General features: G+C 34.9%; 2 protein-coding genes across 2 annotated transcripts; one reads left to right on the forward strand and one right to left on the reverse strand.

Moving 5' to 3' along the window:
• Positions 1–33,656: 33,656 nt before the first annotated feature.
• On the forward strand, positions 33,657–34,348 carry LOC139850298 (brassinosteroid-responsive RING protein 1-like). Its single transcript, XM_071839884.1, has one exon. The coding sequence runs from the start codon at positions 33,778–33,780 to the stop codon at positions 34,279–34,281; it is 504 nt and encodes a 167-aa protein (XP_071695985.1). The 5' UTR covers positions 33,657–33,777; the 3' UTR covers positions 34,282–34,348.
• Positions 34,349–56,353: 22,005 nt separating this feature from the next.
• Positions 56,354–58,377, reverse strand: LOC139850155 (uncharacterized). The gene is made up of 8 exons (XM_071839744.1): positions 58,275–58,377; positions 58,163–58,184; positions 57,965–58,021; positions 57,787–57,868; positions 57,600–57,695; positions 57,388–57,512; positions 57,274–57,292; positions 56,354–56,740 (listed from the first exon to the last, which is right to left on the reverse strand). The coding sequence occupies exons 1-8, from the start codon at positions 58,375–58,377 to the stop codon at positions 56,354–56,356; spliced, it is 891 nt and encodes a 296-aa protein (XP_071695845.1).
• Between the last annotated feature and the right edge of the window lie 13,712 nt (positions 58,378–72,089).

A 72,089-nucleotide genomic window follows, 5' to 3' on the forward strand; every position in this document is an offset into this window, starting at 1 on the left:
AACTTTCATCCGTCACCATGAATGCTAATTGTTCAGCAATTTTGATGAACAAAATACCGAAAAAGTTAGCTGATCCTGGAAGTTTTACCATACCATGTCTCCTGGGAGATTTGGAATGCATTAAAGCATTAGCGGATTTAGGGGCTAGCATAAATTTAATGCCTTATTCATTATATGTTAAGCTAAACCCCGAGGAACTGAAACCAACTCGAATGGCAATCCAACTAGCAGACCGCTCTGTTAAATTCCCTCGTGGAATTTTAGAGAATATGTTAGTAAAAGTCGGTACCCTAGTATTTCCGGCTGATTTTGTAATTCTAGACATGGAGGAGGACACACGTGTGCCTCTTATATTAGGTCGACCTTTCCTCAATACCGCTAGAGCTATGATAGATGTTCATGGGCAGAAATTGACCCTTAGTATTGAGGATATGAAGGTTACCTTTTCCGTTGACCATGCCTTGCAATACCCCGAGTCTACTGATGATCAATGTTATTATTTGCAAACCGTAGACACGTATTCGGAGTTATTGCAGGAATTTCCAGAATTTCAAGGTACAGGAGAATGCATTTTTTCGGAAGGTGATGATGAAACAATGGTGGAAGAAGTGGAGATGTTGACCACTTTGATGGCTAACGGGTATGAGCCAAATGATGAAGAGTACAGAAAGTTGGATTTAGGGAATGAATACCGATGTAAAACATCGATTGAAGAACCTCCCGTTTTGGAACTAAAGCCACTTCCAAGTCACTTGGAATATGCTTACCTACAAGAAGGTTCTACTCTCTCGGTGATCATTTCATCCGAACTCTCTGTAAGTGAGAAATCTAAGCTTGTTTCCATGTTAAAAGCCCATAAAACGGCTCTAGCATGGAAAATTCATGACATCAAGGGTATAAGTCCCTCTTATTGTACACATAAGATATTAATGGAAGATAACTATAAGCCGTGTGTACAAAGACAAAGGCGACTCAACCCCAATATGCAAGAAGTTGTTAAGAAGGAGATTGTAAAACTCCTAGATGCGGGTCTTATTTATCCGATTTCGGATAGTCCTTGGGTGAGTCCGGTCCAATGCGTGCCCAAAAAGGGTGGCATGACCGTTGTCACAAATGAGGACGACCAATTAATTTCTACCAGGACTATCACGGGTTGGAGGGTATGCATTGACTACAGGAAATTAAATGATGCTACCCGAAAAGACCATTTTCCCCTTCCTTACATTGATCAAATGTTGGAAAGATTAGCGGGAAAGAATTTTTATTGTTTTCTTAACGGTTTCTCGAGATATTTCCAAATCCCTATAGCACCCGAGGACCAAGAGAAAACGACCTTTACATGTCCTTATGGTACTTTCTCCTATCGGCGTATGCCTTTTGGCTTATGCAATGCTCCTGCTACCTTTCAAAGGTGTATGGTAGCTATTTTTCATGACATGATTGAAGACTTTATGGAAGTATTCATGGATGACTTCTCAGTCTTCAGTGATTCTTTTGACTCATGTCTTAAAAATCTTGAGCTTATGTTGATTAGGTGTGAAGAATCAAATCTTGTACTAAACTGGGAAAAATGCCATTTTATGGTAAAAGAGGGAATTGTATTGGGTCATAAAATTTCTTGTGCAGGTCTTGAGGTGGATCGGGCTAAAGTGGAAGTAATAGCCAAATTACCACCACCAACGAATGTGAAAGGTGTTAGAAGTTTTCTGGGGCACGCCGGTTTTTACCGGCGGTTCATTAAAGATTTTTCCAAAATTGCAAGCCCCATGAACAAACTTCTTGAGAAGGATGCTCCATTTGTCTTTACGGACGAGTGTCTTACCGCCTTTAATCTTCTTAAAGCAAAGCTCACGCAGTCACCGATTCTCATATCGCCGAATTGGTCAATACCATTCGAACTTATGTGTGACGCCAGTGACTTTGCTATTGGTGCCGTCTTGGGGCAAAGAATAGAAAAACATTTCAAGCCCATTTACTATGCTAGTAAGACACTGCAAGGAGCCCATCTTAATTACACTACCACCGAGAAGGAACTCCTTGCAATCGTCTTTTCGTTTGACAAATTCCGATCCTATTTAGTGCTAGCAAAGACGGTTGTCTACACAGACCACTCGGCATTAAAGTACTTGCTTTCTAAGCAAGATGCTAAACCCCGTTTAATACGTTGGGTCTTGCTTTTGCAAGAATTCGACATCGATATAAAAGATAAAAAGGGTGCCGAAAACCTAGCTGCCGATCACCTTTCTCGACTTGAGAACCCGAATCTTGGTGTTCTACATGAGACCGTTATCCAAGATAATTTTCCTGATGAAAATCTCATGAGAGTTGAGAAAATTGATGATCCATGGTTTGTAGACATTGCCAACTATCTTGCGGGTGGATTCCTAGAAACTGGTATGTCACACCAGAAAAGAAAGAAATTCTTTAGTGACTTAAAATACTATTTTTGGGAACACCCATATCTCTTTAAACAGTGTCCCGATGGGATAATCCGTCGGTGTGTTTCAGGGAAGGAATGCACCGAAATTCTGCTTGACTGTCACCTTGGTCCAACAGGTGGGCACTTTGGTCCCCAAATCACGGGGAAGAAAGTTTACGAGGCCGGTTTCTATTGGCCTACCATATTCAAAGATGCCTACGCTGTCTGTAAAGCTTGTGACGCGTGCCAACGGGCCGGTCAAATAACTAAACGGGATGAAATGCCTCAACAAAGCATCCAAGTATACGAGGTGTTCGATGTTTGGGGAACTGACTTTATGGGCCCCTTTCTAAAATCTCATTCTTACCTCTACATACTTGTCGCCATAGATTATGTTTCTAAATGGGCGGAGGCAAAACCCCTGCCAACAAATGATGGCCGAGTAGTGGTAAGCTTTTTGATGGAACTTTTCTCTAGGTTCGGCACACCAAAAGCTCTTATAAGTGACCGGGGCACCCACTTTTGCAATAAGCAATTGGAAAAGGTGTTGAAAAGATATGGAGTAATTCATAAAATTTCGACATCTTATCATCCCCAAACGAGTGGGCAAGTAGAAAACACCAACCGGTCATTAAAACGCATACTTGAAAAGACCGTTGGTGCCAATCCAAAAGAGTGGTCAACCAAGTTAAACGATGCATTGTGGGCCTTTCGCACGGCCTACAAAACACCAATTGGAACAACTCCTTTCCGTATGGTATACGGAAAAGCATGCCATCTCCCGTTGGAGATTGAACATAAAGCACATTGGGCGCTAAGGGCATGCAATTTGGATTACCAAGAAGCGGGTCGGTTACGTTTGACCCAACTAAACGAATTAGACGAGTTGAGGCTTGAAGCCTATGACAACTCTCTAATTTACAAGGAAAAAACCAAACAATGGCACGACAAAAGATTGAAACATCCAAAAGAATTCATGGAAGGAGATCGTGTCCTTGTTTACAACTCCCGTTTCAAGTTATCACCAGGAAAGCTTAAGTCCCGATGGACGGGACCATTTGTGGTTAGAAGAGTGTACCCTTATGGTACAATTGAAATGGTAAACTGGAAAGGTAATACTTTTAAAGTGAATGGCCACCGGGTCAAACACTATGTTGATGGTCCCCTAGAAATTGAGGATGAGGTTAGCCTCAACTTCAAGAAAAACGCCTAAATCTAAATGGGGACGAGTTTGGTGAACGACTCGGAAAAAAACTGGTTCACAATTGTAATTAGGTTTGTATTGTGTGCGCGATAAATTTTAGTTTGGTACAAAATGATTAACGTATGACCTCTAAACGCGAACGACTCAGAAAAACAGGTCAGTGAGTTTTAGTGAAACAGGACGCCGTCCCAAAACCCTAGACGACGTCCCACTTAACATACCGGGACGCCGTCCCAAAACCCTAGACGCCGTCCCACTTAACATACCGGGACGCCGTCCCAAAGATCTAAACGCCGTCCCACTTAAAGAATCGAGACGCCGTCCCAAAAATCAGGACGACGTCTAGACCCCCTGAGTCAGAAAAAAAATACGTTTTTAAACCATATCCAACCCATTTCTTATCCACAAAACACACTCTTCTCTATTTCTCTCTGCCCTAACACGAACCACTCTCCAAAAACCCTAATCTCTACCTCAAATTCGCGATTTCTTCTTCAAATTCAAGCTTCAAATCATGAACTTTTGGGTATGGATACTCCATTTTTACACTTTTCTTTATCAATTACTTGAATTGTATGTTTATATCTATAAATTGGTGAAGGATAAGTGTGGGGTGTTTGATTTGCATGATTATTGTTAAGATTAACATGCCTTAGATGTTTAAATTGCCCTTATGTGTTTATTTTGCAAAGATTACATGCTTTTAAGGGTTTTGTTCATGATTCTAGGGTTTGTAGAAATTAAATCCGAGTTTAGGGTGTTTAACTTATGATGTTGAGTTTATGTATGATGTTTATGATTCTTGTGAAGTATTTGATTGTGTTGGTGATGTTGCTGTCAACTTGGCCGGGTCATTTTTGAATGTTAGTGAATTTCTAAGCATATTGTTGAATTGTAATGAATTTATGAAATATGTATGTTTGATGTTCATTTGTATGGGCCTGTTGAAGCAAATTGATGGAATGAAATGCCCTAATGTATGATGTTATAATGGTCATTTGAGCTAAAAATTGTGAAAATGCGTTATGATTTATGATGAATATGATTAGAATGCAAAGTTAAATGTTATGACCTATGAACACAACATACTTGAATCTTTGAGTCCTAAGTTTGTGCTACATTGTGAAGTTATGATTTTCATTTTTTTGCAGGTGTATTAACGAATTCATGTTGACTTTGGTTGACTTTGGTTTAAAATTGTGAACATGCACTTTTGTTTAAATGAATCATAATGCTTTTGAACTAGGAATTGAATGATTAAGTTCTCCTGCTACTCGGTTATGTTTTTAGCTAACATTAACACAACGGTTTCTATGTTCTTTTGGTTTGGTGTATAATGTTTTGCAGGGACAACCAAGCAGAGGAGGACCGGCAAAAAGAGGAAGGACAGCAGGTTTGGCTCCTCCACGAAAACCACCACCACCACAACAACAACATCATTCATCATCGTCTTCCGGAGAAGAAGAGGAGGAGGATCTAAACGATCCTCGAGTTTGGTTAGCACAGGTTCAGAACGATGAAGACTATACGGAAACATTTGAGAGAATAAACCGTAGGCCGATTAATGCAACTTGGTATTTTATCTGGGGGCCATTGGAAGAGGCGGGCATGCGCCGACATGTTTCTAATTTACTCGCCATTCCTTACGGTAGAGTAGTCACCCACGCTTGGGAACAGGTTTTTAGCATCAATGAACCAATCTATCCGGTGCTGCTTAAAGAATTTTACTCTACCATGCGGTTTAACAATGTCAGCGATTATTTATCGAATGAGTTTCTACGGTTTCGTCTCGGGGGCCAAGATAGGGGTATAAGCAGTTTACAGCTTTGTAGAGTTCTGGGAATTTTTGGGGAATTCACCGATAATCAGTTAGGTGAATATTTGCGGGCTTCTGATTACGTTGGCCGGCATGTTTTTGATGACACCTCTTATTGGCGCAGAATTTGTAAGCCAAATATTGCGCCTGCACATTTTAGATCAAGCAAGCACAGGTACAACGAAATCGCAGCCCGGGATGATAAGCTGCTTCATCGACTCATCGCATGCACGTTTAATGCGAGGATTGAGGGTCATGAGAAGGTGAAAACATTAGATTTGTGGATTATGGATCAAATCAAGCGGGGTTCCTATACCGACATTCCTGGGCTAATCGGTAATTATTTCCTTGCCATTGCGACTGAGACACGGCTACAGAAGCCACTTCTGGGAGGCCACTACATCACCCGAATTGCCCGACATTTTAACATTGATTTCAGTAGATTACAGGAGTACACGAGCGTAATGAAACCATTAAAAAAGGTTTTTTATATTAATGCTGAAATCATTATGAAAGATAGAAATGGGCATTTGGTGCCTTTTGTGGCAGTTGGTGCAGGTGACGCAAGTGGCAGTGGTGTTCAGCAAGAGCAGCGGCAGGAAGAGGAGGCGGAAATGGAGGCCTAGACTAATGTTGGTGAACAGGTTCCGTGGCATCCGTCCCAATCAAGTTGGGACAGTTTGGTTGGTAGTGTTAATAACATGAGGTTGAGCCCGAACGAACAAAGGATGCACAACGATCGAATGTGGGATAGTCAGCAGCGAATGGAGCAACGACAGATTGCTCAAGTGCACGATCAGGGATGGATGAGTTATGGTATTGATTGGAATAACCATAACTCAGAGTTGTTTTATTCCAACCCCGAGCAGTACTATGGGATGACACGTCTGACACCCCAATATTACACGGATCCTCAAAACCCACCTCCGCCTCACCCGATTTATGATAATACCGCTGCGTTGCAGGATGCTCGGAACAGATTTGAGCAGCAATATCCACAGGGACGCCCGTACAGAGATGGTTCGGGTAATTATTTTTGGCCGTTGGATAACTAGGCCTGCGTGCCTTTGATCATTTTGTACTTTGTTTTGAGACAATTTAATTTGTGTGGTGTGATTTTAGACAATATTTGGTTTGTAATAACTGGCTAATTGTGTGGATTTGTGAACGGTTGTGGTTGTAAAAACACCGTTCTTTTTATTATAAATTGTGTGGTTTGTTTATTTGTGCAGCATGATTGAACTTCAAAGACTGGCATTAAGTTCAGCGACATTTGATATTATGATGTGTGTATGATGATAATCGTGGACTGGACGATGCTCTTATGCTGGCAGTAAGTTCAGCAGCATCCGTCTACATGTTCCACGATTTACAGGTTAAAAATTGAAAATTTCTACAATCACCCTATCACTTTGCCCTTGATAGTGTTCCAAATGAACATATATTTAGTAGCAATATCGTTCCAATATGTAAAGTTTTTAAATGTAATTTCCTTATTTTTAGTTGTAATAGTTAAATAAATAAGTGCGAAGACGAAAGACGCAAATCGCTCGAAAATGAAGATTTAAAGACAAAAACGAAGATTTGAAAGACCAAAACGTCCAAAAAGCTCAAATGTACAAGATACAATTCAAAAGGTTCAATTTATTGATGAAGAACGTCTAAAAATGACAAGAGTACAAGTTACAAAACGCAAAGTACAAGATATAAAATTGTACGAAAGGACGTTCGAAAATCCGGAACCGGGGCATGAACCAACTTTCAGCGCTCGACGCAACGGTGTAAAAATTACGAGTCAACTATGCACAAGAATAAAATATAATATTTAAATAATTCATAATAAGAATAATATTAAATAATAAAAAGTTGTTAATTGAGCATAGTTCAGGGGTCGTAAATGAAAATTCAATTTCTAATTTCGCCTATAAAAGGCTATGTAACGATCGAATGAAGGGAGAACTTTTCTATCCTTTTTTTTTTTATCTATATATCGATCAATATCTATATTCTATATCTCTATCATAATGTTAATGTAATCAGATATAACAATAATCTTAATTTTAATTTTAAATTATGATAATAATAAGATTTATGATAGAGATCGTTTGAGTGTGTAAGTCGAAATTCTGTCCGTGTAACGCTACGCTATTTTTAATCATTGTAAGTTATGTTCAACCTTTTTACATTAATGTCTCGTAGCTAAGTTATTATTATGCTTATTTAATCCGAAGTAATCATGATGTTGGGCTAATTACTAAAATTGGGTAATTGGGCTTTGTACCATAATTAGGGTTTGGGCAAAAGACCGACACTTGTGGAAATTGGACTATTGACTATTAATAGATGGGGGGTATTGTCTAATTGAGTGACAACTCATTGGAGTCTGTCGAACCTATCTTCAAATTAATTATCCTAATAATTAATAATGATTATGGTTGTCCTATTTAGCGACGTTCATATGGAATCTATTATAATCATTTAATTAATTATTCGGGTTGGGTAATTGATTATTCAAACTGATCAAGTGGGTAAATTAATATTCATATCTAATCAAAACAGGGGTGGATTACATACAGTGATAACTGGTGTAATTGTTGACAGAAGTGATAACTGCGTCACAGTTTAAATCCTTAATTAGTTGGAATATTTGACTTCGGGTATAAGGGTAATTTGACGAGGACACTCGCACTTTATATTTATGACCGATGAACTATTTTGGACAAAAACCACATAGGTTTCAAATAATCCAGGACAAAGGACAATTAACCCATTGGACAATTAATTAAAATCAAAAAGTCAAACATCATGGTTACGGAAGTTTAAATAAGCATAATTGTTTTATTGTATTTTTCATCGCACTTTTATTTTCTGTCATTTTATTTTATTTATCGCAATTTATTTTACGCACTTTAATTTTTGTCATTTATTTTTACGCTTAAAATCGACAAACCGGTCATTAAACGGTAAAACCCCCATTTTATAATAATACTACTACTTATTTATATATATATTTTTACAAATAAACTTAATAATATAGCGTTAACTTCACCAGCTCCCTGTGAAACGAACCGGACTTACTAAAAACTACACTACTCTACGATTAGGTACACTGCCTATAAGTGTTGTAGCAAGGTTTAGGTATATCCCATCCGTAAATTAATAAAACTTGTGTCATATTTTGTAGTATTTTGTATTAAAAATAATACTATTTCGTACCCTCACGCTACATCATCAAGTTTTTGGCGCCGCTGCCGGGGAGCGCTAAAACGCTATATTTTTAATTATAATAATAATTTAATAAATATAATAATATAATAATATTGAAATAAAATATAATAATATAATAATATTGAAATAGAATATAATAATATAATAATATTTTAGAATATATTTTGAATCGTAAAAGTTTTAAAAAGTCGTATTTATTAAATACTTCAGGGGTATATTATGTAACTTGTAATTAATAATTTCTATCATGTCGCTTTCATGTGAATAGTAAATTAATTAATTTCTTTTCATTTACTATTCATGAATAGTAAATGAATTAAAAAAAAAAATTTTGAAAAAAAAATAATAATTATAAAAAAAGTATTAATTTGTAAAAAAAAAATTCGTTTTTTTTTTAAAAAAAAAAAATTGTAAAAAAACGTTTTTTTTAAGAAAAAAAAAATTTCGTTTTAAAAAAAAAAAATTTAAAAAAAAAAAAAAAATTGTAAAAAAAAAAACGTTTTTTTTTAAGAAAAAAAAATTCGTTTTAAAAAAAAAAAAAAAAAAAAATTAAAAAAAAAAATTTTAAAAAAAAAAAATTTTTTTTTTAAAAATATAATAAATTATAATTTTTTTTTTAAGTTTTATTACCTTTATATTTTTAGACTATAGTTACAATTTTTAGTATTAAGTTTAGTTTTGCCATAGTTATTTTTATTTCTAGAATTTTTAGACTTTGCCGTAAAATCCCTTAAGTGCTTATTCCTTAGACTAAGATTTAGGTGCTTTAAAATTTTGCGACGCCGTATTTCGCACTACTTTCTTATTTTTATTTTTCGACGCCTATTTTTCGACCTTTTTATTTTTCGACACTTTTCGACGCGCAATCTTTTTCTCTCTTATTTCTCGCCATTCTAGTTTTTAGGACTTAGAATTTTTTCTACTTCTTCTCTAAATTTCTTAAAATTACGAAAATTTATTTTAAGTGGTTAAATTGATAGACATCAAAATTTTCTGGTTCGTAGTAATAGTTGGATTTGTACGTGGACCGGGTTATTGGAGCCAAACAATACTCAATTATATTGAGACCAAACGAATCCTGCCCCTCTGCTGCATCTTTTGGCTATTCGAAACGTGGGCAAAATCAGAAAAGTCTATTGATTGGATAACTTATTATAATTTTTCTTTCTTTTTAAAAACTAATAGGATATTCAGTGAATGCACCGAGCAAGACGTTCACCACCTTTTGTACGTTCACCACCTGTAACTAGATCAAGACATTTAGCAAATATAACCGCCGTTGATTTTTCTTTAGAATCGTCATCTAGTCGACCAAGTACTCCAATTCAAATTTCCGATAATCCATCTTTTGAACCCGATTTCACAACTAAGAACCCGGAAGATATTCAAGGACAATTCCAAGATCCTGAACACCAAACCGTTAAATCAGAATCCTCTAGTGATTCGGATACAACAAATCCAATCATGGAAAATCTAGAACCTCTAAGTATGGAAGAACGAATGAGAGCTAAGCGCACTGGCCAAGGTCACGCCATTATTAAACCAGAAGTTAATGCTCCAGATTATGAAATTAAAGGACAAATTCTACACATGGTAACTAATCAGTGCCAATATAGTGGTACGCCGAATGAAGACCCAAACGAACATCTTCGTACGTTTAATAGGATCTGTACACTATTCAAAATCCGAGAAGTGGAAGACGAACAAATTTATCTCATGTTATTTCCCTGGACTTTAAAGGGAGAAGCCAAAGATTGGTTAGAATCGTTACCTGAAGGGGCGATTGATACATGGGATGTTTTAGTTGAAAAATTTCTTAAACAATTCTTTCCGGCATCTAAAGCCGTGAGACTTCAAGGAGAAATTGTTACGTTCGCGCAAAAGCCAAATGAAACATTATATGAGGCGTGGACAAGATTCGGAAGGATGTTGAGAGGATGTCCTCAACACGGATTAGATACTTTTCAAATAGTACAAATCTTCTATAAAGGCGTAGACATCGCCACACGAAAAGACATCGACATAACAGCTGGTGGTTCCATTATGAAGAAAACCGCAACTGAAGCTTACAAAATTATTGATAACACAGCCTCCCACTCACATGAGTGGCATCAAGAAAAAGATATCTTTCGATCATCTAAAGCGGCTAGAGCCGATTCTAGCCATGACTTTGATTTCGTTTCCGCAAAAATAGATGCTTTCGAAAGACGAATGGAAAAGATGAATAAAGATATTCACGCAATACGAATCATTTGTGAGCAATGCGGTGGACCACACTTATTGAAAGATTGTCACATTGAACTAACGATGGAACAACGAGAGAATGTTTCCTATATGAACCAAAGGCCTGGAAATAATTATCAAAATAATTATCAACCGCCAAAGCTAAACTTCAATCGAAATCAAAACATTCTTTACAATCCAAAAGGACCCGAAAATAACTGGTATAACCAACAAGGTCCGAATAACCAACCAACTCAAAACAACACTTTCAATCAACAAAGACCTGGCTTATATAAACCACAACAACAAACCGAAGAGAAAAAGTCAAATATGGAAGACGTGGTATTTAAGCTAGTTGAATCTCAAACACAATTTATTGAAACTCAAACCCAAACGAACGAGAGATTTGATCAGTCATTAAGAACTCAACAAGCTTCCATTTTGAATCTAGAAAAACAAGTAGGTACTCTTGTTAGATTGATGAGTGAAAGGGAACAAGGAAAGCTACCGAGTAATAATGAAGTAAATCCTCGGAATGAAAATGTTAACATGATATCAACATATTCTGAAAAACCAATACCAGAAGATGGGAAAGTTTTAGATGTAAGTAACAATGAAGAAGTTACACCACCACCACCACCCGAGTATGTAAAGCCAGTGGTGGCACCATACAGACCACCCATCCCGTTTCCAAGAAAAGGAGTTGAGTATGAGCAAGTAATAGGTAATAAAATTTGTGATACCTCTGGAAAGAAGAAGAAGAAAAAGAATAAGAAAGTGCAAGAAACAAAAGCCGTAAATATAAACCCGGTGAAGACAGTTCCACCAAAACCTCCACCTAGGGTAGGTGATCCGGGTGAATTTATTGTTCCTTGTCTACTTAGTGATTGTGTCATGTATGATGCACTAGCAGATTTAGGTGCAAGTGTAAGTGTTATGCCTCTTTCATTATATAAGAGATTAGGTGTAGGTGAGTTAACTCCAACGGATATGAGTGTTCGACTCCTTGATCAAACCATTAAGCACCCAGTTGGAATTGCTGACAACCTACCCGTTCAAGTAGGTAATTTAACCTTTCTAGTCGAATTCATTGTCATTGACATAGAAGAGGACTCAAACGTTCCTCTAATTTTAGGTCGACCATTCTTAGCGTCCACCGGGGCGTTATTTGATGTAAGAAAGGGTAGAATGACACTTAGTAATGATGAGAAATCGATCACCTTTATGATTCGACAGTCTAAATATCCACAAACCAAAACCGTTGAACCGACAAAAACGATTGGTAAGAACCATGTTGTTTTACCAACTCCAACGGTAATGCTTAACAATAATAGAACGCCTAAGTGTGGGGAAAATGAAGTAACACCTAATGATGACTTGATAATAAAGAAACCCATTGTTGATACGAAATTAAATAACCCCGTTATTAACAGTTCAATGAAGAAACTTTTTAAACGGGTTATTGATGCTAAAAGTAAGGGAAACTTTAAGTTATATAACCGGTTAGTATCCAATCTGTCGCCTAAAGAAAAGGCGAAGCTAGTTGAATTTGTGGATATTACGGAAAAAGCTGGTCACTGGCTTAAAGCAAAAGTCACAGATATGCAAGTTGATTATGGTCCAAGAGAAATTGACGATGAAGTTAATCACAATTTCGACACCACATCTACCTAAGTGTGAGGAGATTCAAATATTCTAAAAAGAAAATGCTGTTTGGAGTTAGTTGTTCTGTTCTCGTGTAGTTCCGAGAATGGAATTCGATTGGTCTTTTCCGCTAGCAGACACTAAAGAACTAGTTTTCTTCCCCCATTCTGATTTTTTTTTATTTTGTAGGTTTTATATGAAATTAATATGCTTTTTAAATTTAAGTTTTGTGTGAATTTAAAAACAAAATTTACTTTATTTCATTAAGTAAAAAAATGATTTCTAAAATTCGTCGTGAGTTGAAGATTAGGTAGTTGAACCGAAATTACTTTAACCGAGGGCGGGACGAGAAATTTTGTTATCATTATTTTTAATTTAATTGATTTAAAGTATGCCAAAAAAAAAATATTAGATTTTATAAATTTTTGAACGTGGGGTAATATACCCAACTTCAAAATTATGTATGTTTGTATTTTATGTTATATACAAAACAGGGTAAAATAACGCACTTTCAAAGACTGTCATTAAGTTCAGAAAAAGGTACTAATTTTGACGACAAGAAACAAAATATCAAATGTGAAATAACAACAATATGTTTGCAAACTCGGTATTTTTAATCATTTTTATACACTAATCACCCTCATGAATTTAAATTTTTACTGATTTCTTGCAAATGAGGGCATTGCAAGATCTCAAGTGTGGGGAAGGGTTATAAATTCTTTCGGGTTTGCACTTGGTTTATTTGCCAAATTTTGTGAAAATTTGAAAAATTTTCAATTAAATGAAGTCAAAATTATGTTTATACATATTTATGAACGGTGAAAACTAGGTGTTAATACCGAAATTATCGTTACCTCGGAAAGGACATAAATTAAGAAACGAGCCAAAACGCTAGAATTCATTTAAAATGGAATAGAAGAAAATAAAAAGGCAAATAAAAGAATAAATAAAAGCTAAGTGTGGGGAGAATGTACCAAGTTATTCAATTAAAAACTATCTATCACATTTTTGTATAAGAATTATTGCAGGTACTTTTGCTTTGGACGATACTAATCAGTTTTACCCGATTTACTGTAATATATTTTAAAGAAAGATGGATCTACACGATGAATCAATTCCATCATTAAAAGGAAGTAAAGTCTTCCAAAAAAGACACGCGCTTCTTGATTTAGGTCATGAAGTTGTCGTCCAGACCAGCTGTAGGTTGACGAAAAATCTAGAAAAGTCATCTCTAAAATCAGCAGGAAATCCACGGACCTCAGCATCAAACAGGGTCGCCAAGTGGTCAGATTTATCCTAACCATGAGAAGGATTTATCTCGTACAATGGGGGGGCACCGTGCAAATTAGCTTGATAAGACTAATGAATCAGATCCCCAGAAAGGATAATCTCCTTAAAGATTAAAAATCAGCTTTTAAGTCTGATATTACTCAATCCTTGAGATTGACCTTAAAGATTGAGAATTCAAACTCATGGAATTCGATGATATCTAAACTCGAGCTTGAACGAGAAAATATTTTGATCAAAAATACAAACCGATTTGTTTTCTGAAACCCATTTTCAATGCGTTCATTACCATTGAACGTAAAATCCTAGGAATTCACCTGGAATTCATTAGGTCACCTGAACCAAATCGGGTGTCAACCGTAAGAACGGTGGTTGCATAGCATGGTCGGAGACAGGACCTTGTGCCAGACCGAAAAATCAAAGGATGATCTTTACTATTGCTCCTACCAAGGATAGTTCTAGCATCCGACACGTTAAAAGACCATAATCATCTGCATGTCACGGGACATTGCCTTAACAGTTTCTTGTTCATCGCTTTCCTTTACAACCGGACGGTAGTTTGCCGAAAGGTAATATACGGAACAAGTAAACTGGATGTGTGCTTTCTGATACCGGGATAGCAGTGGATTACACGAACCTAAATGTTTTTAGCCAAAATATTGATCCACAAATATATTTTGCAACACCAATGGTGGATCAAATCAGAAAACTTATCTAGGGTAAAAGCTAGATTGAATTTTCAAAAGATCAAATGTTTTCATAAAGATCCTATTTCCTAAAGGATCTAAATTTTTATAGTCATGTGGGACTGTAAACCGCCTTTCAAATGTGCACTTTGCTTTGGAAACCGAAAGTAAATCGGCTATTTGATTGCAAGTGTCGTTGACCTAAACCCAAGGCAACTGAGGATGACACACCCACCTTTAACCATCATTACTGTCATTGTTTATACCGCTATATCAAAATCACTGATGTACAAAATGTGATGAATAAAAAAGTGATTCATGTATGTTTTTATTTCAAGTTCTGTATTGCTTGAGGACAAGCAACGCTCAAGTGTGGGGATATTTGATAGTGTTCCAAATGAACATATATTTAGTAGCAATATCGTTCCAATATGTAAAGTTTTTAAATGTAATTTCCTTATTTTTAGTTGTAATAGTTAAATAAATAAGTGCGAAGACGAAAGACGCAAATCGCTCGAAAATGAAGATTTAAAGACAAAAACGAAGATTTGAAAGACCAAAACGTCCAAAAAGCTCAAATGTACAAGATACAATTTAAAAGGTTCAATTTATTGATGAAGAACGTCTAAAAATGACAAGAGTACAAGTTACAAAACGCAAAGTACAAGATATAAAATTGTACGAAAGGACGTTCGAAAATCCGGAACCGGGGCATGAACCAACTTTCAGCGCTCGACGCAACGGTGTAAAAATTACGAGTCAACTATGCACAAGAATAAAATATAATATTTAAATAATTCATAATAAGAATAATATTAAATAATAAAAAGTTGTTAATTGAGCATAGTTCAGGGGTCGTAAATGAAAATTCAATTTCTAATTTCGCCTATAAAAGGCTATGTAACGATCGAATGAAGGGAGAACTTTTCTATCCTTTTTTTTTATCTATATATCGATCAATATCTATATTCTATATCTCTATCATAATGTTAATGTAATCAGATATAACAATAATCTTAATTTTAATTTTAAATTATGATAATAATAAGATTTATGATAGAGATCGTTTGAGTGTGTAAGTCGAAATTCTGTCCGTGTAACGCTACGCTATTTTTAATCATTGTAAGTTATGTTCAACCTTTTTACATTAATGTCTCGTAGCTAAGTTATTATTATGCTTATTTAATCCGAAGTAATCATGATGTTGGGCTAATTACTAAAATTGGGTAATTGGGCTTTGTACCATAATTAGGGTTTGGGCAAAAGACCGACACTTGTGGAAATTGGACTATTGACTATTAATAGATGGGGGGTATTGTCTAATTGAGTGACAACTCATTGGAGTCTGTCGAACCTATCTTCAAATTAATTATCATAATAATTAATAATGATTATGGTTGTCCTATTTAGCGACGTTCATATGGAATCTATTATAATCATTTAATTAATTATTCGGGTTGGGTAATTGATTATTCAAACTGATCAAGTGGGTAAATTAATATTCATATCTAATCAAAACAGGGGTGGATTACATACAGTGATAACTGGTGTAATTGTTGACAGAAGTGATAACTGCGTCACAGTTTAAATCCTTAATTAGTTGGAATATTTGACTTCGGGTATAAGGGTAATTTGACGAGGACACTCGCACTTTATATTTATGACCGATGAACTATTTTGGACAAAAACCACATAGGTTTCAAATAATCCAGGACAAAGGACAATTAACCCATTGGACAATTAATTAAAATCAAAAAGTCAAACATCATGGTTACGGAAGTTTAAATAAGCATAATTGTTTTATTGTATTTTTCATCGCACTTTTATTTTCTGTCATTTTATTTTATTTATCGCAATTTATTTTACGCACTTTAATTTTTGTCATTTATTTTTACGCTTAAAATCGACAAACCGGTCATTAAACGGTAAAACCCCCATTTTATAATAATACTACTACTTATTTATATATATATTTTTACAAATAAACTTAATAATATAGCGTTAACTTCACCAGCTCCCTGTGGAACGAACCGGACTTACTAAAAACTACACTACTCTACGATTAGGTACACTGCCTATAAGTGTTGTAGCAAGGTTTAGGTATATCCCATCCGTAAATTAATAAAACTTGTGTCATATTTTGTAGTATTTTGTATTAAAAATAATACTATTTCGTACCCTCACGCTACATCATCAGCCCTCTAAATTTAATCCTTTTTCTGATTTCATGCAATGAGGGCCTTGCATGATCTCAAGTGTGGGGTGGGGAGTAGAAATTTATCGGGAACTCGTTTTACTAAAATTAAGGCGTTCAAGGCAACATAACTTGTAAAAGGTTAAATTTTATAAATTGATTTTAAAATTTATCGACGGATTAAGATCAGGTATAACAACCGAATTTCCGTTATAATTATAAATTTTTAAAAGATATTTTATAAACTTAATTGATTATAAGATTATTTAAAAAAAAAAATTTTAAAATTTTCAAGTAGCCTTAAAAACGATTAAAAGCCCAAAAACCACGTTATACACATTATGGTCTTAAAATCTAGAAAATAAATGTTGGTTTACATTTTAAATTATTAATAGTTTTTGAAGTTGCACTATCATTCAATTATTTGAATGAAAATCCTACTAGTTTAGTAAGCTAACTTGTAGGTCACTTGTACCAAAACGAGTGTAAACCGTGAGAGAGCGGTGATTGTATAGCGTGGTCGGAAACCGGATCTCGCGCCAGATCGAAAACCCTAAGGACGATCCTCATTGTTTCTCCTAACAAGGACAATGTTGCGTCCGACCACTTATATGACCATACAGGATGTATCCATTCCATCCTAAAGGGAGTCAAGTCTCCCGAACGACACACTTGCTGATTTATTTCAGAAGTTGTAGTCCAGACCAGTTGTAGGGTGACGAAAAATCTTGAAAAGTCATTGCTAAAATCGACTGGAAATCTACCAGGCCTCAACATCAAACAGGGAAACTGGTAGTCAAAGCTTATCTCAATGAGGGAGATTTGCTAGCCAAATGGGAAGCGCACCATGATACACAAATTGTCAGTGATTGATCAGATTCCCAGTGGATAACCTCCGGAAAGGTAATATATCAGCTTTTAAGCCTGATGAACTTCAATCTTTATGATTGACTTAACAGATTAGATGATTACCTCATGATTATCGATGATATCTGGACGTAATGTGTATCCTCCTAAGCACATTATTTTCTACCGACATCTCGCGATGTTAGGTACCGTGGGAGGGATTGGCTTGACCAATAGCGGGAAACCCGCACTCATTTTTCAAAATTCAGAAAATCCGACAAAATCGGAAAACGTGTCTAGTATTAAAAACTAGCATGATATTTTCAAAAACCATAAAACGTTTTCATCAAGGTCCTGATTTCCCTAGGATCAAATTTTTCGGATACTTGGCTCTAATCTCTCAAAAATGTGTGTGTGTGTTTCCATTGTGAATATAGCGTGCGTGTGATTTCAAGTGTGCTATACTTAAAGCGTGTGTTTTATATAGTGTGACTTGTGTTTCATATCAACGTGTGTGTTTTGTGTGTTACGAGTGATTCATGTAATGTTTGTAATCTATATTGTGTGATTATGTTTGATATTGTTCGACTTTGTAACGAAAGAATTGCTTGAGGACAAGCAAGGTTTAAGTGTGGGGTGTTTTGATATTGCTCAATAACATCATATATATCTATCGCAATATCATTAAAAACGCTCTAGAATCAAGGATGATGAAGGTGTTCTACAAATAATAAACCAAGATGCGCAAGTTTATATCGGAAGAATGATTTACAAAGAATTTTGATGATTTATGACATTGGTTGATCCCGATACAAGTTAGGGTCAAGATAGCACTCTAAAATGATAAAACAAAGCTTCCAAGGTGTTAGGCTTCGTCCAAATGAAGTAATATTGAAAAGAAAACGAAACAGTCAAAATTAGCACAACAGGACGCCGTCCTGGACGGTGGGACGCCGTCCTGTCTTTCAATTCGGGACGCCGTCTCGGCAAGTGGGAAGCCGTCTAGCCCTTTATACCGGGACACCGTCCTGCCATTTGGGACGACGTCCCGTAGTAGGTGTAGCCGACTTTTTGGCTTTTTACCTACTCTCTCCACTTTAAAACTTCAGTTTTTGAGGGACTGTTTCATCAGAATACGAACCAGAGAGTTTAGAGGCGATTTTCAGGAGCAAATTGGAGAACTCCAACCTCTTTGAAGAGGCTCAACATCAAGGCATCATCCATCAAAACCTTCTTCATCCAAGAACTCTTGTTCTTGTAGGTTATTTACTTGTTCTCAACAATGATTTCAGTTAATAATTTGATTGTATTGTTGTCTGTTACCATGATTGTTGGCTAGTTTCTATAATGTTTGTCTAGATTAATAACCAAGGTATTGGATGTAATCTTATTGATTGAATGTATTATGCGTGATAGATTGAAGCTTGAATTAAGAACCATGCTTATTGTTGTTAAAATCATTTGTATCTAGTTAATTGATATGTTGTTGATAAAGAGAACTCTTGTTGATGTATCATATTGATTTACAATCAACTTGTCTTAGATTGATTGTTTGCTAAACCGGACCAAGGGGGTAAACTAGATTAAAACGGTTAAACAAAATAGGAATGAATTGTGTAGAGCGAACGCAAAGACAATTGTTATTCAAGTCTTTGATCTTGTTGATCAACTAGTCACAAACGAAAAGGTCTAAGTAATAGGGAACCCTCGCTTAGTAATTCTAGTTTGAGTACTTGCTAAAGAGAACTCTTGGCGAGTCGATTTAGGTGATTAGCATGCTTATAGTTATTTGATTACAAATACAAGAACCATAGTGAAAAGGGAACCCTTGATCTTGTTATTGTATTTACGTGTTTATCCGAGAGAACTCTTAGTGAACCTATTAGATAACTACACACATAATTATTCAATCAGGACTTAATACCTAAAAATACATCCAATACCGAGGGTAAAATATCTAGATAAACATTTCATCTCTTTGATTTAATTCAAAACTATCTTACTTGCTTTATTTGCATTTATTATCATTTCATAAACTTAAAAGACAAAAATATTGTTTTTACATTTAACCTTCTTTGATTTGGCTAAATCGTTAAATAGCCACCAAAACATAAAACTTGTACTTTTAACTTTCATTCACTTAGTTAATCATAATATAGTTTCTAATTCTAGTTTGACTGATATAACTGTCCTTGGAACGATACACGGAACTAAACCAGTTACTATACTACTACACGATCGGGTACACTGCCCGTTAGTGTGTAGCAATCTCTAAAACCGGTATTTTCCATACGATAATTCATATACCACTTTTCGCACATCAATACACAACCGAGACCTTGCTTTGATGCGTCACAATAAATCACAAAATCATCATTCCCTTCAGGCAATGACAATATAGGTGCCGTAGTTAGCTTTTTCTTCAATAATTGAAACGCCTTCTCTTGTTCATCCTTCCATTCAAATTTTTTCCCTTTATGCGTTAATGCAGTCAAGGGTTTTGCTATTTTGGAGAAATCTTGGATGAATCTTCTGTAGTAACCAGCCAATCCTAAAAATTGACGTATATGCTTCGGAGTTTTTGGGGTTTCCCACTTTTCAACGGTTTCGATCTTTGCCGGGTCCACCTGGATACCTTCTTTGTTCACTATGTGACCGAGGAATTGAACTTCTTCCAACCAAAATGCACACTTTGAAAACTTAGCGTACTGTTTTTCTTTCCTCAATACTTCTAGCAATTTTCTCAAATGTTCTTCGTGCTCTTGATCATTCTTTGAGTAAATAAGTATGTCATCGATGAAAACAATGACAAACTTGTCAAGATATGGCCCACACACTCGGTTCATAAGGTCCATGAACACAGCTGGTGTGTTAGTCAATCCAAACGGCATAACCATAAACTCGTAATGACCATAACGCGTCCTAAAAGCAGTTTTTGGAATATCATCCTCCTTTACTCGCATTTGATGATATCCAGAATGTAAATCGATCTTCAAATAAACCGACGAGCCTTGTAGTTGATCAAATAAGTCGTCAATTCTCGGCAGTGGATAACGGTTTTTGATGGTAAGTTTGCTCAACTCTCTGTAGTCAATACACAACCTAAATGTACCATCCTTCTTCTTGACAAACAAAACAGGAGCTTCCCATGGTGATGTGCTTGGTCGAATGAAACCACGTTCTAATAGTTCTTGCAGTTGGCTTTGCAATTCTTTCATCTCGCTGGGTGCGAGTCTATAAAGAGCACGAGCTATTGGTGCAACTCCTGGTACAAGATCTATTTGAAATTCAACAGATCGATGTGGAGGTGGTCCCGGTAATTCTTTCGGAAATACATCGGGAAATTCTTTTGCGACGGAAACATCATTGATGCTCTTTTCTTCAGTTTGTACTTTCTCGACGTGTGCTAGAACAGCATAGCAACCTTTTCTTATTAGTTTTTGTGCCTTCAAATTACTAATAAGATGTAGCTTCATGTTGCCCTTTTCTCCGTACACCATTAAGGGTTCTCCTTCTTCTCGTACAATGCGAATTGCATTTTTATAACATACGATCTCGGCTTTCACCTTCTTCAGCCAGTTCATGCCAACTATTACATCAAAACTCCCTAACTCTATTGGTATCAAATCCATCTTAAATATTTCGCTACCCAGTTTAATTTCTCGATTCCGGCATATATTATCTGCTGAAATTAATTTACCGTTTGCTAATTCGAGTAAAAATTTACTATCCAACGGCGTCAATGGACAACTTAATTTAGCACAAAAATCTCTACTCATATAGCTTCTATCCGCACCCGAATCAAATAAAACGTAAGCAGATTTATTGTCAATAAGAAACGTACCCGTAACAAGCTCCGGGTCTTCCTGTGCCTCTGCCGCATTAATATTGAAAACTCTTCCGCGGCCTTGTCCATTCGTGTTCTCCTGGTTCGGGCAATTTCTAATAATGTGGCCCGATTTTCCACATTTATAACAAACTACATTGGCATAACTTGCTCCGCCATTACTCGTTCCGACACCATTTGTTCCTTTCGTTCTGTTAACCCCTGGTCCGTAGACCTCACACTTCGCCGCGCTATGACCATTTCTTTTACACTTGTTGCAAAATTTGGTACAGAACCCCGAGTGATGCTTTTCACACCTTTGGCATAGTTGCTTCTGATTGTTGTTATTGTTGTTGTTGCGGTTATTATTGTTGTTGGGATGATTGTTGTAGTTGTAGTTGTTGTTGTTGTTGTTGTTGTTGTTATTGTTGTTGGGCCGTTTGTTGTAGTTGCAATTGATGTTGCTATTATTGGGATAGTTGTTGCGATTATTATTGTAATTGCTGTTGTTGTTGTATTGGTGATTCTTATCACCGTTTTTCTCCCACTTTCTTTTGACTTGCTTCACATTGGCCTCTTCAGCAGTCTGTTCTTTAATTCTTTCTTCAATCTGGTTCACTAGTTTGTGAGCCATTCTACATGCCTGTTGTATGGAGGCGGGCTCGTGTGAACTTATATCTTCTTGGATTCTTTCCGGTAATCCTTTCACAAACGCGTCGATCTTCTCTTCCTCATCTTCGAACGCTCCCGGACACAATAGGCACAATTCTGTGAATCGTCTTTTGTATGTGGTAATATCAAATCCTTGGGTTCGTAACCCTCTAAGTTCTGTCTTGAGCTTATTGACCTCGGTTCTGGGACGGTACTTCTCGTTCATCAAGTGCTTGAATGCTGACCATGGTAGTGCGTACGTATCATCTTGTCCCACTTGCTCTAGATAGGTATTCCACCATGTTAACGCAGAACCTGTGAAGGTATGCGTAGCGTACTTCACTTTGTCCTCTTCAGTACACTTACTTATAGCAAACATCGATTCGACCTTCTCGGTCCACCGTTTCAATCCGATCGGTCCTTCTGTTCCATCAAATTCCAAAGGTTTGCAGGCAGTGAATTCTTTGTAGGTGCATCCTACACGATTTCCTGTACTGCTAGATCCAAGGTTATTATTGGTATGTAGCGCAGCCTGTACTGCGGCTATGTTTGAAGCTAGAAAAGTACGGAATTCCTCTTCATTCATATTCACGGTGTGTCGAGTAGTCGGTGCCATTTCCTTCAAAATAGTCAAATGGAACAAGTTAATCATACAGAATATTAAGAGTAGTTAATAGTATTTCGTAGCATAATATGAACTCATTTATAAAAGTTTTTTCTTCATATTAGCGTTTTATAAGTTTAAATTCGGGTAGTACCTACCCGTTAAGTTCATACTTAGTAGCTAATATACAATTCAACTACTACAATTCTATATGAAAAACTGATTATAATAATATTTCGCGTTCAAACTTTTATACAATATTTTACAAACTTACAATACCTCTTATTTTACATAAAGCATGAAATATAGCACACAATAACTTTGATACAAGATAGTTGTGAAGATAATTCTAGCTAGTACACAAGTCGTTCAGCAAAGGCAATAAAGACACGTAATTCATACATCCAGAAACAAGTCATGCATTCTGGTTTTACTAGGACTACTTCCCATCCTTGGTCTTGTGGAACATAACCGTTATGGCCGTTGATAAGACAGCGTGTTGTAACGTCGTCAAAGGGACGAGCGTTACGTAATGACCAACAGTCTCGTAATAACCTAAAAACCTCATTTCTTACCCCAATTACCGACTCCGTCACTTGTGGGAACGTTTTGTTTAATAGTTGTAGCCCGATGTTCTTTTTCTCACTTTGGTGAGAAGCGAACATTACTAACCCGTAAGCATAGCATGCTTCTTTATGTTGCATGTTAGCCGCTTTTTATAAATCATGAAGTCCTATATTCGGATACATTGAGTCAAAATAATTTCTTAACCCGTTGCGTAAAATAGCATTTGGGTTCCCCGCAATATATGCGTCAAAGTAAACACATCGTAACTTATGGGTTTCCCAATGTGATATCCCCCATCTTTCAAATGAAAGTCTCTTATAAACCAAGACATTCTTGGAACATTCTCCGAATGTCTTACAAACTGATTTCGCCGTAAATAGTTGTGCCGAAGAATTCTGACCGACTCTAGACAAGATTTCATCAATCATGTCTCCGGGTAGGTCTCTTAAAATATTGAGTTGTCTATCCATTTTGTGTTTTTATACTGTAAAATAGACAAGAGTTAGATTCATAAAAAAAAATACTTATTAATACAAGTAATTTTTACATATATCATAAAGCATAAGCACACTATATTACATATATTACACCACACGAATACAACTATCTTATTCCGACTCGCTCGTTTTTTCTTCTTCGGTTTTGGTTCGTTTTGCCAAGTTTCTAGGGATATATGATGTTCCCCTAATACGAGCTGTCGTTTTCCACAACGGTTTAGAAAAACCTGGTGGTTTAGAGGTTCCCGGGTCATTGTTACAACTTAAGGGCTTCGGGGGTTGACGATACATATAAAGTTCATCGGGGTTGGAATTAGATTTCTCTATTTTTATGCCCTTTCCCTTATTATTTTCTTTTGCCTTTTTAAATTCAGTTGGGGTAATTTCTATAACATCATCGGAATTCTCGTCGGAATCCGATTCATCGGAGAATTGGTAATCTTCCCAATATTTTGCTTTCTTGGCGGAAACACCATTGACCATAATTAACCTTGGTCGGTTGGTTGAGGATTTTCTTTTACTTAACCGTTTTATTATTTCCCCCACCGGTTCTATTTCCTCCTCCGGTTCCTCCTCTTCCGGTTCTGATTCTTCTCCCGGTTCTGATTCTTCTTCCGGTTCCTCTTCGGGAACTTGTGAATCAGTCCAATATATATTCGACTCTTCGTTATTATTAGGTGAGTCAATGGGATTTGTGCTAGAGGTAGACATCTATCACACAATATCAAACATGTTAAGAGATTAATATATCACATAATATATACATGTTAATAATATATAGTTTCCAACACAAATGTTAAGCAATCATTTTTAAAGAAAACACGGTCGAAGTCCAGACTCACTAATGCATCCTAACAAACTCGATAAGACACACTAATGCAAATTTTCTGGTTCTCTAAGACTAACGCTCTGATACCAACTGAAATGTCCCGTTCTTATTGATTAAAAACGTTCCATATTAATTGATTTCGTTGCGAGGTTTTGACCTCTATATGAGACGTGTTTCAAAGACTGCATTCATTTTAAAACAAACCATAACCTTTATTTCATAAATAAAGGTTTAAAAAGCTTTACGTAGATTATCAAATAATGATAATCTAAAATATCTTGTTTACACACGACCATTACATAATGGTTTACAATACAAATATGTTACATCAAAATCAGTTTCTTGAATGCAGTTTTTACACAATATCATACAAACATGGACTCCAAATCTTGTCCTTATTTTAGTATGCAACAGCGGAAGCTCTTAGTATTCATCTGAGAATAAACATGCTTTAAACGTCAACAAAAATGTTGGTGAGTTATAGGTTTAACCTATATATATCAAATCGTAATAATAGACCACAAGATTTCATATTTCAATACACATCCCATACATAGAGATAAAAATCATTCATATGGTGAACACCTGGTAACCGACATTAACAAGATGCATATATAAGAATATCCCCATCATTCCGGGACACCCTTCGGATATGATATAAATTTCGAAGTACTAAAGCATCCGGTACTTTGGATGGGGTTTGTTAGGCCCAATAGATCTATCTTTAGGATTCGCGTCAATTAGGGTGTCTGTTCCCTAATTCTTAGATTATCAGACTTAATAAAAAGGGGCATATTCGATTTCGATAATTCAACCATAGAATGTAGTTTCACGTACTTGTGTCTATTTTGTAAATCATTTATAAAACCTGCATGTATTCTCATCCCAAAAATATTAGATTTTAAAAGTGGGACTATAACTCACTTTCACAGATTTTTTCGTCGAGAAGTAAGACTTGGCCACTGGTTGATTCACGAACCTATAACAATATATACATATATATCAAAGTATGTTCAAAATATATTTACAACACTTTTAATATATTTTGATGTTTTAAGTTTATTAAGTCAGCTGTCCTCGTTAGTAACCTACAACTAGTTGTCCACAGTTAGATGTACAGAAATAAATCGATAAATATTATCTTGAATCAATCCACGACTCAGTGTATACGTATCTCAGTATTGATCACAACTCAAACTATATATATTTTGGAATCAACCTCAACCCTGTATAGCTAACTCCAACATTCACATATAGAGTGTCTATGGTTGTTCCGAAATATATATAAATGTGTCGACATGATAGGTCGAAACATTGTATACGTGTCTATGGTATCTCAAGATTACATAATATACAATACAAGTTGATTAAGTTATGGTTGGAATAGATTTGTTACCAATTTTCACGTAGCTAAAATGAGAAAAATTATCCAATCTTGTTTTACCCATAACTTCTTCATTTTAAATCCGTTTTGAGTGAATCAAATTGATATGGTTTCATATTGAACTCTATTTTATGAATCTAAACAGAAAAAGTATAGGTTTATAGTCGGAAAAATAAGTTACAAGTCTTTTTTGTAAAGGTAGTCATTTCAGTCGAAAGAACGACGTCTAGATGACCATTTTAGAAAACATACTTCCACTTTGAGTTTAACCATAATTTTTGGATATAGTTTCATGTTCATAATAAAAATCATTTTCCCAGAATAACAACTTTTAAATCAAAGTTTATCATAGTTTTTAATTAACTAACCCAAAACAGCCCGCGGTGTTACTACGACGGCGTAAATCCGATTTTACGGTGTTTTTCGTGTTTCCAGGTTTTAAATCATTAAGTTAGCATATCATATAGATATAGAACATGTGTTTAGTTGATTTTAAAAGTTAAGTTAGAAGGATTAACTTTTATTTGCGAACAAGTTTAGAATTAACTAAACTATGTTCTAGTGATTACAAGTTTAAACCTTCGAATAAGATAGCTTTATATGTATGAATCGAATGATGTTATGAACATCATTACTACCTCAAATTCCTTGGATAAACCTACTGTAAATGAGAAAAATAGATCTAGCTTCAAAGGATCCTTGGATGGCTTGAAAGTTCTTGAAGCAGAATCATGACACGAAAACAATTTCAAGTAAGATTTCCACTCGAAATAAGATTGTTATAGTTATAGAAATTGAATTAAAGTTTGAATATGATTATTACATTGTATTAGAAAGATAACCTACTGTAAGTAACAAAGGTTTCTTGATCTTGGATGATTACTTGGAATGGATTTAGAAAACTTGGAAGTAAACTTGCAATCTTGGAAGTATTCTTGATTTTATGAAACTAGAACTTTTGGAATTTATGAAGAACACTTAGAACTTGAAGATAGAACTTGAGAGAGATCAATTAGATGAAGAAAATTGAAGAATGAAAGTGTTTGTAGGTGTTTTTGGTCGTTGGTGTATGGATTAGATATAAAGGATATGTAATTTTGTTTTCATGTAAATAAGTCATGAATGATTACTCATATTTTTGTAATTTTATGAGATATTTCATGCTAGTTGCCAAATGATGGTTCCCACATGTGTTAGGTGACTCACATGGGCTGCTAAGAGCTGATCATTGGAGTGTATATACCAATAGTACATACATCTAAAAGCTGTGTATTGTACGAGTACGAATACGGGTGCATACGAGTAGAATTGTTGATGAAACTGAACGAGGATGTAATTGTAAGAATTTTTGTTAAGTAGAAGTATTTTGATAAGTGTCTTGAAGTCTTTCAAAAGTGTATGAATACATATTAAAACACTACATGTATATACATTTTAACTGAGTCGTTAAGTCATCGTTAGTCGTTACATGTAAACGTTGTTTTGAAACCTTTAGGTTAACGATCTTGTTGAATGTTGTTAACCCATTGTTTATTATAACAAATGAGATGTTAAATTGTTATATTATCATGATATTATGATATATAATATATCTTAGTATGATATATATACAGTTAAATGTCGTTACAACGATAATCGTTACATATATGTCTCGTTTCGAAATCATTAAGTTAGTAGTCTTATTTTTACATATGTATTTCATTGTTAATACACTTAATAATATATTTACTTATCATTTAACATAATTAACCAAGTGTATCAATATCTTAATATGATTCATATGTACCTAGTAAGACGTTGTTATAACGATAATCGTTATATATATCGTTTTCGAGTTTCTTAAATTAATAGTCTCATTTTTATGTATATAACTCATTGTTAAAATACCTAATGAGATACATACTTATAATAAAATCATGTAAACTATATATATAACCATATATATGTCATCGTATAGTTTTTACAAGTTTTAACGTTCGTGAATCACCGGTCAACTTGGGTGGTCAATTGTCTATATGAAACTTATTTCAATTAATCAAGTCTTAACAAGTTTGATTGCTTAACATGTTGGAAACACTTAATCATGTAAATAACAATTTCATTTAATATATATATAAACATGGAAAAGTTCGGGTCACTACATAACTAAAATCCATAAAGTTCAAAATAACGTAAATAGAATGATTAACTAGTGAAATGACCCGTGAAACCACGAGTTTGTTTAAACGAAACAGTTTAATGATATGTTTTACAGTAAGTATTAAGTGAATGTAAATACTAAAGTCATTTAGTTTAATGAACCGTGAAGCCAAGGATTCCGACTAAGAAACTTGTCGTTGTTTTTACAAACATATTGATATACTTAATTTGATCAGAATAAATGAACTAAATTTATTCACCCACCAACCTCTTTCAATTTTCATCACAATCACTATTTTCTTGTTATAAAAGTATAGATCACAACCTTTTATTGAAATATGTATTTCACATACGACGGCTCTAGTTATTGAGTCGACAGCAAGCGTCGATTTATTGGTGACTTGACTGACTCTTAGAGCCTAAATCAAATTTCAGGCAAGATTTAAAACCCATGAAAATTTGATTTTACCATTTTCATGCGTCTCAATTTTATTTTAGAATTTTTTTTTTAAAAAAAATTTCCTACTTATTGGCCGGAGGTCCACTCGGAAGCAATCTCTCTATCTGTCGAATAGAGAGAGGGATGAGTTTCTCTACTTTTGAGAGTGTTTTTCACTCTGGGTGGAGAAATGACTTGTCTTTATTCTCGGATAGGGGAAGGATTGTCTACATCTCACCTCCACATACACCACTTATGTGGTATTGGGTTTTGTTGTTGTTGTGGTGATGTATTTCACATACATATGTAATGTAATTAATTCCGTAAAGAGAACTTATATTTGAATAATAATACTATAATAATTATAATTATAATAATAAAGTTTGCTTTAAAAAATGAGTATTATATGTTTAGTAATAATTATTAGTAATAACAAATGACTATTTCAATCTTTCAAAAACTAAAATACAATTATTAGATAAATTTTTTACAATACTCTTCAAAGTTTGTACATGCGTTCATGGAGTGTTTTGTAAAAGATTGTACAATTTGTTTTAAAGTTTGTGCATATAGTCACGTGGGTGTTTTATTATAAGGTTTTACATATTGCTTCAATTATTGTAAATATGGCTATGAGGGTGTTTTACCATAAGGTTCTACATAATACTTCAAATATTGTACATATGATCATGTGGTGTTTTATTATAAAGCTGCACATAATGCTTCATATATTATAAAATTAACATGTTAAAATTTTAATTAAATACAAATTAATTATTTTAATGACATCATCACGAAGACTTAGATTTTTTCTATTTATTTTTAATTTTTCTTAAACTTAAATAATCCTTATTTATGATAGGAGGATGATTTTCACACACACTTTTTTGATCCTCACACACCAATTGAGTATTATTAGAAGAGTAAAAGGTTAAAATAGGTGTGTGAGGATCAAAAAAGTGTGTGTGAGAATCATCCCCTGATATCATCATTTAGATATTTATTTATTATATTATACTATAGATGGTGGACACAGAAAAAAACTACTTGATTTTGACGTTCAATAATAAAGGAATAAACTGTATCGGTATGCTAATCTCTAGATGTTCTAATTTGAATTTGGTGGGGCTAAGAATCGAACTCATCATATTTAGTCCTTCAAAATTATAAATATTTTTAGTAAGGACATAAGTTTTTGGGGGACCATACACCTTAAATCCTCCGTCATTGATTTAGGATCGTTAAAATTTAGGGGTTTAAAGGTTTTTTCAAATCAAGAGCTTTTATTGTAGCTATTTTATATAAAATTGCCTGATTAACTGTCATGTGATTTTCACATAAATTGATTTATGTACATGACTAACGTGATGCATTTATCAAACTATATGGATAGCAGTATAATTTTAAAAAGAATAGGATTATCATAATTTTAATTAACCACATGAAGAATCAATGGTATAATTTACTTATATTCTTTTCTTACATTTCCATTTTCACCTACTACTACTAGTAGATTTAAACATATCTAAGTCTAAATATTTTTGAAACAACTAACGACACAACTTCATCAATTTTAATTTTTTTTTTTAATAATCAAATTAACTTTTTCATATGTTTCACGTTTTAAAAAGATCTCAAATAAGAAAGAGAAATATCAATGGAAAGTCGGGTAATTTAAACCACAATTTCTGACTACGTTTGTAATCTCTCATATGTAGTTCCGATTCTGCTTGCGTTGAAGCAATGCATGGGTGATGGTCATGCCGAAGCTTGACACACTTTGATACACAAGTATATTTATGGGAGATGACAATGTCGAAACTAGAAATGTATTTGTATTTATAATTATATTTTTGGTTATCATTGTATTCTTAAAAAAGTTAGTCTTGTATAATCGTATTGTTCTAATTTTATAGTTGTATAGTTTAAATAAAAATTAATTTTTATCGAATAATTTATATCTATTTAATAAAAATATTTACTTGTATTTTATCGAATAACTAGGTTATATATTTATACAGATGCCGAATCCGAAAAAAACTCAAAAAATAACAAATAGGTGAAAACCGCTTCAAAACCGTTTTCAAACATATAATACCGAAAAGACCGATTCCGAGAAAACAAATTTACAACCGTGTATATATATATATATATATATATATATATATATATATATATATATATATATATATATATATATATATATATATATATATATATATATATATATATAATACACAATAACACAAAGCCAGTGGAAAATAGTAACTCAGGACGTGGAGACTCGTGGACCGGTGGAGTCAAGCCCACATCACAAACTCCGGTCCAAGCAGTTGGGCTTTAAAATGTATTTTTCTTTGTCAAATCATTTTTACTTATTTTCTTAATATTTTCAAAATGATGGAGTAACTACTTTCATTTTTTATTTTTCGGGGTCAGTGTGTTTTTACTTTACTCAAGATATTGTGATGTATCCTTCTCTCCTAAATTTCAAATAGCATATATGAAAATTTCTTATGTTTTACGCATTGATTTGGGTGTTGTTTTTCTTTTAAAGATGTTTTTGTCAGAATCTGAATCATGCATGTATAGAAGATATTACTGAATCATGCATGTATAGAAGATATTACGAAAAAAGCATGTATGCTAAATAGTGAAGACTCTTTGTTTGTATTTCCGCAAAATAACTTTATTTTGACTACAACACTTAGAAGCATATTTATAAGTCTGCGAGTTTGAAGATAAAATAAAACATTATTTTATTTTATGTCTTCAGAAAAACAAACAGTCTGCAATAAGAATTTCTGCGGACGCATAAACATAACACATAATAAGATGTGCATATTAAAAAACAAACAACACATTGATATTTGACATTAAAGAATTGTGTTTTAATCAACATACTTTATCATTTCATAACTCAATGAGTAAAAAAAAAAAAAACCGAGGTAGAATCGTAACCATAGAATACGACCTTAATCGAAATGCATATATGTGTCTCATAGAGTCATACACTATAGGATGGTGAGAAGAGATATATTTTACATTGCAAAAGGGCTGAGATTTCGCTGCATTCTTGAAATTTTTTAGAAAAGAAAAGAAATGGATTAAAAAGTACGTAGTAGTAAAAAAGAAGTTTCCTCTCCCAATCTTCAAAATATGGACAAAATTGTTAACAAAAAGTTGTGTGTTGTCTATTCAAATTTTTTCATTTCTTTTTCTTTAATCTTAAAATAAAAACTAACGAAACAACTTTTTTTTTATCCGATTGTTTCCTTTATTTTTCACTCATAAGAAACTTTGAAATGAAATATAAATTAGGTGTATTTTATCATTACTCGTACCATTACTTACAAGGATTATATCCGCTTTTCTAAATTAGCAAGTTACTAAACAGAATTGGATGGTTTATATAACGCAAGAATTGTCTGGAACAACGAAAAATACTTCACATACGTATGAATGCTATAACCTTGTTTGTTACTCTTGAAGTCGGAATATATTTAATTGTCGTGTTGTGTACTTCACCATAATCATTGAAACATGTTATAAGTGCATGTCTTAAACGTGACAAAACATATTACGCATGACAAGACTACGTATACGTCGATAATGTTGATTTTATGGGCCACAGATTGTTACATAATCGGAAAAACTCAATTTTGGTACGTAAATGATAATTATTTGATCAAATTGCCATTGATATAGCGGTACATACACATAAATTTTTTTAATTAAGAGGGTGTGAGTTCAAGTGAGTGATAAAGATTTGTAAATATTTATAAAAATCTCGTGTAAAGTGTGTTTGTTTGACTTTAAAAATTTTCTTGTGTTGTTTATCTTTTTATTTATTGTTTATGTTTTAGTTTATTCGTGTTTATTGTTCGTATATTTTGTGATTGTGATAAATCACATTTGTTTATGTCCTATAAATCATAACAGGAAGAGAACCCAAAGGAAATGGGAAATAACTTTAATAACATGAATTATTTGCATGTCCCGATAGTCAAAGTTAACTGCAGGTAACATGACGTCGAGTCATATCAAGTTTTATCCAAAAGATAAAATAAAAAAGAACTGTACAACGCTTAGTACAATATTCTCAAGGTACAATGTATCCATGTGTTTTCTTTATTTTTGAATTTGATTAATTATATCTTTTTTTTTTTATATTGAACGACATCATTAAGATCACTAGCATGGGCTATTAGCCAATCTATTCAAGAAATTACATGTCTTACTAACTTTCTATTCCCGTTAGAATGAAACCTGAGGATATTGCGCCTAAGAAAATCACATGAGGGAACCATACTAGATATTGACAGAACACACCATTTGCAAGAAATCTTGATGACTCTATAGACAATTGCAAAAGAAATTAGTTTTATATTATTTTATGACCGGCTTTCTATTCATTATATTAGTTCAACGTTAGATCTTAAAACCATAAATATAAATAGGGTTTCATAAAAGAAATTAATTATTCCATATTTTATCTTTTAGAAATCGGAACCCTCAACCTGGATTAGATGCGAAGGGACGATAGCCTAGCTCTAATACCACTTGTTAGAATCGCATAGCTCAAACAATATCTTGCAATATAAGTCAAAAAGTCCATTTCATTTTCTAAAACTGATTGGTAATTGAAGAACTTCCCCTTAGCCTTATATACATACGTTTATTGTCTCGTGACGAACGTGAGACTTTGGTTTGCACCTCACAATAATATTTCCATTAAATAGTTGATTAAATTAAACTTATTATTTAAATATAATTATTTAATTATTCGAAATAAAAACGTACAATTATAATGGACCTTATCAGGTGCTATTAAAAAGTTACAACAATTTAACGTGTTATCATCTTTTCAAATAACGTGTCAGTGGTCCAATCATAGTACTGAACTTCCTTAATATTTATATTTTACCCCCATAAACTTTTGCTTAACTCCACTCTACACCCTTTATTATCCCATCGCCCCTATATATAGGGAGCTGATTCGTACACCACCATTTTTAGCCATACACCACTAAACGTGTATCAAACAGTTGTACAGTACCGTACTTTAAAGCACAACTAGTGGTGTATGGCTAAAATTTGGTGGTGTACGAATCAATCACTCATATATAAATAAACAAACCCGCCATCACAAATCTCACCGGACGCTATTATACTCTCTCAAATCCAACTCAAATATTCAATCTCCACGTCATATTTAAAATTCCTATAAATTTGCATTCATTTTTTAATTCAACAAAAACAAAAATAATACTCGTGCGCTGCTTAATTTTATAATGGGCTTTCCGGTTGGTTACTCGGAGTTGTTTCTTCCGAAACTTTTAATTAATATTTTAACGTTTTTGGGTTTAATTCGTAAAATTATATCGACAATAATTAGATTTGCAGGTCTCGGGGATTTTTTAGAACCAGAATTTTCAACTGACCCGACCCGAACGGAATCCGTGATCCAGTATCAATCAGTTTCAGGTGTGTTAATGCGTGAGTTACTTCCGGTGGTCAAATATTCGGAGCTGGTGGACGCGCCGGAAAGTTGTGTGGTGTGTTTGTATGAGTTTGACGGCGGAGATGAGATCCGACGGTTGACGAATTGCCGGCATATATTTCACCGGAGCTGTTTGGACCGGTGGATGGATCATGAACAGAAAACATGTCCGTTATGTCGGACGCCGTTTATTTCGGAGGATATGCAAGATTCGTTTAATGAAAGATTGTGGGCTGCTTCTGGGATTGTGGATTATTACGGCGGCAGTGAGTCATCTTTGGTAGTTGGTAATTAGTGGATATGTATAGTGGTGGTTAGTGGTTAGTGTAACTAGTAGATACGGCGTCGTAAAAGTGCATAAATATATACTCCCTCCGTCCCAGATTAATTGTCCCCAAACAAAAAACACACAGTTTAAGAAATGTCATTATCACACTGTACTTTTTCTGTACTTTTTTCTTACTTTACTGTTTTACCCTCAACTAATTAATTAGAAATCTCTCTCACCTTTGTAATTTAATTAATTCATTAGGGACAATATTGTAAACATCATCAAATTTACTTTCCATATTTGGAAGTGGACAATTAATTTGGGACGTCCTAAAAAGGAATACTGGACAATTAATCCGGGACGGAGGGAGTAATAAATAAAAAATAAAAAAATATACTGTACATATGAAACATGAAATGAATGAATAGTTGTCATTAAAAAATTGTATATTAGTTAGTAGTTAGGTAACAACCATTACAAGTGTCTTTTGAAAAACTCTTGATATTAATAATAAATACGGGTAAATTGACGTAAAAGAAAATGTAGTTTTATCCATTGAAATGCTCCCGTTAAAAAAAATGCTACTCCGTATTATTTGCTTTATTGTCTACTTATCCATGAAATGGCTCTTTGGTTAACCAAAATTGACCAATGATTTGTAGATTTACTTTTGTTTAAACAAGATATAGTCCAAAATTGACCAATGATTTGTAGATTTACTTTTGTTTAAACAAGATATAGTCCAAAATTGACCCGTCTATTTCATTAATGTATTCCAAGTGCTTTTATTGATTGATTTACAAAAAACTAAAAATAAAATTAACCGATCAATATCTAATATTTTTTTTGAACAACAGAAGAGATTATATTAAAAACTAGCGAGACGCTAGAAAATAAAAATTACAATACGTTTATAGGGTATTGCAACCACACATTCCAATTAACACTACTTCTAGAGAATCTAAAATACAACCAATTAAAGCTTAAAACAACAATGTTATCAAAAATATGACACTTTCGAAATTTTGGATCATCGAAGACGGTGCTATTCCAAATCCTCCAAATACTCCATAATGTAGCGATAGTAATAACCCGAACAATAAACCCATCTATTTCATTAATGTATTTCAAGTGCTTTTATTGATTTACAACAAATTAAAAATAAAATTAACCGATCAATATTTAATATTTGATTCATTAATTTTTGTATTGAAGCTCTACAATGACTTTAAACGCGTTAATGACAATGTTTAAAGAAATTTTATTTTTAATAGTCTTTTACATTTAATTAATTTAATGTAATAAAATAAAAAATTAAGATGAACAGTGATGGATGGGTTTCAATTGATATAATTGTAATTGTAATATCATTCATATTATTGGATTTATTCAAAACATGAGTTATATCGTAAAACATTAAAGCCACATAACATTAGCATTTGAAAACCATACGCTCCAAAAAAATACACACAAAAGAGCAAAACAAATAACATCAATTACAATTAGTGCATTTCGAATTAGAAGTTAAATTCCCTTTAACCCTTTGCAATAAATGTGTTTTTTTTTCAAACATTTTCGTTGGTTTGTAGTTATATTAGACAACAGATATTTTAAATAGGGAAATTCGTCAAAATACACTTTTTTACTGAGATTATAGCCAAAATGCCCATTCCCAAACAGTTTCTTGCGCTGGAGCCAAAAAAAAAAAAATTGCCAGGTTGCCCTCGCAAGACGCAAGGAGACTTGCGTCTTGCCCTCGCAAGGCGCAAGCTTACGTCCTTGCGTCTTGCGAGCTTGCGACCTTATCTGAACAGAAATACGATTTTGTGGATAAGATTTCGTCAGATATCCTAGATTTTTACGGATAATATTTTGTCCCTATATTTAGATTGACCTTGAGACTTTGAAATCACAGTCTCATAACAATTTCAAAAGTTTTCAATGCAGAGCTTATACCCACGTTAAGGTACTATTTTAACCATTTTTTCACTAATTTTTGTCATTATGAATTGTGTTAATGATGAAAAATTTGTTGTTAATATATGTTGTGGGGGTTATTTTGAGTACATTAACAATATACCCATATATATGCCACGAGATTGTTTGAAAATTGGGTTAAGACTCCCAATTGCTCCCGTAAAACCAATGAATCGGAGAATATTGTTAAAAAATGTTCTTAAAAAGATTGAATTCCCACCCAATGCAGCTGTTTCAATGAGATACGTTTTTAATAATCATGTTTTTTATATTACTGATGATGATGAAGACTTTCAAGAGTTTTTACAATATGCAATTGTAAATGCTTCTATTGATATTTATATTGTCGATAGAGTAATAATGCATCAGCCACAACGAAATCCAGAAACAAAATACTCGACAAACCAGCCACTACTACAACAAAACCAAGAAACACCCATACAAAAAAAACCAAAATCACCAAAACCACCAAAAAATCAACCACAACAATTGTTACTACAACATGATACCGAAGAAAACCTCGCAAGTAACAATTTCGAAGTGAAAGAACCTGAATTGCCACTTCCAAACACAGAAGAGTTTTATTTGCATAACTATGGTCTTGAAAACGTATGTAAAATTAAAGAATTAAACCACCCGTTTGAGGTACCTCTTGTCAAAGATAGTGATTCAGATGGAGGAAAAGACGGAGACGCAGAATTCCAATATGAAGAAGAAAAGCAAGATCCGTTCTGGAATATGCCAACACTTTTGAATTAGCATGAGGAAGAGCGCGAACATACGACTGAAATACCAACCACATATAGGGTGTCAAATTTAATTAAAGTTCGTCAAACTTTCTTGAACAAAGAAGAGTTTATAAACACCCTATTTACAAAATGTCTTGAAGAAAACTTCCAAATAAAGCCTGTAAACTTAGACAAATCTCGGTACACCGCTAAATATGTGTTGCCAAACTGTGAGTGAAAATGTAGTGCTTACAGAATACGATTCACTGAAAACTTTATGGTAAAGAAACTGCATGACGTACACACATGCTCACGCACACTAATTATGGGAAATAGTAAACATGCAACCAAAAAGGTGTTGGGTAGTATGCTTGTGGATTCATTCAAATCTGAAAACTGGGAATATAAAGCAAACGATATACGTGAGGATATAGGCAGCCGATTCGGTGTCAGCATATCTTACAATTAAGCATGGAGGGCCAAATGTCATACATTACAGATGCTTCGTGGGAGTAGTGAAGAGTCGTACCAAATGCTTCCAATTTACCTATATAACATTAAGATTCACAACCCCGGAAGCGTAACGAATTTGATCACAGACAAGGAAAATAGATTTCTGATGTGTTATTATTCCCTTGGCGTAGTTGTAAGTATCACTATTACCATTTAATTAAAATTGTAAATTTTGCACGAGACGCAAGGGACGCAAGAAACAGTTTGCGTCTTCCTTTACCAGACGCAAAGACGCAAGAAGTTTTTTGCGCCTCGCAAATCAATCGTACGCAAGACGCAAAACTTTTGTTTGCGTCCTTGCGTTTCTTGCGTATCTATTGAAAACATATTTGTTTTAACATTGTTCATTCCTACAGGTTCGATCATTTCTTCAACATTGTCGCCCGATAATCATCGTCGATGGAGCGCATTTGAAGGCAGGATATTTGGGTACAAATTTACTTGCTGTTGCGATAGATGGCAATAATGGAATTTTGCCATTGGCTTATGGAATTGCTGGCGGCGAGACAAACGAGTCTTTGGATTGGTTTTGGGCAACCTACGAGACCATTTAATGACTTGTGGAATGGGTGATCGTATGTCAGAGCTAACTTTTATTTCTGATCGAGGTTTGCCAATAGCACATGGTGTTTCAACCGTGTTCCCCGAAGCGTTTCACTGTTTCTACGCTCGTCATTTGTTTGCAAGTATTAAAAGTAAATCCAACAAATTCAAATATTTTGAATGGCATTATTGGAAAATGGTCAAAGCTTATCGTGCGTCGGATTTTGAGGATCATCTTAATGTATTTCGAAGAAGATTGAAAGCGTCTTACAAAATTTTAAGCGATGTTAGGTTCCACAAATGGTCTAGAAGTAGAGCTGAACAAGAACTGCTAGACCGTGGATTTATCCAACCAAGTTTCTCGCCTTGGGGCGCACCTGTTTTATTTGTGAAGAAGAAGGACGAATCCTTCCGCATGTGTATCGACTACCTGAACTCAACAAATTGACGATCAAGAATCGGTATCCTCTTCCCCGAATTGACGATCTTTTTGATCAACTACAAGGATTGAGCGTTTACTCTAAGATCGATTTGCGATCCGATTATCACCAGTTGAGGGTGAAAGAGAGCGACGTGATGAAAACTGCATTCAGAACCCGTTATGGTCATTATGAGTTTCTAGTGATGCCATTCGGTTTAACCAACGCACCTGCCGTATTCATGGACCTCATGAATCGTGTATGCAAGCCATACCTGGATAAGTTCGTTATCGTCTTCATAGATGATATCCTCATCTACTCCAAAAGCGAAGAAGAACATGAACAACATCTTCGTCTAGTGTTGGAACTCTTGAGACAAGAGCAACTTTATGCAAAATTCTCCAAGTGTGAGTTTTGGTTGAAGGAAGTCCAATTTCTGGGTCACGTTGTGAGTGATGAAGGTATCAAAGTTGATCCTGCAAAGATCGAAGCTATCAGCAAGTGGGAAACCCCCACTACTCCAACTCATATCCGCCAATTTTTAGGCCTCGCCGGTTACTACCGAATATTTATTGAAGGTTTCTCTCTGATTGCGCGTCCTTTGACCGCACTGACTCACAAGGGGAAGAAATTCATTTGGGAACCCGAACAGGAATCAGCATTTCAAACCTTGAAAAAGAAGTTAACCACCGCACCTATCTTATCACTTCCTGAAGGCAGTGATGATTTCGTCGTTTATTGCGATGCTTCGAAAAGTGGTTTTGGTTGTGTACTGATGCAACTAACAAAGGTTATCGCTTATGCCTCTCGTCAACTGAAGATTCACGAACGAAATTACACAACGCACGATCTCGAGCTTGGAGTCGTTGTCTTTGCACTAAAGCTGTGGAGACACTATCTTTATGGAACTAAGAGCACTATTTTCACCGATCATAAAAGCCTCCAACACATCTTTGATCAGAAGCAACTAAATATGAGACAGCATCGATGGATCGAGACGCTGAACGACTATGATTGTGAACTTCGTTATCACCCTGGCAAGGCAAATGTTGTAGATGACGCTTTGAGCCGAAAGGAGAGGATGGCACCTCTTCGTGTTCGGGCACTGAACATCACCATTCATTCGTACCTCAATAGCCAGATCCGAGCAACCCAAGATGAGGCTCTCAAGGAGGAGAATATATCTCATGAACACTTGAACATTCTCGTCTCTCGATTCGAAGTTAAGGAAACTGGACTCCGATGCTATGCTGGAAGAATTTGGGTACCCAGTTATGGAGATCTACGGAACCTTATATTAGATGAAGCCCACAAGTCGAGATATTCGATTCATCCAGGAGCGGGTAAAATGTACCACGATCTTAAGGAACAGTACTGGTGGCATAATCTTAAGAAGGACGTTGCAACTTATGTTGGTAAGTGTTTGACTTGCTCGAAGGTTAAGGCCGAGCATCAGAGGCCTTTTGGGTTACTTCAACAACCGGAAATCTCGCAATGGAAGTGGGAAAGGATAACAATGGATTTCATTATGAAGTTACCAAAGACGGTGGGCGGATATGATACCATCTGGGTTATCGTTGACCGTCTTACCAAATCTGCACACTTCTTAGCCATGAAGGAAACGGATACGATGGAAAGACTCGCTCAACTATACATAAAAGAGGTTGTATCTCATCATGGTGTGCCCTTATCGATCATCTCAGATCGCGATCCTCGTTTTGCTTCCAGATTTTGGCGTTTTTTGCAAGAAGCCTTGGGAACACGTCTCGACATGAGCACTGCATATCACCCACAGACCGATGGACAAAGCGAACGCACGATTCAGACTTTGGAGGACATGTTGCGTGCATGTGTCATTGATTTTGAAAAGGCCTTGGAAAGGCATTTGCCGCTAGCCAAATTCTCTTACAACAACAGTTATCATTCGAGTATTAATGCCGCACCTTTTGAAGCGTTGTATGGCCGCAAGTGCCGATCTCCTATTTGTTGGGCCGAAGTAGGCGAAACGCAAATCACCGGACCCTAGATAGTCCATGAAACAACTGAGAAGATTGTCCAAATTCAAGCAAGACTTAAGACGGCCCGTGATCGCCAAAAGAGTTATGCCGACCTTAAACGTAAAGACTTTGAATTCAATGTGGGTGACCGTGTAATGTTGAAGGTTGCACCTTGGAAGGGTGTGATCCGTTTTGGAAAAAGTGGAAAGTTAAACCCGCGATACATTGGTCCTTTTGAAATCTTGGAGCGTGTTGGACCCGTTGCTTACCGTATGGATCTTCCGACTCAATTGAGCTCCGTTCATCCTAATTTTCATGTATCGAATTTGAAGAAGTGTCTTGCTGAACCAGAACATGTCATACCATTGGAGGAACTTACGATTGACGACAAACTCCACTTCGTGGAAGAGCCTGTTGAAATTATGGACCGTGAGGTCAAAACTTTGAAACACAACAAGATTTCGATCGTCCGAGTGCGATGGAATGCCAAACGAGGACCTGAGTTTACCTGGGAACGAGAGGATCAAATGATGCAGAAGTATCCTCACCTTTTCCCAACTCCTCCATCTACCTCAGCTTAAAATTTCGGGATGAAATTTTCTTTAACAGGTGGGTAATGTAACGACCCTGGATTTTCCAACGTTTTATTATTAATAATGTATTATTAATGCTTGCGTTTTAATAAACGTGTTCTTATACGTGTTACTTGTTACCGTATTTAACTTTTCATGGCCCGACTTGTCTTTGTGACACACGTAATTTTTACGAATAATATTTTCGAATATTATTTACATTCATGATTAATTAATATTGATCATTTTAATTAACTAATGTTACTAGTTAATTACTTGGGTTTTGTTTATTTAATTGCATACTTACTTGGACTTGGGATTTTATTATTGAAAATGGACTTGGAAGCCTACCCTACTTTCTTAATGGACTAGTTAGTCCATCATTAAGCTAATGAATTATTAAGATTAAGAACAAGGATTAATTAGTTCATGGGAATCTAGTTACATGTATACTTACACCTCATTCCAACACCATTTAACTTTAATACCACTTCAAGCTTACACCATTCTCCCATGTTGGAAAGTTTACTTTTGACCTTGCCCCATTTGGCACTTTGGCCGTGAACTTCAAGGGGTGTGGAGGAGTTCTTTTTCATTTTTTTTTTTGTATACTTATTTGCTTGTATCCTTTCATTTCACTCACACACAAAAATACTTACAACTTTCTCTCATCTTTTCTCTCTACTTTGTAAGTAACAAGCTTTATATTTCTTTTCTTTTTCCTTCACAAAACCGCCACCAAATCATCATCATTACTTGTTTTTGTTGTTGTTTAATTACTTGTAGTTGTTTGTTGTTGTTAAAGATCAAGTTGTATAACTTGTATCTTCATGTAATCTTGGTTACTTCCATCTTTTCTTTGATGAAGAACCAAGAACAAGAATCTAAACTTTCTAGTTTATGGTTCTACACTTAAATATTTTAAAGATTTAAAGTTCATAAGTTTTAAAATCATACTTGTGTTCATGTTAGTAAACTTGAGGTTTACTTTCTTAAAGATCAAAGCCTTGGCTTGAATCTTTCTAAGTATGAACAACCATGGACTTATTACTTGTAAATTTAACTTATTACTTCCTTTTATACATGTTTAAAGTTGTGATGTTGTTAATTTGGTCAAGTATTACTAGTTAATCTTGATCTCATATTTCTTGAAACTAAAAGTTAACTTTATAAGTTCAAGAACATGGAAGTATAACTTTCTAGTTATAACTTCATATACTTATGTTGGATCTAAGCTTCTATAGCTTATGGTCTTCTAATTTTGTTGTAAATAAGAGCTTACAAGCTTACATACATTTTTCAAGTTGAAAATCTAAGTTTCATAACTTATGGTTTCATTAAAGTGAAGATCCAAGTTTTATAACTTAGGATCTAACTTAAGAACACTAGATCTAGACTTTCTAGTCTAGGATCTTTAAGATCTATCTAAGATCTAAGTTCTACAACTTAAGATCTTGATTATTTAGTTTACTTTCAAGTTTATAGCTTAATATTACTTTTGTAACTCATGTATGTGTCGGATCTAAGATCTTGATGTAACTTTGGTTCATCAAACTACATACAACTCTTAAGTGAGTTGTGCAACTTATCTTAACTTACACTAGTGTTATGATGGTCAAACCTTGGTTAAGATGATGCAAACCCATCAACGAGTTGTACACTTGAAGCTATACGCATCAAGGATGAGAACCGTGATGAGCATCAAGCACCAAGAACCTACCGGAACACCTTTACTTACTGTTTCTGGAACTGATCAAACTACCTGGGCTACTGTAAAGTTGATTTTCAGTTAGTTCGGTTCGAGTAGATGATTTTCCGTTTAGACCTAGTCTTAATCCAAGTTACGGTTTAGGATCTATGGCCTCCCGAAAGTCATTACACCCTTTTAACGTTGTGCTGAAATTTCTGACCTACTCGCACTTAAACCGTCACCACGGTCAAATGAAGACGATTTTGGTTCTGGAAATTGGTCAGCCTCTAAGGGACTCATATACGGAGCCATGGCTACTGGTCTCACCTCATTTAAGTTTGTATAGAGGTCGTGGAGACTGAACGAAGTCAGCCTTTATTTCAAACCCTAGTCTTGACTTAAAACTTACTTTACACTTTTTGTTTAATGATGAATGATGATGATACTTAAGACCTAATTTACATACTTTTAAACCTTCGGGAACGATTTACTGACTTAGTAACTTTTGACTTAGGTTGAGGACCTTCCGGACCAACCACTTGCTTACTATTCCCGCGTATCGACTTTTACTACTTTCCACTGTGAGTTATAGCATCCCTTTTTACTTTAACTATTTTGGGACTGAGAATACATGCGCATTTTACGTTTTACATACTAGGCACGAGTACTTAAACTTTATATATGTGTGGGTTATACAACGGCATAAACTTTCCCCTTAGCTCGGTAACGTTTAGTCATTGGTCTTTGAACCGGTGAACGCGAATCTTAGATATGGATCCATAGGGTTTGACATCCCCACTCGGGCTAGTAGCGCTAGCATTTAACGGGTGTTTAATACTTCGTAAACTTACGCACTCGCCAAGTGTACTTTTAGGGGGTGTTATTTACGTTAAGTTAGTTACCAAGTGCCCACGGTTAAACATATACTTTTCATACTGTTTTGAAACGTTGTTGAAGCACTGAAATCTCGTGGCCTACCTTACATTAATGTTATACTTAAACTATGGATCACCAACCTTTGTGTTGACGTTTTTAAGCTTGTTTTTCTCAGGTGCTTAAGGTTTGCTTGCTTCCGCTGCACTAGTCATGCTTTGTAGACATCCGCTGCGCTTATTAGAGATGTCACCGCATGAAACGTTTATTATGCATTCAAACTATATTACTTTTGAAACGATGTATTTGTAACGACCTATGGGTCACGTACTATTATTTTTTGCTTGCTATTCGTAGAAGCATACTTTCGGATGTTAAACATTTGACGTTGGTTAAAACGTCACCTTTATTCATGAATGCAAACTTATTTTGAAACCGCATATAGTATTTGACCTTGTAATGATCCTGTTGTTGACGAATCGTACACGATGGTTTTGTATGGGGCATCATATATATATATATATATATATATATATATATATATATATATATATATATATATATATATATATATATATATATATATATATATATATATATTAAAAATTTTGGGCCCTTCAAAAATTTTGGAACTTAGGCGATCGCCTATCTTGCCTATGTCCAAAGACGCCACTGACCCAAAATAACCGTGGTATAAACATTTCAGCTACTACCCAACGTTGAATTACCATTATTTTTTACTATACATGCAACTCTCATTAAAACCTGGTCAAAAATCACCAAATCAAACTAGCAAAAAATTTAAACCACATTTAAAATAACGTTACCTAACATAGAAAGTATTATTAACAGTAACATAAAATAATAAGTCAATTTGTTACAACACCACCTAATCTTCCATGTTTTCAATACGGCATCTCGATAGACAAATTTTAGAAACTAGTTCCCTGATGATTCCGGGACTCCGAAAAACTTCCATATCATAAATTCATGATTGCTCCTAAACTTAAGATATTTCTCTCTTCAATTTTTTAAACCCGGTAAGGTCTTCTGTCATACGCAGTCCATTCAATAGTTTATTTCCATTAACTAGCCATTTCATTCAACAATGGATTATATGCATACATTGATTATGAATAACTACCAAAGTTTGAAAAACATTTTTCAAAGAATCATTATTGTTATCCTCTCTGACTTTCATGTTTTAAAGAAAACATACTACATCACAAAATCCAGAATAACACACTCGAATTCCCATAAGAAAATTTCACGCACAACTGTTAGGGTAGTATAATGAAATACTATCCCATATGTGATTTACATCTGAAACTTTAAAATTGCTCCCAACCCCTATAAAATATAAACCGTATGACTTGACAAAAATTATCAGATTGGGTTGACGAAATTCGTGAAATATAACATTAGAAACATCGTCGAAATGTCGAGATATATTTTTTCGCACCACGTGTATCCACCCAGAAAAGACCTCATAAGCGTTGAAATCATAAGGGTCTTCATCATTAGTTAATTTCATTTAAATTTATATGAATTTCCTCCAGCACCTCCATTGGCTGGAAAAAAACCACAATGACCCTTTTCAAAAGAATAAGTAAACTAGGGTTTTACGGGATGATGGTATCCCTTAAATTTTAAGGGAAAAAAACGTATGCAACTAAAACCCTAATTTTATAAATCCCATGAAAAAAATCATTGTAGTTTTTTCCAATCAATGGTGGCGCTTGAGCAAGTTCATATAATTTTAAATTAAATTAATGATGAACACCTTTATGATTCAACGATAATAAGGCCTTTCAGAGATGGATAGACATTTTGCGAAGAAGTACACCTCGGCGTCTCGGCGATGAATTTAAAGTTATATTACACGTATTTGATCAACCCAATCCTGGAATTTTTGTCAAGTCATACAATTTATATTTTATAAGGGTTGGGAACAATAATGGCAATTTTGAAGTTTCATGTGAAAATCGCATAGGAGATGGTATTTCATTATATTATCCTACCAGTAATGAGGGAAGTTTTCTAAAGATATTCGAGTGTGGTATTCTCGATTTTGTGATGGAGTTTGTTTTCTTCAAAACATGAAGATAACAATTATGATTCTTTGAGAAGTAAATTTTTAACTTTGGTGGTTATTTTAAGGGAATCAATGAGATTTGAGCGGTACAGCTTTTTCGTTGAGCACTTCACAAACCCACATTCAGAATCATAATCATTGTATGCAGATCATCCATGGTTGAATAAAATGGCTGATTAATGGAGAAAAACTATTGCATAGACAGTTACTTATGACAGAATAGGATAAAGGATTTAAAAGATCGAAAAGAGCATTATCCTGAGTTTAGAAGCAAACGTGATATGTAAATTTTCCTGTCACGAAATTATGAGGGAGTTAGCTTTCAAAATCTGTGTAAGATCGAGATGCTATATTGGAAACAAGGAATTTTAGGTGGCGTTAGAACTAATTGGTTTATTATTTTATGTTACAAGTTTTGAGTGATATGAGAAGGAAGAAATTCTTGTACGTATGATATGGGGTCGGTACGATACACATACGGTGAACAGTCGATGAGGGTTAAAAGTTAAATACTATTTATATTAATTGCTAGTGTTGGTTTTAAATTGATTGGTTTATTAAATTATACGTTAGTGTTGCTTTAAATTAATTGCTAGTTTGATTTTGGTGGTTTTTTATCAAGTTTTAATAAGAGTGATGAATGACATGGGCACTGGGCAGTCAAAGTAACGGTACATCAATGTGAGGAAGTAGCTGATATGTTGATGTACGTGTTTTGTTTTGAAACCGATTAATTCAAGAGAAGCAACAGTGTAATCACATGTGTCATTTTGCTTCTTTATTTTCCATGTATTCTAAAATAATAAATACTCCGTATAATCTACTTACGTCAACCGATCAAATAATATTTGTTTGGGACTGTGCTCCAATGGTTTATACTGCAGTTTATGATTATGCAAGATAGTTACACGCTATATATTTAGTATCTTCCATTTCTTTTTGGCAACGGAGAGTGAAATAACAAACACTGCAGTTAGAGAGAATTATATTCCTCCATCCATTTCTTTCATTTGTCCAATTTTAAGTTAATATGCTTAATAACTAAAAAAGAATTTTATACTTGTTTGATTTACTTCATTACTTGGTAAGTCGTGTAGAAGCTCATTCGTTTGAAATAGGTCCAGCTCGGGTAACTAGTATAAGTTTTCATTTACATTGTACATGACTTTTCATTTAGAGAATTTTAGTTGTAAAAAATTATTGTCATTATCTACTGTTAATAATCACTAATACGCTCATGCAACTCAATACAGATTCCAGACCACAAGATGGCTGCTTTTGTCGGTAGATGGACAGTTCGAGGAATTTAAAAAGAACAAGACACTTGTATATTGACATTAGCTAAATACCAACATGACAATTCCTGAAGGGCAAATTTTAGATATTACAAAAGACGTGGCTAATTTTTTGAAATGTTTTAATTTATAAATTTGAGATTTAGGATATTTTTCTGTCTCCTGTCCAACAATCGAAATTTCCGATTAACCATTCCAAAAACTTTCATAAACCTCAAAATAAGAGCTTAACGAAACTCATTTATCGCAAATTGTATTGAATTCAACTTTCATTAGATCCTAACTGGTAGATTTTATAAATTTGACAAGTCGATTAGGTTTATGGTATCGTTTGACTTGTAACTCGTCAATTGTTTAGCTGCAAAAGGAATCGAGATACTGTTTTATATAAGGCCCTTGTGCAATTTGCCATATTTAGAAGGTAAGAAACAAGATGATGTTTAACAATGCAAAACTAACTACAGTACTTAAAAACAAATCCATTTAGCAGGGGCTTAAAGTGGTGTACCTTCAATATCCAAGTCACCACGCGTAGATCTCTAGCAAGTCCCTGTGTCTTCTCATATCCCACAGCTAGCATTCTTAGGTACTAAAAGGGTGAAACCGCATCGATTTGCAAAAGGAAAACGAAAATTAAACGAAACGGACATTAGTTAGTTTAAACAAGCAAATTGCACCCAGTCATCATCGAACTTACTAGCAAGAGACCACCTTCTACCATTGGAGGTGGATATACTAAAGACGGTTTCACAAGTAGCTTCTCTAGTAATTTAGGAACTAGGTCTTCCATTACTCCCTGTTGCACACATATAAAGTGCGTTATGGAAGTATACTTGTCACTAGGATACCAGTAACAATATACACATTATGCCTGCAAAAGTTAATAATTTGCAGTTTTTTTTTTTGAAAAGCCAACAGATAATTATATTATAACCAATATAAACAATGTACAACCGGAAACATACAGATAGTCTTTTAGGCGACTCGAGGGCTCTGAGAGGAATATAATATACAGGACATGACTAAATTCTATACAACAAAAGGATAAATGAAGAAGATACTTGGTCGATAGAGTTGCACGAAGGAGAAGTATGATGTAGGAAATTACTCACTTACTCAATGATAACCACGTTTAGGAAACAACTTGAAAAGACAAGCCGGGAGAGATGCGATCAAGCAGTGCCGATGAGACGGCTACAAAGCCAATCGATCCCCCCCGCTTAGTTCCTTAGACGCAGAGATCAGAGAGGAGAGAGCAAAAAAAAACCTACACATTAGCTGAAACCCTCTTTTGTTAATGCCTTACGAATGGAAGCTATCGGATTGGTTAGCCAATGCAACCAATCTAAGGATAATTTCTTGCTGCGGGAAGTGATCCACTCATAACTTTTTGATTGTATATCGGAGAGAATTTTTGGTGGACTCACGGGGTTGTTTCCGAAGACGTGATCATTTCGGTTTTTCCATATAAGGTAAAACGATACCCATATTACCGCTTGCCATATGGAAAAATATCCACATAACATCATTTGAAAAAGGAAGCACAATCATAATCGTAGCAGCTTCTTTTCGAACAATGTCTGCAAGCCATTTATTAAGTGTAGTAAGTATACATAAAAGAATGGCCAGTTTTGCCTTCAAAATCACTATAATAAAGATTGGGCAGTACTTAATGTACTAAGACCATTTTTAGTGGTGATGGGCTGATGGGGCGTGATGGAGTGTTTTTGTGGGGTATACTGCTCATTTGGCAAAGGTGATGGCGTGATGGAGTTTGTAGTGATATGTGGTGATGGTTGTGTGATAAAGTTATTTTATTATTTTTAATGATTTAATTAAAATGTAAATGCATATATCTAAATTCTGATTGGTTGATCCTTTCTTCACGCCATTTTTCTGTCATGTGATGCTCCCATCACGCCCACCATTTTTTCATCCCATCACGCCCCATAGTGGCGTGATGGTGGAGATTTTGAGGCTATCACGCTGCTTTGTGAATGGTCTAAAACACACCGAAATAAATAATTATAGATTAATAATATTAAATGACATCACATGTTTAAAATTCAAATTGAGAGCAAAGATCAAAGGAGTAACTTTTTCTAACACAGTAAAAAATATGCTAGCCAAGGTCAACGGAGAAAATTTACCGCATTACATACTGTGAGTGCAATATGTGAAGGCAGATAAAATAGGCAATAAAATAGGATGTTCATACATGTAAGAACAAGGTCAACGGAAGTCAAAATGCATTTTTTTACTTTGCTAAGTAACCACTTTTCTTTATCATTACAGGATGCTTCATACATGTAAGATCAAGGTCAACGGAAGTCATTGACAACCAAGTACTTGATCTGTTCGTTTATTTATAACGAATTGAAGGAACTTACATGTAACTTGTCTCGATTTTCATATCCGATGAGTCTTAAACGAACAATTTAGGGTTGGTGGATGAAATAAGATTGAAAATGGCAGCATAATTGTGGCTGGTTGGTGAACAAAAAGACTGGTTTCTAATCGATTTGATGATGATTGATGTGTTGCTAGTATTATGGAATTAGGGTTAGATAAAGGCTGAGTGATACTTATGGCTTGAAACTAGGATCATTACACAAGTACAGAATCTACTTCATGTTCTTGCATCTAACTTGATAACCCATTAAAATAGCAACCATGATTGGGACGTCTAAATGCCCACAAAGACTCTGAACCAATAACCACCGAGCCTTATCCGCCTTAAGACACAACCCTTTAGAGCATTCGGTCAACATCCTAAATAACTAAATATTTGCCATGCTTCAACCTTTCTAAAGCTACACTTTGTCCAACTACTACTCCCCAATAGGAACGAAAATTTCATAATCATAACGGGCGTGTGGCATTTTTAAACCAGATTATAACAAAACGAATCTTTACTAGTGTTAATCACTACTATTATTACACCACAATTACTTCACTACTATTACTACACTAATGTTACTTACTACACTATTGTTAATCACTAGTGTTATTAAACTACTGTTACTTACTACTATTACTAACTACGATTATCCCACTACTTCACTATTAACACTCACTACTATTATTTCACTACTACTAGTAAATACTACTCGTTCCTATGCATAAGTTGTTGGAAGCTTCAACGAGCCCAACACACCCACTATTGAGGATCTAGACTATACTAGACTCACTACACCAACACTTTGACGTTGGTTAGCCTTTAATTTTATAAATCCTTAGTGCACAATGTACTTAGGCGACAGTGTCGACCATATATCTTTAGGCGGTATAACCGACCATGTATTACTTAGGCGGCAGAGCCGACCATATAATAAGAACAACAAAAGTGCACTAAGAACTTAAACACAAACTAAGGCTTGATCGGGAAACTTAACAAAAAACACTTATATTAAATTACAATTACAATATTACTTACAAGCTTTATCTTCTCTACTTTCGCTAACTCACACTCTTCTTCTCTTCTTCACAACTCACTTCTTATTTCACTCTCACAACTTCACACACCTCACTTACTCACACCTTACACAAATGAACCCACCACCTATATTTATACTACTCCATGGAAGTTTCTAGAAACTAGATATTTCCATGGATATATAAATATCTAGATATTTTTATACATATAAATATCTAGATATTTCTTACACATATAAATATCTAGATTTTTCTATACATTTTAATATCTAGATATTTTTCATATACATATTAATATCTAGATATTTTACCCATATACATTTACTAATTTCGTATTATTCTAAATTTGCATTGTATTTTAACACTCCCCCTCAATGCAAATTTTCTTCCAACGATGTCTTGCAGACCATTCCAAGTGCTTCTCTGAATTTTTCAAACTTTGGTTTACTTAGGCTCTTGGTGAATATATCTGCAACTTGTTCATCTGTCTTTGTTAGCACCATCTTGATCTCCCCTTCAAGGACCTTCTCGCGAACATAGTGATAGTGTACTTCTATATGTTTTGTTCTTGCGTGAAAGACTGGATTTTCTGCTAGACGTATAGCTGATAAGTTATCGCAGAAAAGCTTTACTTGATAATCTGTTGATTGATGAAGATCTTCCATTAGCTGCTTCAACCAAGTAATTTCTTGTGTTGCTGATGCTGCCGATCGATATTCTGCTTCGGTGCTTGATAAGGATATAGTTGGTTATCTCTTGCTCCACCATGATATTACTCCCGATCCAAGACTAAACATGTATCCAGTTGTTGATCGTCGTGTATCATAGTCTCCAGCGTAATCAGCGTCACAATATCCAGTCACGTGACATTCTTTTGTTTTCTTGTACAAAATGCCAAAGTTAATAGTGCCTTTAACATACCTTAAGATGCGTCGTACAACATCAAGGTGAGGCTTCTTCGGATTGCTCATGTATGGACTAACCACTCCAACTGCATAAGATATGTCTGGCCGGCTTAGTGTGAGATAAATAAGACTTCCGACCATCTTTCGATACATGGTAACATCTTGAAGACTTTTTCCTTCATCTGCTCGTAGTTTTGTATTCGGATCCATCGGAGTTGAGATAGGTTTGCAATTAAGCATTCCGTACTTTTGTAAAAGATCTCGCGCATATTTCTGTTGTCCCAGAAATAATCCTTCTCTTTTCTGCTCTATTTCGAGTCCAAGAAAATGTTTGAGTTCTCCAAGCTCCTTCATATGAAATCTGATAGACAGATTCTCTCTTATTCTTTGGATCTCCTCATAGTGATCTCCCGTGATGATTAAGTCATCCACATATACTAGCACTATGGCTAGTTTTCCTTGATCTTGTTTCACAAATAAACTAGAATCTGAAGGAGCAACTGTGAAACCACTTTGTACTAAGAACTCGCCAATCTTCCCGTACCAAGCTCTTGGAGCCTGCTTTAAGCCGTATAGTGCTTTCTTTAATTTGCAGACATGGTCAGGATGGAACTTGTTCTCAAAGCCTCTTGGTTGCTCCATATAAATTTCTTTGTCAAGTTCTCCATGTAAGAAAGCGTTCTTGACATCCATCTGCTACAGCTTCCAAGATTTGCTAGCGGCTAAAGCTAGTAGTGCTCGAATTGTTGAGATCTTCGCCACTGGACTAAATGTTTCTTCATAATCCAGCCCATATTGTTGAGAAAAACCTCTAGCAACAAGTCGAGCTTTATACCTTTCAATGGAGCCATCTGATCGAGTCTTCACCTTGTAAACCCATTTACAAGATATTGGTTTTACATCTTTTGGCTTTGGAACTAAACTCCATGTCTGGTTTTCTTTTAGTGCATTAATTTCTTCTTCCGTCGCTTTCTGCCATTCTTGACTTTGTGCTGCTTCTTCATAAGTGGAAGGCTCAATAGGTATTGATTCATCCACATGAGCAGCATTGGCATACCTCGGATTAGGTTGCCTCGGCCTTGTTGATCTCCGTAATTCTTGCACATGCTCCTCGGCATCCATTTGGCTTGGACGAACCTCTTCGGATGTAGATTGATGTACCTCAGTTTTCCATGGACTCGTTTCCTTAGAGTACGATCCATCTCCTTCTTTAATTGGATCCGATATGTGCTCTTTATGTTCTTCTTTTTCTTCTGGACCTTCTTCTAATCCATGAGATTCTGGAAGCTCTATCTTTTGAGGTGACCACCATGAAGACGCTTCATCAAATACCACATTTCTTGAAGTATGACACTTTCCGGTATTTGGATCACAACATCTCCATCCTTTTCTTGATTCATCATAACCGACAAAAATGCACCGAATTGCCTTCTTCTCAAATTTGCTTCGTAGATGATCTGGCACGAAGACGTAGCATACACATCCAAAAACTTTGAGATGGTTGACGGTTGGTTTGATCTTCCATAATCTTTCATATGGTGAAATATATCCCAACTTTGTTTGTGGGAGTCTGTTAATCACTTACGATGCCGTCCTCATACATTCGGCCCAAAATCTGCCTGGTACATTCTTACCATGAAGCATACTTCGACAAGTTTCGGCAAGGTGACGATTCTTGCGTTCCGCCACTCCATTCTGCTGTGGAGTATTGGGACAAGTTAATTGTCTTCTAATCTTGTGCTTCTCAAGATAGATATTTAACTCAGTCGATAAATATTCTCCTCCATTATCTGTGCGTAAGCACCGGATCTTAGTATTGAGCTCACTTTCTACCTTGTTCTTGAACTCTTTAAACTTCAGAAAAGTCTCCGACTTCTCCTTCATGAAGTAAACCCACACATATCTTGAGAAGTCATCAATGAATGTCACCATATATTTCATACCTCCAAGTGATGTTTGTTTCACTGGGCCGAAGACATCTGAGTGTATGAGCTCTAGTGGTGTCTTGGACTGATGCGCTGACTCCTTGAATGGCAATTGGTGAGCTTTGCCAAATTGACATCCAGCACATATTGTATATGTTCGGATATCAATTTGAGGAAGCCCATTTACTATGCGTTTTACCATCATCTCCTTTAACTTGTTGTAGCCCACATGCCCAAGACGTTCATGCCAAAGATCAGCCGTCTCATTCTTTCGAGTCTTATCCACATAAGCTGTTTCAGCAGATAATACATAGACCAATTCTATTCTTCTTCCATGCATAACTGGATTGCCAACCACCTTTACTCTCTTGAATACGGACACATCTTCTGGTCCAAAGAGCACATAGTTCCCTTCTGCTGTCAATTGTGGTACTGACAGTAAATTCTTCTTTAGGCTAGGGACTAGATACACCTTCTCGAGTTGGAGCTTTTGAGAGTCGCCTTCATTTGGAATTATTGTCTTTCCAATGTGAGAAATAGACAACCTTGAATTGTTGGCTGTCAACACGACTCTCTTTCCTTTATAATCCTCCATTTCTTGCAGCTTTGTCCCATCATTGGTCATATGATTTGAGCATCCAGAATCGATGATCCAATCATCTTTGTAGTTTATTTTTGACTTTAAAGTTGTTGTAAGAGCTTGATCATCTATGTCAGCTTCAACAGAGAGTCCAGCTTCTGCATCCCATGTTTCCTAATTAATGGTTGCTTCGAATGTGACCTCTTTCTTCTCATCTCTTGCGGCGGCCACATTTCCTTCGAAAGTTCGCCTTCTTGGGAATCTACAATCTCGAGCAAAATGACCCTTCTTGCCACAATTGAAGCATTCACCATTCTTTCTCTTATCATTTTCCCCGTATTGTTGACGATGATCTCTTCTTCCTTGTTGAGCTCCCCCTGAAGCGTTGCCTTTTGATTTTGGGTGACCCTTCCACCCATATGTCTTACTTTCTTTCATCACCTCTTGTCTTCGAGATGTTGCTTTCTTCTTATTGGTGAAGAGTGCATCTTCTCCGTCTTTTATGGTTACTTCATTCATCTGCTTGGCTAATGCCTCTTGATTAGCCAATAAATTCTCCAGCTCTATTAATGATGGTTGAGTAGGCCATCCTCTCACAGCGGCTATAAATCCATTATACTCGGATCTTAAGCCATGGATGATAATTCTCTTCATCCTTGCATCACTCACTTTCTCTTCAGGAGCAAGCTGAGATATCTCACGGCAAATAGATTTCACCTTGGTGAAATACTGGGAAATAAACAGACTTCCTTGTGAGATACCCGCGAGCTCATTTTCCAAGAGCTGGAGGCGTGCTTCATTCTTCTTTGAAAATAATTTTTCAAAAGTTTCCCAAGCTGCCTTTGGTGTTTTCTCGTCACGGATGTGCTCCAATAGATCCTCCTCGATTGTAGTCTTCTATATAAATAAAGCCTTCCCGGCCTTGATGTTCCATTTTCTCAAGGCTTCAGCATTTTCTTTCGGTGGAGGCGTTGTGTCACTGCCAGCAACTATTTCCCATAAATCCTGTCCTTGTAGGTAGGATTCTATGCAAGTCCGCCAATAACCATAGTTGTGGTTATTGAGACTCTTGATTCCACTGCTCGTACTTGCAAGATCTGCCATCATGACGTCCAACGTCCAATAAGCTTGGTCCCTGACCGATGAGCTTTCACAGTTCCTAACTGTGCTCCGACAGAATCTTCCTTAGAGCCTTGGTGAAAACAAGCTGATGTAAACGTCCAACGTTTACCGATTTCCTCCACTAGAAATGGTCCCGAACGACCCGCTCTGATACCAATTGTTGGAAGCTTCGACGAGCCCAACACACCCACTATAGAGGACCTAGGTTATACTCACTCACTACACCAACACTTTGACGTTGGTTAGCCTTTAATTTTATAAATCCTTAGTGCACAATGTACTTAGGCGACAGTGTCGACCATATATCTTTAGGCGGTATAACCGACCATGTATTACTTAGGCGGCAGAGCCGACCATATAATAAGAACAACAAAAGTGCACTAAGAACTTAAACACAAACTAAGGCTTGATCGGGAAACTTAACAAAAAACACTTATATTAAATTACAATTACAATATTACTTACAAGCTTTATCTTCTCTACTTTCGCTAACTCACACTCTTCTTCTCTTCTTCACAACTCCCTTCTTATTTCACTCTCACAACTTCACACACCTCACTTACTCACACCTTACACAAATGAACCCACCACCTATATTTATACTACTCCATGGAAGTTTCTAGAAACTAGATATTTCCATGGATATATAAATATCTAGATATTTTTATACATATAAATATCTAGATATTTCTTACACATATAAATATCTAGATTTTTCTATACATTTTAATATCTAGATATTTTTCATATACATATTAATATCTAGATATTTTACCCATATACATTTACTAATTTCGTATTATTCTAAATTTGCATTGTATTTTAACATAAGTACTTGTTGCTAGTATATTTTTTATAACGTTAGCGTGATGAAGTTTGTAATGATATAGTGTGATGGTGGCGTGATGGTGTTATTTTGGGTGTCGTCACGCTGCACTACAAGAGGTCTAAGTATCATTACTGGATTACGGATTGAGTCAACATTAGTTGTTGACTTTCACCATCAAAATCATATATCGGTACTCGAGTCAAGTCCTCACTCAATTTGACATTTTTAATTTTTAATTAAAACTAAACTATTAATCCACGTGAGATATATATTAAAATAAATGTTGTTTACTTTCCTTTCTGTGTACAATGATCTCATGTTGGAAGTTATGCTGTACAGAAAAATAAAAAATTATCTATAAAACTATGTTTGTTGATCTTGTATTAGCCGGTTCTTAAAAAACAAGAAAAAAATAAATAGTAGTATAAACTAACAGAACCTAACTGAATCATGTGAACCAAAACCGGTCACATATATTTTACATATAAAAAAAAAAAAATTAGTTTCGCCACAAAAATCTCAGTAAGTAAATAACATTTGATAACTCGGGAAACCTTTAACAATGCGCTTTGCAGAATAATTACCACACCAAAATGGTTTACCTATATTGACTTGGAGGTGGGTGGCCTTGACCATGAGGTGGAAAAGGTTGAGTAGAATAAGGTGCAGGTGGGTAGCCTTGATGTGGTGGTGGAGGATAGGGTGGGTAGCCTTGATGTGGCGGAGGATAGGCGGCAGGTGGGTAGCCTTGATATGGCGGAGGATAAGCGGCAGGTGGGTAACCTTGATGATGTGGCGGGTAGCCTTGATGTGGTGGTGGTTGGGGTTGCATAGGGTAACCATAATGTGGTGGTTGTTCATATTGCGTATGAGGTGGTGGCAGATATTGTTGATCAATTCTCGTCATTTGTTGGACCGGAGGGACTTCCATTGGAAGCATTCCGAATTTTCCATCTCGTTTGTCCATTTCAACCTTGTGTTGTGTCTGCAAAATAGTTACTAGAAATAACCATTCATGGATCATCGTTCTACCATACTTTGTTGGTTTAACGTAAAGGTAGCAATTTTAGCCCATTAGGTTATAAATGAGTTGATATTGGGCAACTTTAGGAATGTTGGATCACTGATATGTTTAATTTAAATTGGTTAATTGAAAACATTTGATCTTAAAAAATGGGTCATATGGGTCAGCCTGATCAAAAGTTACCCAAAGTGTATTTTAAAGCTTAAAATCTCCTATTTATTCAAAAAGCTTCTATAGAACTGTATTTAATACACAACGGATCGTATGAAAAATGAATAAAAGCTGAAAAATAGTGACTCATTTCAACGCAATTTGACCCGTCATCCAACCCGTTCATTACACTTCCTCTGGTTACTAGAAAGTTCAAGAAGGGGTGATATCACTTAGAAAGCATAATAATTGAACAGAGCTCGAAATTCTTTATTTGAAACCGAATTTGGAATGCTGCAGAAAAAATAATGACGTTTATGAACGGGAGGAATACATTTGCATACCTGCATGCACGCGCAGACCCTACAAAGACACCACAAGATTGGCATAAAGTTGGGACATTTTTCGTTGAGTTTTCATCAGATGTACAATAGTGGAAAAATGAGAAAACAACTTACGAGCAAAACACGAGATCAGCTGAGCAATTCAGCAACTGAGATGCTTCCTTGAGTTCATCGCTTCCAATAATGCAAGCAATTAGAGAACATATACATGCACATTGTTGAAGGCAAACCATGCAACCCTAAGCATATAAGAAGCTGAACAAATTATATTGACAAATTAACGATAATGGTGATAAAAAAAATGACAAGTTTCACAAACATATTACAATGATACAATTGTCACATTTTGTTGTTTGTATGTTAAACTCGTCTTGCAACATAAAACGAGTCGAGGCGACAGAATTCCCAAAACAACAGATGACCTGAGAAATATAAAAACAGAAGGCGAAAATATGTAGTTAAGCATAAGATTACTCTATCAACACTTATAAATATGAAAAATTGAAAACATACCTCTGTGAAAAGACAAAACCTAGGACATTTATGTTCTCGACACTTTCCACTGCAGGGCATGTATCCACCACAACAAGTATACCTAGATCAAAAAACAAATGTTTAATTAATACGATAAGACTAGTTGGGATATGTAGATTAAAGTTTGGTGATGAAATAAAAGTTACGGAGTATTTACCTTGACATGTCACCGTATAGAGCTCGCTTACGCAGCTTGTAAGACGCACATGGTCCACTGTGATAAAGGAAATTTGTATGGATAAATATCAAAAATAATCATCACATATAAATATTTATACATTAACACTACACATAAATATAAACATGTAGATAGAATATTAATGTATGTAAATTAGAATAAAATTAAGGCTCCTACCAGAAAAATGCAAAGCAGCAATCTACAAAAGGATGGATAACACAAAACATGAAAATTAGGATAAAATTTAGAGAATTAAGAAGAAAAATTAGAAAAATGAAATTGAAATTACAAGGTGTATCTGCGGCCATGGTGCTCGAGAGATCTGTATGCCATAAGTTCCGGTAATGTTTCCGGAGCTTCATTTTGTGCACTTTCTCCTTACCGCCTGGCATTATCAATTCCTTATACGGCTGATCAACCGGCGAGTTACAAATCTAACAATACGATAAACTTAATCGAATTGCCGATTTGATTTAATCGACCAGTTAATCGGAATTGAGAAAAGGAATTTTAGTTAGGGTTCTATTTCGGTTTTGTATCTAATTCTGGAAACTGTTAATTAAGAAATTTTGATTGATGAAATAATTGGCGGAAAAATGATCTGAACCTAAATTTAGTACTGTAATTTAAATATTTCAAAAAGTTACCCGCTCTTTTTAGATGTTTAAAATTAGTCCATTTAAAAATGTCATTTGTTATTTTGCTTGTGTTACTCCGTATTACTATATTAAGTTACTGTCATGTTATGTTAAGCATTTTAGCATTTGCTAAAATTTAAAACTGAACTAAAAATTATACTATGTACAATAAAGTTACTGTCATGTTATGTTAAGCATTTTTTCAATTCCTTATAAAACCGATCAACCGACGAGTTGCAAATCTAACAATACGATAAACCTAATCGAATTGTCGATTTGATTTAATCGACCAGTTAATCGGAATTGAGAAAAGAAAATTTAGTCAGGCTTCTAATCTAATTTCAGTTTTGTGATTGATTCTGGAAACTTTTAATCAGAAATTTTGATTAATGAAATGAGAGACAGAAAAATGACTAAATTTAGTAGTGTAATAATTTATAATATTTCAAAAACTTACCCGCTCTTTTTAGATGTCTAAAATTAGTCCATTTAAAAATGTCATTTTGCTATTTTGCTTAGGTTATTAATGTGTACTACGTATTATATAAAGTTACTCTCATGTTATGTTAAGCATTTTAGCATTTCCTATAAGTTACAGAGTAAAAGTTAAAAGTTAAAAATAAACTAAAAATTATACTATGTACAAAACTTCAAGTATTTAGGCCGTCACTAACATTTATCCGCCCGTTTGATAAGGAGAATATTTTCGCAGAAGACCGTGTCAAAGCAAAAATTATTTTTTAGACCAATCCCAACCATGACGACTTCCTCAACACTTCCTCAGCGTTACGTCAACTTTCTCTTTCCTCCTTCCTCACCACTTCCTCTCATAACACTCACATAACACACCATTGACAACCATGACATATTTTCTCAAATTTTATTATATTTTATTATTATTATTATTATTATTATTATTATTATTATTATTATTACTATTATTTATTTTTTATTATTAATATTAATATTGATATTAATATTATTTTTAACTAACAAATAAATGATTGTTTTTGAACATCGCATTTATTAAACAACCAACACACGGTTACATTTTTTTCGAAGAAAAAAAACGACATAAAATACAATACATAAATTAAAAATTACATAAACTTAAACATAAACCAAAAACTAGCAAACTACTCATCATCTTCATCACAATCGTCGTCCCCGTCTTCTTCTTCGTTTTCTTCGTCGTCTTCGTCTTCCTCTTCGTCTTTCTCATCATTGGCGGTGTACCGGAAGGTCCCACTTCTGGTACGTGTCGAATACGAAATCCCGCCGGAAGATTCCAAATGTGTTCGATGAGCTTTTGTCGTAGAAGATGATGAATGGTTGAATCTCGCAATTCTTTATTAGCGCGAATGTGCTCTTGAACCCTTCCCTCACTGGATCTTCTTGAACGACGAGCAGGCTGCATGCCTATAAGTCATACGATGCAACCGCTTCTAACATAATAGTTGGGTATCCATGATCGCCTCTTGTATAATGACCTTTGTATCTATATGGGAAATTTTTCCACGCCCAATGCATGCAATCTAGACTAACCAACATGTCCGGAAAACTGTGTATTTCAGCATGCGCTGCTACAAGACGTTGTACGTCTTGTGGAGTCGGTTTTCTCAAATATTCATTAGTGTACCAATGAAATACACTTTTACAAAAATTATTCAAACAATTGTATGACGTTTGTTGACCCATATGTAAGTACTCAACCAAAGCATCAGGTGCAGTACCGTACGCTAATTGTCGTATTGCGGATGTGCATTTTTGAAAAACATTGAAACCAAGCAACCTGGTAGCATCCCGCCTTTGACGAAAATATAAAAAATAATTCGGAATAGGTTCTTGAGAATAATTAATTATACATTGGCATATGCGTATGAACAGTGGCCGACTCATTCTATAACGTCTGCGAAAATAATCCCTGAGAAAAATGGGATTATCGGAAAAATAATCATTCCATAACCTCATACGGTTCCTTCTCGGTCTCTTAATAAAAATCTTCTAGGCGCTCTTGGGATGGTTTGACATTTTCTTCTTATTCTTCTTGATCTATTATATCAAGTAGATCGAGTGCGACAGTACCGAAATCCGAACTCGCATCATCTATTGCAAATTTTGTGAGACTATCCAATTTTGGAGGCATTGGTGATTGTTGAGTAATATTGAGGGTATATATGTTGGTATGAGATGAGAGTAAAAATGTGATTTATGTTGATATTGGATAGGATATATATAGTGGAGGTATTGAATAAATAAATAAATAAATAAATAAATAAAGTATTCAACGGTTATATAGCCGTTAAATTGCATCAAACACCAAACAAGCTTGTTCTTAAACATGCTACGATATGAAAATTTTGAGGGCGATTAAATCGAGGGCGTGCGAGGCCGGGGAGATTTCCATTGGCGCCCTCGAGTGATGGATTCTTTGACTCCTTCGAGAACGGGCCGATGGAATTGGTCTTAGACGAATAAACTGTTGCCGGCAGACAAAAGACCAGTGGTTCGGTGGTATCTACTCACAATTCGACATGTATCCTTCCCTTACCGCTGGCCCCACTTTATACTGAACCTCCCCCGCCGTGAAATAGGTGGGAAAAGAGCTCTGGTTGTCAGCGGCGGAACTTGAATCGGACTACATAGGGGGAAAAACTAGTGACAAAGAAGTAAACACGAAAATAACCTTATTATGTAGTAAATTTTTGTAGCGTAAATTTTTTTACTAAATTCAGGTGGGGCGGATACTCTATTTGGAATACACTAAGATCCGCCACTGTCAGTGGTACCGCTAGAATGGCTTAACTGGGCTAGCATTACCGACAGTGCAATTCAAATTTTGCAGACACTCATTAAATAAACAATGGTGGTCATTGATTATCATTCGGGAGTTCCAGTAAGTTTAAAAGAGGCGTAACCAAGCCCATATCTTATGTAATACTAATAGAGTCAACAATAGTCAAGTCATTTATTTAATACATGTATTATATATAAAGTCAAGTCAGTTGTACAGGTCTTTAGGAATGCTAGTTAGTTCCTATAATAGAGGGAAGTTAGCTGATATCTTTTAGTATATATGTACATCGTAATTCAATGGAATACACAACAGAAATTACTCACTTCCATGGTATCAGAGCACCGACGGGGACCCCTCTAATGCGGTGCAACAACACCGGTGAGCAATATCCATTCCACTCATCATCACTGCCGTCATCAGCAACTCATTCTGCATTTTCTGCTTTTTCTCGAGACTTATGGCACAAACGCCTCGGACATCCGGGCGCAGATATCAAAAAGTCTCTTAGGAATAAACATTGTATTCATTACAATTCGAGTAATAAACATACCTTTTGTCAATCTTGCATTTTTGGTAAACATATACGTCTTCCATTTTATGCATCTTCTAATAATACCATTGCTCCATTCGATATTATTCATAGCGATTTATGAACCTCTCCTGTCACTAGTAGTGGTAGTCATAAGTACTACTTATAATTTCTTGACAACTTTACCGATTTTCTATGGACTATACCAATAAGCAATAAATCACAAGTTTTCTTAATTTTTTGTAACTTTCACAAAATGATACAAACTCAATTCGGTAAAATTATCAAGACATTCCAATGCGATAACGGCACCGAATATAATAGCCACAATTTTCACTCTTTTTGTTCTCAAAACGGCATAACATTTCGTTTTTCATGTCCTTATACTTCATTACAAAATGGCAAAGCCGAAAATTCGTGCCATTAACAACATCATGCGAACCATTCTAGCTCACTCATGTGTACCTGCAAATTTGTGGCATCATGCACTTGAAACTGCAACCTACCTTCTCAACATCATTCCACATAAAAATTCCAATAACTTGTCACCAACCCAACGTCTATATCATCGAACTCCTTCTTATCATGCACTTCGAACCTTCGGTTGTCTTTGTTATCCACTCCTCTCATCCTCAACTATCAACAAGCTCGAACCTCGTTCCAAACCATGTGTTTTCCTAGGCTCTCCCAAAGATCACCGAGGTTACAAATGTTATGACATGATTACACACAAAATTATAATTTTCCGTCATGTTATTTTTGACGAACAAACTTTTCCTTTCGCCACCTCCCAACCCTCGCACTCCTCTTATCAGTTTCTCTTCAACAATTTACATCCTCTATTCTTCAATAATACCTCTCCCATGCAAAATAATACTCCTGTCACACTGATAATGCTAAAAACAAACATATATTTCATAGCATTATTCCTCAAGAAAGACAAGCTTTTAGTTGCAATTGTTCTATTTACAAGTGATATTCGTTTAAATAATAAAAGGTGAAGACAAAAGACAGATTCGACGAATTGAAGACGTAAACGACCAAAAAGCTCAAAAGTACAAAAGACAATCAAAAAGGTTCCAATTATTGATAAGAAACGTCTCGAAATTACAAGAGTACAAGATTCAAAACGCAAAGTACAAAATATAAAATTGTACGCAAGGACGTTCGAAAATCCGGAACCGGGACCAGAGTCAACTCTTAACGCTCGACGCAACGGACTAAAAATTACAAGTTAACTATGTATATAAATATAATATAATATATAATTAATTATATTAATTATATATATATTATATATATATTATAAACCGTCGGTAAACAAAGAGCCAAACTCCTCTGAGCTGTAAAAGTAACCTCCGCGACTCGCGGAGTTTGAAGGCAAAATTCACCGCGAGTCGCGGAGCCCCAAAAATCGAAATTCCCTATAAAGCCAACCGAATTCTGATCACAATTCATATCTTTTTCTTCTCTTATCATACGTAAAATTTATATATATATATATAATTTATATTTTAATTTTAATTTTAATTCTAATAATAAGGGTATGTTAGCGAATGTTGTAAGGGTGTAAGTCGAAATTCTGTCCGTGTAACGCTACGCTATTTTTAATCATTGTAAGTTATGTTCAACCTTTTTACATTAATGTCTCGTAGCTAAGTTATTATTATGCTTATTTAAAACAAAGTAATCATGATGTTGGGCTAATTACTAAAATTGGGTAATTGGGCTTTGTACCATAATTGGGGTTTGAACAAAAGAACGACACTTGTGGAAATTAGACTATGGGCTATTAATGGGCTTTATATTTGTTTAACTAAATGATAGTTTGTTAATGTTAATATAAAGATTTACAATTGGGCGTCCTTAAAAATTACCATATACACTCGATCGGACACGATGGGCGGGGTATTTATATGTACGAATAATCGTTCATTTAACCGGACACGGGAATGGATTAATAGTCACTAGAATAATTAAAACAGGGGTGAAATTACATTCAAGGGTAATTGGTGTAATTGTTAACAAAGTAGTAAAACCTTGGTTTACACGCAGTTGATAACATGGTGTATTCATTAAACAAAGTATTAAAACCTTGTTACAATTCGAATCCCCAATTAGTTGGAATATTTAACTTCGGGTATAAGAATAATTTGATGAGGACACTCGCACTTTATATTTATGACTGATGGACTGTTATGGACAAAAACCTGACGGACATATTAAATAATCCAGGACAAAGGACAATTAACCCATGGGCATAAAATTAAAATCAACACGTCAAACATCATGATTACGGAAGTTTAAATAAGCATAATTCTTTTATTTCATATTTAATTTCCTTTATTTTATATTTAATTGCACTTCTAATTATCGCATTTTTATTTATTGTTATTTAATCGCACTTTTAATTATCGTACTTTTTAATTATCGCAAGTTTATTTTATCGCACTTTTATTATTCGCAATTTCATTATCGTTATTTACTTTACGCTTTAATTTAAGTCTTGTATTTATTTTATATTTTACATTAGGTTTTAACTGCGACTAAAGTCTTAAAATCGACAAACCGGTCATTAAACGGTAAAAACCCCCCTTTATAATAATAATATTACTTATATATATGTTTGTATTTTTATAAAAGTAAACTAATTTAGCGTTGAGCTTTGTTTAAAGATTTCCCTGTGGAACGAACTGGACTTACTAAAAACTACACTACTGTACGATTAGGTACACTGCCTATAAGTGTTGTAGTAAGGTTTAAGTATATCCATTCTATAAATAAATAAATATCTTGTGTAAAATTGTATCGTATTTAATAGTATTTCCTGCTAAAATTTAATAGTATTTTATACCCCTCTGCTTTAACATCAAGTATTTTTGGCGCCGCTGCCGGGGAACTATCTTAAAAGCCGGAAGCGCAACGCTAATATATAAAAAAAAAAAAAAATTTTAGTTAACTTCTATTAAAATTCGTTTTTGTAAAAATACGTGTTAATTATTCAAAAATATAAAAAGAAAAACAAAAATATAAGTATTTTTTTTTAAAATATTTAAGTTTTATAAGTTTCTTTATTCTTATTTTAATTTATAAAAATATAAGTTTTATTAAATATCTTTTATATATAGAAAAAAACAGAAAACAGAAAATAAAAAAAAAATAAATAAAGAAAAAAACGCGTCGAATTTAAAGCTGTCATCTGAATTCTGGAACCCCGCGACTCGCGGGGTTTGAAGCATTAATTACCGCGACTCGCGGAGCTTCTCTGACAGACGACAGAAGCCCTAATTCAGCATTAATTACGGGTATTAATTAATTATTATTATTATTTAACCCTAATTATTATTATTATTATTATTAGTTTTATTTTAAGATTTACTTTTTATTTAATTTGTTTTATTTAGTATTAATTAGTTTAATTAAATTATAAAATTAGTAGTTTTATTAAATAAATAATATAAAAATAATATTTTTATAAAAATTGTACTTTTTACAACTTTTTGTATATTTTTATATTTTATCCCTTTTTAATCGTTGTAGCATAATATTTGTATTTTTCTCTCATATTTAATTTTAAACTTAGTTTTTGCCATAGTCATTTTTACTCCTAGATTTTGAGGCTTTGCCGTAGAATTCCTTAAGTGCTTTTTCTTTAGACTAAGATTTTGGTGCTTTAGAATTTTGCGACGCCATTTTAAGTTTTAGTTTCTTTTTAAGTTATTTCCATTTGGGATTTAGTTTTTCCTGTAAGCTTTAATATTTTTAGACCTTTTACTATGTATCAATTATCATTCCAATTAGTAATATCAATTTGCGATTATAATTTTAAGTTAGTTGTAGTAATAAGGTTAGGTTAGTCAAGTATTTTTAAGTTTTTATAAGTTTCTTTTATTTTTCCGTCACCTTTTATTTTTCAACCATTTTTCGTTTTTCGACCTTTTTCGACGAACTCTTTTTCTCTCTTATTTCTCGCTATTCTAGTTTTTAGGACATAGATTTTTATTCTACTTCTTATCTAAATTTCTTAAAATTACGAAAATTTATTTTAAGTGGTTAAATTGATAGACATCAAAATTTTCTGGTTCGTAGTAATAGTTGGATTTGTACGTGGACCGGGTTATTGGAGCCAAACAGTCCTCAATTATATTGAGACCAAACGAATCCTGCCCCTCTGCTGCATCTTTTGGCTATTCAAAACGTGGGCAAAATCAGAAAAGTCTATTGGTTGGATAACTTATTATAATTTTTCTTTCCTTTTTAAAACTAATAGGATATTCAGTGAATGCACCGAGCAAGACGTTCATCACCTTTTGTACGTTCACCACCTGTAACTAGATCAAGACATTTAGCAAATATAACCGCCGTTGATTTTTCTTTAGAATCGTCATCCAGTAAACCAAGTACTTCAGTTCAAATTTCCGATAATCCATTTTTTGAACCCGACCTCACAATTGAGAATCCGGAAAATATTCAGGAACGGTTCGTAGATCCTGAACCACTAAACTTTCCTCCGGAGCCACCAATCATTCAAACAGAGATTGTTGAGGAACGAACCATTAAATCAGAATCATCTAGTGATACCGATTCAACAAATTCAATTATGGAGAATCTGGAACCTTTAAGTATGGAAGACCGAATGAGAGCTAAACGCACTGGCCAAGGTCACGCAATTACTCATCCAGACATTAATGCGCCAGATTATGAAATCAAAGGACAAATTCTACACATGGTGACTAATCAATGCCAATTTAGTGGTGCGCCGAAGGAAGATCCAAATGAACATCTACGTACCTTTAATAGGATCTGCACACTATTTAAAATCCGAGAAGTGGAGGATGAACAGATATATCTCATGTTATTTCCCTGGACTTTAAAGGGAGAAGCCAAAGATTGGTTGGAATCGTTACCTGAAGGGGCGATTGATACATGGGACGTTTTAGTTGACAAATTTCTTAAACAATTCTTTCCTGCATCTAAAGCCGTAAGACTTCAAGCAGAAATTGTTACGTTCACACAGAAACCAAATGAAACTCTATATGAGGCGTGGACAAGATATGGAAAGTTGTTAAGAGGATGTCCGCAACATGGTTTAGACACCTGTCAAATAGTACAAATATTCTACCGAGGATGCGACATCACTACAAGAAAAGACATAGATATAGCAGTTGGTGGTTCTATTATGAAGAAAACCGAAACTGATGCTTACAAAATTATTGATAATACTGCTTCCCACTCACATGAGTGGCACCAAGAAAAAGATATCGTTAGATCATCTAAAGCAGCTAGAGCCGATTCTAGCCATGACTTAGATTCCATTTCCGCAAAGATAGATGTTGTGGAGAGACGAATGGAAAAGATGACTAAAGATATTCACTCAATACGAATTAGTTGTGAGCAGTGTGGAGGACCACATTTGACAAAAGATTGTCTCAGTATTGAATTAACAATGGAACAAAGAGAGAATATTTCATACATAAACCAAAGGCCTGGAAATAATTATCAGAATAATTATCAACCGCCAAGACCGATTTACAATCAAAACCAGAATTATAACCGAAATATTCCATACAACAACCAACAAGGTCCTAGCAATCAACAAGTATCCAATAATACTTACAATCAGCAAAGACCTAATTTTCAAAACAAACCACCACAACAAACCGATGATAAAAAGCCGAATTTAGAAGATATGATGACGAAGCTAGTTGAAACTCAAACGCAGTTTTTCACATCTCAAAAACAAACTAATGAACAAAATGCTCAAGCATTTAGAAATCAACAAGCTTCTATTCAAAATCTGGAACAAGAAGTAAGTAACCTAGCAAGGTTAATAGGTGAAAGAAAACCGGGAAGTTTACCTAGTGATACAAATGCTAACCCCCGAAATGAAACAGCTAAAGCCATTACCACAAGAAGTGGTACAACACTTAAACCACCTGAAATACCTGTAACTTCTGATGAAACTATTCCTACTCCACAAGAACCACAACCTGATCAAGATAAGGAAAAAGAACCGGTAGTTGAGAAGGTTAATGAAGATAACACAGTTAAGGATAAACCTTATGTTAAACCATACCAACCACCACTTCCTTACCCGAGTAAAATGAAGAAAGAGAAACTTGAAGCCGAGCAATCCAAATTCTTGGATATGTTTAAACAGATAAATGTAAATCTTCCTTTCATTGATGTGATTTCAGGAATGCCAAGATATGCTAAATTCTTGAAAGATCTAATCTCAAATAGAAAGAAAATGGAAGAACTCTCGGCTGTTACTATGAATGCTAATTGTTCAGCAGTGCTGTTGAATAAGATACCAGAAAAACTATCTGATCCAGGAAGTTTCACAATTCCATGTTTTCTGGGTAGTCTTAGTTCAATAGAATCATTGGCAGACTTAGGTGCTAGTATAAATCTAATGCCGTATTCACTATACGCTAAACTAGACCTTGGAGAATTGAAACCAACAAGAATAAGCATACAACTAGCCGATAGATCAATAAAATATCCTAGAGGGATAATGGAGAACATGCTAGTTAAAGTTGGTACTTTAGTATTTCCAGTAGATTTTGTTGTTTTGGACATGGAAGAAGATTCTCAAGTTCCTCTCATATTAGGAAGACCATTCTTAAACACGGCTAAAGCAATGATAGACGTGTTCGGTAAGAAATTGACCCTAAGTATAGAGGATGAGAGTGTTACCTTTTCAGTTGAGAGAGCAATGCAACAACCACAATCTGCAGATGATACATGTTATTATATTCAAACTATAGATGCACATGCAGAATTATTAAAAGAATTTCCAGAATTACAAGGAACAGGAGAATGTTCTTTAGGAGAAGGTAATGAACCAATTGATGAAGCTGAAATGTTAGCTACACTTATAGCTAATGGATATGAACCAACAACAGAAGAAATTCAAATGCTAAAAGAAGAAGACAGATATCAATATAAATCATCGATAGAAGAACCTCCGAAATTAGAGTTAAAGCCACTTCCAAACCATTTGGAATACGCTTATTTACATGGTGAATCTGAATTACCTGTAATAATATCGTCTTCTCTTACTGAAAATGAGAAATCACAACTCATTTCTGTGTTGAAAGCTCATAAACCAGCCATTGCATGGAAGATTCATGATATTAAAGGAATAAGTCCTTCGTATTGCACACATAAAATACTTATGGAAGAAGGTCATAAAACGTATGTGCAACGCCAACGAACACTAAATCCTAATATGCAAGATGTAGTTAAGAAAGAGATTATTAAACTGCTAGATGCAGGTTTGATATATCCAATCTCTGATAGTCCATGGGTAAGCCCAGTTCAATGTGTACCTAAGAAAGGTGGCATGACTGTCATTACAAATGAGAAAAATGAGCTTATTCCTACTAGGACTGTAACAGGATGGCGTGTATGCATTGATTATAGAAAATTAAATGACGCCACCAGAAAAGATCACTTTCCCTTACCTTTCATAGATCAAATGTTGGAAAGATTAGCCGGAAATAGCTACTATTGTTTTCTAGATGGATTTTCCGGATATTTTCAAATTCCAATAGCACCCGAGGATCAAGAGAAAACAACATTCACGTGCCCTTATGGTACTTTTGCTTACAAACGCATGCCATTTGGACTTTGTAACGCCCCTGCAACCTTTCAAAGGTGTATGATGGCGATTTTTCACGACATGATAGAAGAATGCATGGAAGTATTCATGGATGAGTTTTCAGTCTTCGGTGATACATTTAAATCATGTCTAGTTAATCTGGAACGAATGCTAATTAGATGCGAAAAATCAAATCTAGTACTTAATTGGGAGAAATGTCATTTCATGGTTAAAGAAGGCATCGTTCTTGGACATAAAATTTCAAAAGAAGGAATTGAAGTGGATAGAGCTAAAGTAGATGTAATTGCTAAACTTCCACATCCCACAAATGTTAGAGGAGTTAGGAGTTTTCTAGGGCATGCCGGTTTTTACCGACGTTTCATAAAAGATTTTTCTAAAATTGTCACTCCTATGAATAAACTCCTAGAAAAGGATGCTCCATTCATCTTTTCAGATGAATGTATCAAATCTTTTAATATTCTTAAAGAAAAACTCACTAATGCACCGATCATGATAACACCAAATTGGAATCTACCATTTGAACTAATGTGCGATGCAAGTGATTTTGCAATGGGAGCCGTTTTAGGACAAAGGATTGAAAAACGATTTCAACCTATATATTATGCTAGTAAGACGTTACAAGGAGCACAAACAAACTATACAACTACTGAAAAAGAACTCCTTGCTATTGTCTTTGCTTTTGACAAATTTCGATCATATCTCGTTCTAGCAAAAACGGTGGTCTATACCGACCATTCTGCTCTTAGATACCTATTTTCAAAACAAGATGCTAAACCAAGATTAATCCGTTGGATCTTACTCTTACAAGAGTTTGATATTGAAATCCGAGATAAAAGAGGAGCAGCAAATCTTGCCGCTGATCATCTTTCTCGTCTTGAAAATCCTGAGTTAGAAGTTCTAAATGAATCGGCCATACAAGACAACTTTCCTGATGAATATCTATTGAAGATAGATTATAAAGAAATCCCATGGTTTGCAGACTATGCAAACTACTTAGTTTGTGGATTCCTTGAAAAAGGATTATCGTACCAAAGACGAAAGAAATTCTTCAGTAATATAAAACACTATTTCTGGGAAGATCCACATCTGTTTAAAAGTTGTCCCGATCGAATAATACGCCGATGTGTATTTGGAGATGAAGCTAGTAAAATTTTAAACCATTGTCACACAGGACCAACAGGAGGGCATTATGGGCCTCAACTAACAGCAAGAAAAGTTTATGAAGCTGGATTCTATTGGCCTACAATTTACAAAGACGCACACCTTCTTTGCAAATCCTGTGATGCATGTCAAAGGGCCGGAAAAATAAGTCAACGTGATGAAATGCCACAAAATGTCATCCAAGTATGTGAAGTATTTGACATTTGGGGTATTGACTTTATGGGTCCATTTCCAAAATCTCATAATAATCTATATATACTCGTAGCCATTGATTATGTATCTAAATGGGCGGAAGCACAAGCTCTCCCAACTAACGATGCACGAGTTGTAGTCAACTTTTTAAAACGTCTTTTTGCAAGGTTTGGAACACCGAAAGCTTTAATAAGTGATCGGGGTACTCATTTCTGTAATAATCAACTTGAGAAAGTTCTTAAAAGATATGGAGTAACTCATAAAATCTCCACCGCATATCATCCACAAACAAGTGGACAAGTTGAAAATACCAACCGAGCTTTAAAACGTATTCTAGAGAAAACCGTAGGATCAAATCCGAAGGAATGGTCCATTAAATTGGAGGATGCACTCTGGGCTTTTAGAACAGCCTACAAAACTCCAATTGGAACCACACCTTTTAGACTTGTTTATGGAAAAGCATGTCATCTTCCAGTAGAAATTGAACACAAAGCAATTTGGGCTTTGAAGACATGTAATCTTGATTTACATGAAGCCGGACGTCTACGATTAAGTCAACTAAACGAATTAGAAGAATTAAGACATGAAGCATACGAAAATTCGTTAATCTATAAAGAAAGAACGAAGAAATGGCATGATAAAAGAATCAGAAGTTCAAAAGAATTTAAAGAAGGAGACAGAGTTCTTCTTTTCAATTCACGATTCAAGCTATTTCCTGGAAAATTGAAATCAAGATGGTCTGGACCATTCATAGTCAAAAGAGTTTTCCCATACGGAACGATAGAATTAATAAATTCAAATGGGATTGAATTTAAGGTTAATGGTCACAGAGTTAAACATTACATACATGGTCCGATGGAAGTCGACAACGAAGTTAATCACAATTTCGACACCACAGCTAACTAAGTGTGGGGAGAATCAAGTCTTTAAAGGATAATATGTATTTCTGTTAGAGTTAGATTGTCTGTTTTCGTGTAGTTCTCGAAAATGGAACCCGAATGGTCTTTCCCTAGCAGACCCTAAAGAACTAGTCTTCTCCCCCCATTCTGAATTTTTATTTTTTTTAGGTTTTTACGAAATGAAGACTGCCTGTGAACTAAACCATGGTCTAATGCTACACGCTTTGATCACTAAACGTAATAATGACATACTCCCGAGTG

Source organism: Rutidosis leptorrhynchoides, chromosome 5, assembly GCF_046630445.1.
Source record: "Rutidosis leptorrhynchoides isolate AG116_Rl617_1_P2 chromosome 5, CSIRO_AGI_Rlap_v1, whole genome shotgun sequence".
NCBI classification, from domain to species: Eukaryota; Viridiplantae; Streptophyta; class Magnoliopsida; order Asterales; family Asteraceae; genus Rutidosis; species Rutidosis leptorrhynchoides.

Bases quoted from the DNA above. Each gene is read 5' to 3' on its own strand.
- LOC139850298 (XM_071839884.1), top strand. From the start codon at position 33,778: ATGGGCTTTCCGGTTGGTTACTCGGAGTTGTTTCTTCCGAAACTTTTA.
- LOC139850155 (XM_071839744.1), bottom strand. From the start codon at position 58,377: ATGCCAGGCGGTAAGGAGAAAGTGCACAAAATGAAGCTCCGGAAACAT. The intron at 57,696-57,786 runs GTATGTTTTCAA...TATATTTCTCAG, and splicing joins GGTTTTGTCTTTTCACAGAG to GTCATCTGTTGTTTTGGGAA. The intron at 57,513-57,599 runs GTAATATGTTTG...TTATATGCTTAG, and splicing joins AATGTGACAATTGTATCATT to GGTTGCATGGTTTGCCTTCA.